This window comes from Apium graveolens, chromosome 2 (genome assembly GCF_009905375.1).
Source record: "Apium graveolens cultivar Ventura chromosome 2, ASM990537v1, whole genome shotgun sequence".
Classification (NCBI taxonomy): domain Eukaryota; kingdom Viridiplantae; phylum Streptophyta; class Magnoliopsida; order Apiales; family Apiaceae; genus Apium; species Apium graveolens.
The window spans coordinates 216,318,239-216,390,327 of record NC_133648.1 but is presented as its reverse complement, the minus strand read 5'-3'; the positions used below and the strand labels follow the sequence as shown (position 1 = coordinate 216,390,327).

General features: G+C 35.6%; 1 long non-coding RNA gene across 1 annotated transcript; it reads left to right on the top strand.

The window, feature by feature from the left end:
• Positions 1-29,927: 29,927 nt before the first annotated feature.
• Positions 29,928-31,055, top strand: LOC141706165 (uncharacterized). The gene is made up of 3 exons (XR_012568684.1): positions 29,928-30,093; positions 30,179-30,236; positions 31,011-31,055. It is a non-coding gene; the product is annotated as an uncharacterized LOC141706165 (long non-coding RNA).
• The last annotated feature ends 41,034 nt before the right edge of the window (positions 31,056-72,089 follow it).

The following is a 72,089-nucleotide window of genomic DNA, read 5'->3' as shown; positions in this document are numbered from 1 at the left end:
TTTTCATACTTCTACCTTAAAAGATCCTAGATAGATGTAAAGGGGTTAGATATATGTTTGCATAATTGTTACACAGGTTTGTATTATATTGGAGATTAGCAAGTAGCCCCCAGATCTAGACCCCAGAATTGGAGGGCATTACATAGCCTATGACGAACTTATAAAAACTTCTAAGAGACGTGTAGTTGAAAATGACCCTGTTGAGAAATTTGTCAATCCCCCAAGTACACCTCATGTTCTTAAAGAAGCTAAGAAGCCTCTGTTTAAGAAAGCTACTGTTGAGCTCTTGATGAAGATAATAATTATATTCATCATGCGATGCTTGTTGAGGATCCCGAGCTCTCAGGGAGACAAAAGGCAAAGAAACCTATGTCTGTTGCTAGTGATTCTGATTTATCTTTTATTGGACTAGGTTTTACTTCCAAGAGTAATAGAAGTAGAAATAGAAATGGCAGGATATGAGCTAATGGCCCTATAAATATATGTAATAATTGTGGTTCTGCTGGTCACCTTACTCATGCTTGTAGAAAAGTTAAAGTAGACAATGCTAAGAATGATTATGTGCATAAGATGCCTAACATGCCTAAAGTTTCTAAATGTAATATTTCTATTTGTATGCCATGTGTAATTTCTTTCATGAACACTTATCTTGATTCCACACACTCACATAGTACATCTCATAATCTTGATAAACATGCTCATAAGAACACCGGTAGATCAAAATCTGTACGCCCTCCTAAAGCTAGGAAAGTAGTACCTATCGCCAAGCACAAGAGCAAGTTTGTTGGTGCTTCTACAAGTGACAAGGAATCAGTCGATGCTAAAGTAATAATTGTAAAGCTTGTCAACTCTGTGAAGAAAATTATTAAATATGCAAATGTTTCTAAGTCTCCTGGACCCAACTTAGCTTAGGTACCAAAAAAAACTTAATCATCTTTGTTTTCAGGGCGTTAAGCAGAAGAAGGTCATGTGGATTCTGAACATTGGATGTTCAAGGCATATAACTATAGATAGAGCCCTTCTATCAAATGTGGTTGAGAAAGCTGGCCCAGTGGTTACTTTTGGAGATGACAGTCAAGGTTATACAATGAGATATGGCTCTTTAGAAATTGGCAATGTTATCATTGAAGAAATCTCTATGGTTGAAGGTCTTATGCATAATTTCCTCAATCTCAGTCAATTCTGTGATAAAGGATGTGAATTTTGTTCAAGAAGGAGAAGTGTTTGATCTCTAATCAGAAGAATGAGAAGCTAACTCTCAATGGAGTTAGAAAGGGTGATTTGTTCGTAGCTGATTAGAATTCAGTTGATGGTCAAGTAATTTGTTTCTACAGTAAAGCTTCTTCAGATGAAAAGTTGGTTATGGCATAAGAAGCTCTCCTACTTGAACTTTAAGACTGTGAATTCTTTGGTTAAGAGAGAATTGGTGAGAAGTTCAACATAAATGGAATTCAGTCCTGATGAGCTATGTGAAGCATGTGAGAAAGAAAAGTCAAAGAGGGCATCATACAAAAAGAAGACAATGACTGACATCACTGAACCATTACAACTCCTTCACATGAATTTGTTTGGCCTTGTCTATATCATGTCTATGTCAAGAAAGAAATATATTTTTAGTGATTTTTGATGACTATTCCAGATACATGTGGGTTTTATGCTTACATTCAAAGGATGAAGCAGCTGATATGATTATTAATCACATCAACAAGATTGAGTTAGAAGTTGGAGTGCATGTGTGTACCATAAGATCCGATAATGGAACAGAATACATAAACGCGAAGTTGAATGATTTCTGTACCGAGAAGGGCATCTCAAGATAGTTTTCATCACTAAGGATACCGCAATAAAATAAAGTGGTTGAGAGGAATAATGGAATATTGGTTGAAGCTGTAAGAACTATGCTTGATGACGCTAATCTTCCTACCTACGTTTGGGCTAAAGCAGTTAACACTACATGCTATACTCAAAACAGAACCCTGATCAACAAGATGTATGAAAAGACACCTTATGAGTTAATGCCCAATAAGGAACTATAATTGAAATACTTTCACATGTTTGGAGGAAAGTGCTTTGTGCTTAAGGACGATGAGCATCTTGGCAAGTTTGATGCGAAAGCTGAAGAAGGTATCTTTTTTGGCTATTCTGTGGAGTCAAAAGCTTTAAGGGTATATGTAATTAGTGATCGAAAGGTTGTGGAAAGCCTTAATGTAACTCTTGATGATGTCAAACTCTCAAGTATTCAGAAGGAAGATAATGATAATAACCATGATATTGAAGATCTTTCTGATGATGAAGACGAATCTGAAGATGTTTCAGACAACAATGATAATGACAATGGCAATGATCCCGATGATCATAACTCTGATGCAAATTATGAAGTGAATGGTCATGAAAAAAGTAATGATAGGCAAACTATCTTTGGAACTAGTCCTCAAGCTTCAGATTCTGGAGATCAAGCTAGCAACAATTCAGGGGAGCAGAACAAGAAGCAGAACAAGGATCCGCTAGTCAGAATCAACATCACTCTGGAAATATTGAGTCATTAAGAGCTAATCAACCAAGATAAAAAGTATGGAGTAAAGATCTTCCTTGGTATTTGGTACTTAGTGATCCAGATAGTGGAGTTTAGACTAGAAGAGCTACAACAAATGAATGTTCAATTTTGGGTTTCTATCTCAAATGGAACCAGAGAAAGTAGATGAAACTCTTGGAGATCCAAATTGGGTGATTGATATGTAAAAGGAACTCAATCAGTTCGAAAGACATAAACTGTGGAAGCTTGTACCCAGGCCTAAAGATAAATCTATGATTGACACGAAATGGATTTTCAAAAATAAGCTTGATGAAGATGGAATTGTAACAAGAAATAAGGCGAGGTTGGTTGATAGGGGGTATTCTCAAAAATAAGGGATTGACTACGATGAAACCTTTGCTCCAGTTGCTAGACTTGAAGCCATCAGGATGTTTTAGCATTTGCATCATATTCAAATTTCAAGGTATATCAGATGGATGTGAAAAGGTGCTTTCCTGAATGGTGAGCTTGAAGAAGAGGTCTATATGGAGCAACCCTCTAGCTTCATAGATCCTGAGTTTGAAAATTTTTCCATTTTCTCTTCAAGGCTCTTTATGGTCTAAAGTAAGCGTTGAGAACATGGTATGACACTCTCTCAGAATTTTTCTTGAAAATGGTTTTACTAGAGGTGTCATAGATAAGACTCTATTTTACAAACGCATAAAAATGATATTATACTTGTGCAAGTCTATGTTGACGATATTATATTTGGATCTACGAATGATGCACTTTGTGCAAGGTTTGTTAAGCTTATGCATAGTTGGTATGAGATGAATATGATGGGTGAGTTGAACTTTTTTCTTGGACTTCAAGTGAATCAAAAGCCTGATGGTATCTTAAATTTTCAAACGAAGTACATCAGAGACCTTCTGAAGAAATATAAGTTGGAAGATTCAACACCTGTTAAAACTCTGATGGCAACTGCCACAAAACTTGATCAACACAAGTCTGGTAAAAAGGTGGACATCACTAATTATCGAGGCCTGATTAGATCACTACTCTACCTAACTGCAAGCCGTCTAGATATTATGTTTGTAACATGCTTGGTACACCTAATCTAGGTATCTGATATCCTAAAGATATGGGCTTTAATCTCATTGGCTACACAGATTCTGATTATGCTGGTTGTAAGATTGATCGGAAGAGTACTTCAGGTGTTAGGCCCTTAATCAACTGTAGAGGGGGTGAATATAGTTAATACGATCAACTAGACAAAGCTTCAACAGAATCAACATTTTTTATATCAATCTTATAAAAACTTATTACACAAGTACTCTCTCAAAAGTATGAACAAATATCCTTGAGAGCTGCTAGGTTATATGAAAGATATAACAATGTCGCAATTATGCTTATATCATGAACCCGAACTATGCTTTTATAGAGCACAGCTGCCAATGTATAAGGAATCATATTCTATTAACGACAAGGAAACCTATACTATTGCTTCTGAGATAAAGTCCTCCACCGACTTGAAATTCATGTTTCCTTTTCCTCTTCAAAGATCAACTGATGTGACAAATACTGATTTCATCATCCATTGACATCATCATTCGTTGATACCATTATCAGTCGAATATCAACATCCTTCGATATCATCATCATCCATTGATGCTTGTGATCATCATCTGTTGATGCTTGTAATCATCATCCGTTGATGCTTCTGATAGTTTCTGTTTGTTATCATCAATTGCTCCTAACAATCTCCCCCTACTTTTTCGTTATGGAATTATGGACAAGTTCCAGTTAGTGATGTCAAAACTATCTAAATGTAGTAACCAAGTATGCATATTCAATGTTGCTTCAGTGAATATCAGACTTTAACTCTTCATCCTAAACTGCTTCTATAACTTGAGCAATGTCAGAGGTTAACTTTACTTCCTTAGCTCAGAATGCTTCCAAAAATCTTCCTTCTTAAACCAGCTTAGATGATTTCTGCTTCAAATAGATTGTCTTCAGTATCAAGAGCTTTAACTACTGTATAGATTAAATCTATCAGAGTTTAATATTTAAATTCCTTAGATACTGTCTTCAGCTTTGGCTTTTGACTTTGAAATCTTTGAATTTTCAGAGCTTGAAGATATTGATTTGCTTCAGCACCAACTTCTTTCTTCAGAATACCCTGGTCTTCTTCAGCAACAGTTGTGACTTATGAAGATTTTTGCATTTTAGTAGTCACGGTCAATTCTTCAACTCTTCGTTCATTCCTCTAGCTTCCTCTTTTAATTTCCTTCTGTTCCTCCATATTACCTCCATCAAAATTTTCATCATTAGTACCTGTCAATGTAGTTGTTTGCATTTAGATTTAACAATTTTCACCCCTTTTTTGTCATCATCACCAAGTAGTAGAGAAAGAACTAGCTTCATTGAATTCTGTACTTCAGTAATTTGATCAGACATTTGAACTTGATTAGCTTCCAATCTAGCTTGACTGGCTTCAATTGCAGTTTGTCTAGTAACTATTGGTGAAATTTGTTTATGAATTTCCTGATGAGTAAGCAGCTTTGATGCAATTAATGATTCTTTAATCTGATTGATTTGAGTAGTTGTTGCTTTATGAGCTGTATGTAAAGATTTGACAAACAAAGGAGATGCTTTCAGATGATTCAGCACATCAGGATTTATAATCTTTTGTTCTGCTGTTTCCAGATGTTCAACTACACGTGTTCTCGAAATAGGTTATGTATAATCTTTCCAATAAGCATTCCAGAGATTATCAGAATAATCCCGCTTCTTCTTAGCATCTAACTCTTTCATTTTATGTTGTCTAACATGCATGGGCATATCTTTAGGAAAGAAAAGATCATTCTCAAGATCTAACATATCATTAGATACTGATTTTTTTTACCACCATTAGATTCTTCAATAGCAGCTGGATTTTACACTAATTTCTGAATTTTATCTTCAGCTTCAGTATGCATATTAGAATGAGAAATTGATCCAGTGGCTTCAGAAGCTTCAACACCTTCAAAAGTTATCTCCACATCTTCAAGTATTGTAGATAAATGAATTGGAGCTTCAAAATGAACTTTCAGAACTTCAGTTCCAGTAACATGCTGTGGTGATTCTAAAATGGATGAATCTTTATGAATGGATTGTTGTGCTACTACATCTTCAACGACAACAAGGATTATCTCATTTATTGGAATAGAAGAATGAATAGACTATTTTTCAACAAAAACAGGGATTATCTCATGTGGTGGAATAGTAGAATGTATGGACTGCAGGAAAGTACTATTACTTACTTGCAGGGAGATTGTAATAATCCCAATTTTTGGAATTTTTGAAACACTGATGAATAGTAACTTTTTGCTAATGATGCTGATTAAGGAAAATTATCAGACAACACTATATAGGAGTACTGTTATGGAAATTCTGAGATCGTATTGGTATTCCATAAAGTAAATGAGTGTATGTAAAGGTCGTCAGAATTCGAATCCGGACACTTTGATTTTTTCCCGAAAATCCACCAGATACCGAAAGAATTGAGTATAAGGTAACATGATTAAAAGGATTTAAATTCAAGGATTATAAGAGAGGATCATAAAAGAAATATAAAATATTGAGAAAGGTTTAGGGAAACCCAAATAATAAGATCCCGGATATGATCCCTCATACGAAGAACGAAAACGAAAGTTAAGCGAACCGTATAACAGATAAGCGGTCATTAGCCAAGTAATTAAGGGTTAATCAAAGAGGTTAGTGGGTGATGATGTCATCACACCACAAAGGGAAGACAAGTGTTAAAAGATGACACAAGCTTGATGACATAAGCATGACAAAGGGATTTTGTTTTGTTGGTTAATTTTGGACCATGCAAAATTAACCATGATAAAAAAATTTAAATCATTTGCTAAGACAAAAAGAGAAGCAACCAAGCATTATTTCATAAAATAAAAAGAAGGAGAGTTGACTTTTGCTTCCAAGAACAAAGCTCTCGGCCAAAACAAACCCAGCAACTTCAAACTGCCATATCTCCTTCAATACTCACTCGAATGTTATGTTCTATAGCTCGTTGGAAAGGTATTGAGATGGCCTACAACTCTTGTTCACAAGTCTCGTCAAAATAAGTATGGTAAGACCCTCATTTTTACAGTTGTTTCAATCGGACTTTTAGAAACTTCAAAGCCTAACTTTGTGTTCTTGATTTCTTTGGAAAGATCAAGCTTGTAGGAGGCTCCCTAAGGCTTCCTAGCAACTTAACCTCCCAAGGAAGTTATAAACTTCAAACCCTAGCCTTTACTTTGATTATTAGTGAGTTTGATGGTTGGTTTTCTAAATGAGAAGCATGATCTTTGATTATTAGTAGTTTGATTTGAATTTGGAGTGATTTGGTCAATGAATCTTGTTATAGTTAATAGAACTTGATTGTAGTTGGTTGAGATGAAAAATCTGGAGAATAAGGACTGGTATAGTATTATTTAGTTGAGGTTTTGATGTGTTAATAATTGTGGGTTGTTTGGTGAGGTTTTGGTGTAGTGAGAAACTTGGAAAACTCGTAAACATAGCCGTCGTAATGCCCGTTTTCCTTAGACTGTTGTACATGAATCTCGGACCAGATAACTCACTGACCCATCTGTAACTTTTCCATTTTTATCTAGATCGTGTCGTAAGCTTCATTTTGGTATATAGTTCGCTTGAATCCGATGTACGGTTTAGGAGAAACGACCGTTTTAAGTAACGGCGTTTCGCAAACGAACCTTTACCCCTCGCCTTACTTTGAAACCTTGGTTAAGGCCCTTAAATGACTAATTGGGGTATGAAACAATTTTGTAAAGTGGACTAGGCAGTTGGTAGGGTACTCGCGAAAGAATCGCCTTAAAATTCTTAATGGTTAATTTATTAAAAATGGTGGAGCCGAGGGTACTCGAGCGACTTATGTGATTCGTTAAGCGTAGAAGTGACCATAAGCGAACGTTAGAGTCTAATTGGTTAAAGTCTAGTTTCTTAAGCAACCGGGGTTTAATTTCGACTTATGTTGTTGTTCATAGGTTATCGGACCCACCCTAAGCTTAAGTCTATCCGGGAACACTCAGGCAAGTTTTCTACCCGTTATACTGTTGTTGTGATGTATATATGTATATGCATTATCTTGTGATAAGTGCATGATTGTTATTAGCAAATCTTGCAATATATTGGAGCATGTGATATGATATTTATATGATTGTTTGTTTCTTAATCTTGATATCTAATTGTTGATTCAATGCTTATAAGTTGCATAATACCTATGCTAGAGATAAGCAGTAGTTTCGTATACCCTTAATATAGGGGACCCAAAGGTGAACATTTTCTAAACCGAGAGTCGATGTTCCCGAGTATAATATATATATATATATATATTTATATATATATATAGATATAGTTTTCAAAACTATTAATCGAATAAGGTTTATTCGATAACTTTATTTTATTAAATGAATATTATTTTGAATATTCATTCGAGGACTTATGACTTCGCTTAATTTATTAAATGAATATTATTTTTGAATATTCATTCGAGGACTTATGACTCCGCTTATTTTATTAAATAATATTCTTTATTTTATTAATGAATAATGTTTCGATAATCAAACTTATTTTCGATTATTCAAATAAAGATCGTGTTTTCGTATAAGTATATCTTTTGGTTATTTATTATTCATTTCAAGTATGAGTTTTAAAACTTCTACTTCAATTATTTTTATAGAGAATATCCTTTATGGGAATATTATTTAAATGATAATATTCAGATATTTTCTAATATATCGGGACTGATTTATTTCATTAAATCAGCATTACTCCAAACATTCTTAAAAATGTTTTCGAGTCTTCAAAATGATTTTAAAGGTTAGAGCGGATCCCAAAACTCATTTTTATATTTAAGATCTTCCTTTAAAAGGGGATTTAAATACTCGCTCAAAACTTAAGGGATCCGGCTCTGTGGTGTATTTTATATTCGCAACGAGGTTGCTGTTTTGATAAATGAATTGATTACTTACCCAACGTACGGGAAGTAAGTCCATCTATTGAGTCGGCATAAGCAACATGAGCTCAGTGGGCGTCCATGAAAGTGTAAGTGGCTCAGTGGGAATCCATCAATGCGAAAGTGGCTGAGTGGCAGTCCAGCATAAGGCCCTAATATGGCCAGGGTGATGACCAGTGGGGGATTCATCCATCTACAAGTAGAAAAGGTGACTTAATTGGTATCTTTGCCTGATCAGCAAGATATCGGGTTTATGCCAAAATTCTGTTTTTCCAAATTCATTGGATATTGCAACTCTGTTTATAATTTTCATAACAAAGGTTTTCAAGGAGTGTATGAAATGTATATATATATATATATATATATATATATCGGGACTTAATGAAGTATCTCGTAACTTCATTTCTTTTAAATGATATTTCAAAGATTGAATCTATTCAAGTCTTATCTTGTAGTCTCATCAGTGTGATGAACTTTTGAAACTGATTATAACTTGAACGGTGGTAGTTCAAGTAGTATTTGGAAAAGATATAAGTATATTGGAGTATCTTGTAACTTCATCGTTTAAACTTATATCTAGTAAATGATTATCTTATGCATGTCAAAGATTTTCAGAAAAACGTTGAGACAAGGTTAGATATATGAGATCACCTTGCAACGATATTTTTAAACAGTTATAAACTGGAACTCTGTGTATATTATATATGTCAGAGGATTTCAAAGATTGTGAAAAGTATATTTATACATATTCTGAATATTTTTAGACTTGGTCGCGTTAAGATAATAAACTTGGTTCATTTCTTTTTGACCAAGACTTTCATGAGTACAATGAGGATGCTCACATATTGTAAATCATTATACATATTATTTTGGTGGGCTTGTTGCTCACCCTTGCTTTCTTCTTTCATCACATAACAACAGATAAACAAGATGAACATGATCAAGCTCCCAATTCGTGAGCGGTTAGGAAACGTTCCGCAGTTTCCTGTAGGTGTTGATGCCGTTGTGGCTGAGGTAGGAGCTACCAGTAGGCTAGGCTTTCAACTTTTGTTGTTCTAGACTTATGTATATTTATGAATTGTAATAATGGCAAAGAATATGTAAATTATTCATGTAACACCCCCAAATCCGGGGTCGGGGATCCGGGTTGTTACGAGTTCCATTTCCCTTAATAACACCCAATCTTAATAAACAATTAACTACTCTATACTGTGACCCCACAATAAACACACACACCACAAGTTATAGTCTCAGAGATGAATACTCAAAAAAAACACAAGTTCTTATATTCCACAATTATAAACCGTTACACCTTAAAAGGGTTCTGAATAAATTTACATATTCCTTGCCATTATTACAATTCATATTATACATAAGTCTGGTTCATCAATAGTTGAAAACCTAGCCTATTGGTAGCTCCTACCTCAGCTACGGCGGCATCAATGCTTCCAGAGGACTGCGGAACGTTTTCTAACCGCTTGCGAATCGGGAGCTTGGTCCTGTTCATCTTTTCTATCTGTTATTGTGTGATGAAAGAAGAAAGCAAGGGTGAGCAGCAAGCCCACCAAAATAATATGTATAATGATTAACAATATATGAGCCTTCTCATAGTACTCATGAAAGTCTTGGTCAAAAGAAATAAACCAAGTTTGATATCTTAATGCGATGAAGTCACAAAATATTCAGTATATATACATATATACTTTTCAAAATCTTGGAAGTCCTCTTCCATGCATAATATACACAGAGTTCCAGTTTTTAACTGTATAAAACTATCGTTGCAAGGTGATCTCATATATCTAACCTTGTCTCAACGTTTTTCTGAAAATCTTTGACATGTATAAGATAATCATTTACTAGATATAAGTTTAAAAGATGAAGTTACAAGATACTCCAATATACTTATATCTTCTCCAAATACTACTTGAACTACCACCGTTCAAGTTATAATGAGCTTTCAACAGTTCATCACATAGATGAGACTACAAGACAAGATTTGAATAGATTAATCTTTGAAGTATTATTGAAGGAAATGAAGTTATGACATACTTCATTAAGACCCGGTATATACATATCCACATATACATCTTCTTTATACATTTCCGGAAAACCTCTGTCATGTAAAGTATGAACAGAATTTGTAACATCCAATAAATTTTTGGAAGGAAAAGAATTTTGGCATAAACCCGATATCTTGTTGATCAGGCAAAGATATCAATAAGTAACCTTTTCTACTAGTAGATGGATGAATCCCCCACCGGTCATCACCCTGGCCACATAAGGACCTTGTGCTGGACCGCCACCCGGCCTCTTACGCGTTGATGGACTGCCATCCAGCCACTTACACTTTGATAGACCGTACCCCGGCCTGTCGCTTATGCCGACTCAATTAGATGGACTTACTTCCCGAACGTTGGGCAAGTAATCAAATTGTTTTCTCAAAACAGCAACCACGTTGCGAATGTAAAATACACCATAGAGCCGGATCCCCCAGGTTTTGAGCGAGTATTTAAATCCCCTTTGAAAGGAAGATCTTAAATATAAAAATGAGTTTTGGGGTCCACTCTAACTTTAAAAATCATTTTGAAGACTCGAAAACATTTTTAAGAATGTTTGGAGTATTGCTGATTTATTAAAATAAATCAGTCCCGATATATTCGAAATATCTGAATATTATTATTTAAATAATATTCTCATAAAGATAATCCTTATAAAAATATTCGAAGTAGAAGTTTTAAAACTCATACTTGAAACGGATATTAAATAACCAAAGATATACTTATATGAAAGTACTATCTTTATTTGAATAATCGAAAATAAGTTTGGTTATCGAAACATTATTCTTTAATAAAATAAAGAATATTATTAAATATAAGCAGAGTCATAATACCTCAAATGAATATTATAAATAATATTCATTAAATAAAATAAACGGAGTCATACATCCTCAAATGAATATCCAATTAATAATCATTAAATAGAATAAACAGAGTCATAAGTCCTCGAATGAATATTCAAATAATATTCATTAAATAAAATAAAGTTATCGAATAAACCTTATTCGATCAATAGTTTTGAAAACTACATCCATATATATATATATATATATAATATACTCGGGAACATCGACTCCCGGTTTAGAAATATGTTCACCTTTGGGTCCCCTAAACTAAGGGTATACGCAACTACTGCTTATCTCTAGCATAGGTATTATGCAACTAATAAGCATTTGAACCAACAGATATATAAATCAAGAATACGAAACAGGCATGCATATATACCATATCACATGCTCCAATATATCGCAAGAATTTGCTAATAACAAATATGCATTTATCACAAGATCATGCATATACACATATACATCACAACAACAGTTTATACGGGTAGAAAACTTGCCTGAGCGACTGGGGGTTATAAATGGCTTGGGATGAGTCTCGTAACCTATAAACAAAATATAAGTTGGAATTAAACCAAAGTCACTTGTAAATCTATACTTTAACCAATTTAGACTCTAACGCTCGCTTTGCGCTTAATGATTCTCTTAAGTCGCTCGAGTACCCTCGGCTCCACCATTTTTAATAAATTAACCATTACGAGTTTTAAGGCGATTCTTTCGCGAGTGTCTTACCAACTGCCTAAACTACTTTAAATAAATGTTTCATACTCCAATTATCCCTTTTTGGTCTTTAACATATGTTTCAAAGTAAGGCGAGGGGTAATGGTTCGTTCGCGAAACGTCGTTACTTAAAACTGCCGTTTCTCCTAAACCGTACATCGGAATCAAACGAACCACATATCAAAACGAAGCTCGTAACATGAGCTATCTAAATATGGCAATGGTCAAAACCTAGCAGGGAGTTCTCGGGTCCTAATGTTATGAACAAAAGCAGTCTGTAAATCGGACATTACGATGGCTATGTTTACGCGATTTCCCAAATTTATACCATTCCAAAACAATCACCAATCAACCCCAATCCATTCATACAATAAAAGTCCATCCATATCACACTACAAAAGCCCCTAAACCTCAAGTTCTCCAATTTATGTTATTCTCAATCATGAATTTAAAACTATACTTAAGTCCTTTACTAATCAACAAGTTTCAGCATTCAATTCACTACAACTCCAACCCAAACTCTAAACCTACAAGAACTAAGCTGCTCTTTTACCATAACAACCAAAATCATCCTAATATACAAAGTAAATCTAGGGTTTGGAGATGATATACCTTCCTTGAAGTGTTGTGAGTAGCTAGGAAGCCTTGAGAAGCCTTGAGATGTCTTAGGGATGCTTGGATCTTAAAGGAAAAACAAGAAAAATCAAGTTAAAAACCTTGAAATCACTATTCATTGTCTTCTTCATTGATTTCTTGGAGAAGATTGTGAATGATTTAGAGGCTTAAACTCATAGGATAGCTATATCTATGCATAAGGAGTACTAGATAATTAACTTACCAATTAAGGAAGCTTGGAACTTGAATTTTGAAAATTTTTCTTCTTGAAATGGAGAAAAGCCGAGAGCAAATGTGGGAGAAATGAAATGATTTGTGTTCTCTTTGTTTTGTTTTGGTTGGTTGATTTTCTTTTGATTTGTTTTGGTTAATTACCTTTTTAACCTTGAACTTTGTGTGGTTTTAAATCATCCAACAATTCCTTCCCTTATGTCATGCTTATGTCACTTTATGATGTCATCATCCCTTACTTGCCCTCTTCTTATTGGTTGGATGACCTCATCATCCCTAACCTCCTTGATTAACTTCCTAATTGTTTGCCTAATGACCGCTGATCTGTTATACGGTTCGCATAACTTTCGTTCTCGTTTCTCGTTTGAGGGATCATACCCGGGATCTTATTACTTGGGTTTCCTTAACCTTTCTCAATACATTATAATCCTTTTATGATCCTCTCTTATAATCCTTTAATTTAAATAATTTTTATCCTTTTACCTTATAGTCAATTCTTTCCGTATCTAGTGGATTTCCGGGAAAAATCAAAGTGTTCGGAATTGGATTCTGACGATCTTTACATACACTTATATCCCATATAAAGTACTAATAAGATCTCAGAAGATCAATAAAAGAACCCCTACATAGTGTGGCATGAAAAGTTTTCTCATTCGGCATAATCAGCAAAAACACTATTCATAAGGGTTACAAAAAAAAAATCAAAATTTTGGGGTTATTACAGTCTCCCCTCCTTAAAAGGATTCCGTCCCGGAATCAGATAGAAAATGAATAGGGATACTCTCTTAGCATTGCACTTTCTAACTCTCACTTAATTTTCCCTCATTGGGGTTCTACCATCAAACTCTGACTAGTTTGATAACCCTTACTGGTTGCTCCATATAGGTCAAGTCTGGTTGCATGTCTATGCGCTCATATGCCCCTATTTATCTGGCATCCGAATTACACTACCTTAATATTGATACGTGGAACACGTTATGAACTTACTACATGTTCGGGGTTAGAGCTAGCTCATATGCTAACTTCCCAATACGTCTTACAATATCCAAGGGTCCAACAATTCGTGGGCCTAGCTTTCCTTTCTTTCCGAACCTCATCCATCTTTTCCAAGGGAATACCTATAACAGCACTAGGTCCCCTACTTCCTATTCCTTGTCCTTTCGTGTCAAATCAACATATTTATCATGTCCATCTTGGGCTACTACCAGCCGTCCTCAGATTAGATCTATCATATCCTTGGTCCTTTGGACCACTGTTGGTCCGAGCATCTTGCGCTCTACAACTTCATCCTAACATAAGGAAGATCGACATTTTCTTCCCTCAAAGATCTCATAAGACGACATCTCGATACCTGACATATGATCTATTATCGTGAGAAAACTCAATCCGCGTTAAGTGATCATTCCAAATTCTTTCAAGTCTATTGCACAGACTCTCATTATAGCTTTTAGCATTAGAGCTTTTGCTTCTCAATACCCATTCTTTTCCAGTTCGTAATCGCTACTACCTTCCGTTCCTAATATTATACTGGTTATACTTTTGCTCGTTAGCGTTCTATAACCTTTTAATAAATGCGTCAACCTTAGTATCACGAACGTGTTTCCATTTCGAATACCACCATAACTTTACTACTCCTTTTTCAGCTGCTTCTATCTTTGGAAGCTTGATCAATCATATAGAAGTAAAGGAATTTGTTGAGAGATCACTATGATCATGAACACTTGTTATATCGCATAGTTAGTACAGAAGGTGGCCAGCCTTTAGCACTTGACAAGCAATTAAACAATAGATGGTATCCTACTAGGCTTCTATCACACAGATAGATAGTCATTCGGCAATACCTCCCCTTCTGGAAGGGTTGTTCTTCTCAGCTTACATGAAATGAAAAGAAGAGAAAAGAACGAACTGAAGAGAATTGTATATTCGTAAAAAAAAATTTATTGCCATAAAATATCTGGCTTGGAATCTATCTCTGAACTATAGAGGTTTGTCATAGGAGAACAAAACATATATGTATTTATATCAACATCAAGTATTATAGCATCGTATTTCACATGCCTAAATATTTTTGCTATTCCGTCCATCATTCTATGGACCCATGCTCTTCCTCGAGCTTATACACAATCACCTTTGAAACTCCCTCGATATCGAAAATCGAATCTGGGATCTCATTCTAGCATCATCGTTACTAGAATTCTATGCTTGCACCGCAACCTTCCTTATATAGTAATACGACTCTCTTTTCATAAGAGGGAATAAATATTCAATAGGTAGATACTCTACTTAATTAGTCTATCAATGATAACTTATACACTACCACGACCTGATTAGTGGTACTCAATCTCAACATCCATTCCAATACAACTCTCACGGTTGTAATTAGCTCATTACTCGCAGAATCATTGCTGCATTACTATGGTCCACTACTGACCTACTGTCGTCATTCACGTTCCATGAAATCTTAATATCTAACCATACGGAGTCCATACATGTCGTATCAAATCCTTCTAAGGAGGTAACATAATCACCATTCCTGATTCATGAAGAACACTCCTGATCCTGACATACATACATGACATGAAGCAGATAAAATTCCAGAAGATTTCAATCAAAGCAACGATAGCAGGTTAATACCATTCTTAATCATATGCCTTTGATAGAAGACTTAACTCAAAGGTTCGTTTAGTCCTTTTGAAACATGGTCCAGGCTCATTCTCAAGATAGTACCTTCTAAGATAGATAGCCCGCTCATGGCGATTACATAAATTAGACCTTTACCAAACTACTATTACGGTTGGGTATTGCATAGTCATCAGAAGGAATGTCAATCTTTCAAACCATAATACCACCTTTACGGCTTCAACCATTATCACTGTATTCCTCTGGCACAAGCGCCTGTAATTGTCCTCTTACACTTAAAGTGTCGGCCACCTCTTTGGCCTTTCTTGATAATAATATTTCCTTACAATCAATGTCATCTTAACCACTTTAACTAATTTTCTACCTCATTTCCCATCACCGCTTGTGTGAAGATGTTTTCCTTAAAATTTGATGAGTAAAAATAATAATAAAAAAAAATTATCACCATTTTTTTCCATAAGTTATTGCCTCAGTCTTTAGAGGTTAATCACTGTCACGACTGACTCTCAATCGTACTTAGAACATCTTTTATCTTAGGCCCTAATTGCCCTGAACAATTTCGACCTTTACTGGTTCGATCCATACTTTCTCGTGGTTTAACACGTGCCCACCTGGCATTATTATAGTTACGCCATATTTCCTTCATCAAAATTTCTATTCTTGAGAACTTTGAATATTACCTTTCTCCTTGTAAAACCTCTAAGGTTATCCTTAAATCCTTCATCAGGTACACCCTAGGCACAGGGCATATCAAGATACCATTTATTAATACCAGAATCATTGTCTATATACTTCTGAAAAATTTCTTCACTGATCCTTAAAGGTTGTTATTACCTTAATCCTTTCCAATTCACACTGTCAAAACTCATACTATCCCTATTAAGGGTGAAATGCCAACCTTTATGCATTCCCCTAGGATTCGTTTTAAGTTACCGATGTTCTATCCTTAATTCCACCTTTAAAAAGGGTACATGCATCCTTCCATGGATAAATTAAGTCATATATCCCTAATAGGGGTGTCTTATTCAATCATTCCCACCTCGATAGTATATGCCTAATTTTCACAATAACATCTGTATTCAAAATGAGGTCAATCAATATGGCCTCCAAAAGATAACAATGGTTATCCGCTTTTCTTGCCTAATTTGGTAACGATAACAAGGATGTTCTGGAAGATATTGGTCGTGTTCAACGTGAACTTCTTCTTAATAATTCCTTATTTACTTTTGTTGTTTATCTCAACAGTCATCTCAATGTTGGGATATCTCTCATACCTGGCGTCTCCCTTCCTGGGTATCGAGCCACCGGTCTTACACTTCACATTCTTGAAGGTCACTTCCTTCATCCAATTTTCCTAATTTCTTACTTCCTTGTCTCCTCAGTCTATCTGCGTCTCATTATTTATCCTTCGAACTATCTCAAGGTTTCCTCGAATCCTCCCAACTTACAGGGGATAAATATATGTATTTCTTATGCCTTCAACCATCAATTTTAACTAATGGTGAATCACCCTCATCCTGACGATTACATACTTTTCTATTTCTATTGCTACGAGTCTTTAGGGTTTCCTCATACCCAACTCCCTTATCATTCCTCAAACTCTATTGTCTTTATTTTCCTTTCCACTTCAGTTTCTTTTTATTTTCCTTTCTCTTACAATCATTTCATGAACCAACACAACATAAGCATTGATTTCAAACATCCCGTCATTCTGGATTCGTGTCCTCAGAACGAATCTTGACAACTTTTACAACTTAGATTCATAATTCATCATACTCGTCTGCCTTTGTTCTGGCTCTAAAGCTTTTACACTATCTCCATAACCTTGGGAAGTACTTTCCTGAAAACAATTGACTGATCTTAAATCAGTTTATTATAATCTCTTGCTTTGTGCCTTCCTTGGCCTTTCAGCAGCGGGTGGTCTCTCTCTTAGGAGGGTAAGTGACAAAAACAGTCTTTTGTGATTCGTCAATCATTTAGAATCTCAAATGATTCCTCTATTTCCTTTAGCCAGGCTCTTGCCTCGGCTGGGCCAGCTTGTTCCTTGGAACTCTGAGAGCTTAGCGACTTAGAGGTCCTGAAAGAATTTCCCACTACATTGTTTCCCTCAAGGTGGTGGTTGGGAATAAAGTATAAGTTCTGTTTAGACAGGTCCATGAATTTCCGTATAGGAGTGCCGTCTCGGGTCTCCTTATCTCGCTCGACTTCTATTTTCTCAGTCTAAATATTTCTTCCTACTCCCCATAATTGGGGTCATCTTTTAATTTAAAATCCTTATTTTCCACTTTATTATATTCTGGGTTCCTTATATCTTAATTATGACCTCCCTGATTATCACATTCATGGTTTGCCCCTAATCTTATTCCTTGTGGGGGCATATTACTTGGAAATTTTTTTTTGAGAATCTCTGGATATTTGTCTTACTTACTTTGCTTAAGTCTTTCCCTCGTTCAGTCCTTGCACGATTGCAAATCATGAATTCTCAAGTTCGATAAACTTCATGACACTCTCTTAAGTGTTAATAGTGCAATTAACAATGTGATCTTATCACAAACAAACTGATCTGAACTGAAATTAACGAATATATACATAACCATTTGTTCGAGGGTACAACAACTGAACACATTAAAGAGAATTACATCATTTGATCTGATCGCTTCTATCCCAAAAGTACTACCATAGATAATCATATAGTCATTAAAACTAATCATCCATAACTTAGGCTAATCCTCCAAAAGCGGTGCTGCATGAAATTCTTGTCAGATTGCTAAGACTCTGCACACTATTATGGATCAAGAAATGCGGGCACGCACAACATCCCTAACTTGCTCCATTATAGCGGTGATGAGGTTTAAGATAGTTGCAAGTAGAGCTGGATCAATCTGACCCTCAAGATGGCCTCTAGCTGTAACACGGGTGGTAGCCTCAATCCTGTCCATGCTATGAGCTAATCCTGCCGGAAGTACCCCGCCCTCAATTCTTGGTGCAGTAAGTCGATCCAACAGATCACTCCTAACATTATGGGCCTCAGACAGGCCACCTAATGTCATATGATAATTGGCGATAAGAGAAGCCTGAGTGGTAGCATCTAGCAGTCCATGGGGTGTAGGTGGCGCAGACCCAGGAGATCCAAATGGATAACCAAGCACGGTATCAGGTGACAATGGTGCAGGAGATAAAGGTGGCATTTCCTCATAGGTGTTGGGCTCTGTACCGGGGATGGAACAGGAATTGGTGGAACCTCATAGATTTCTACAGGAACCTCTGGAAGAGGGTCTGATACTGGTATAATTGGTGTCATGGAAGGCCCCACTCCTTCTGCCCTCATTAACCTTTGTGCCCTTGGTAACTCTTCATCCTCTAGTGCCACCCTCGCGGCCATTCTTGCTCTGGTAGTCGCCCTGACTACGGTCATCAATTCCTCAGCGGTCCTCTCTTCATTCTCATCAGGATCCTCCATGAGATCCTCCTCAGCCACAATCCTTTCCGGAATAACATCCTCAACCGCAACATTCTCAATATGAATCTCATCCGGTCCCTCATTAGGGTACTCTATCGGATTCACAATTTGATCTCCAACTTATAATAAAACATCCTCATGCTGATGCTCCTGAACCTCAGGGTTCGGTGCCCCGCTGCCCTATACGAGAACGAACTATGTTACTATCACGATATTTATAAGGGTTCCCGTAAGGGTTTTAACTGTCAGTACTACGTTAGGTAGCCCGACTATGAACTTGGCAAGAGTTCTTATTATCTTAGTGAACTTATTATCTTAACGTCACATCATCTCTGAGGTTTATAACGCTTGGCTCTGATACCACTTCTGTAACACCCCCAAATCCGGGGTCGGGGATCCGGGTTGTCACGAGTTCCATTTCCCTTAATAACACCCAATCTTAATAAACAATTAACTACTCTGTACTGTGACCTCACAATAAACACACACACCACAAGTTATAGTCTCAGAGATGAATACTCAAAAAAACACACAAGTTCTTATATTCCACAATTATAAACCGTTACACCTTAAAAGGGTTCTGAATAAATTTACATATTCCTTGCCATTATTACAATTCATATTATACATAAGTCTGGTTCATCAATAGTTGAAAACCTAGCCTAGTGGTAGCTCCTACCTCAGCTACGGCGGCATCAATGCTTCCAGAAGACTGCGGAATGTTTTCTAATCGCTTGCGAATCGGGAGCTTGGTCCTGTTCATCTTTTCTATCTGTTGTTGTGTGATGAAAGAAGAAAGCAAGGGTGAGCAGCAAGCCCACCAAAATAATATGTATAATGATTAACAATATATGAGCCTTCTCATAGTACTCATGAAAGTCTTGGTCAAAAGAAATAAACCAAGTTTGATATCTTAAAGCGATGAAGTCGCAAAATATTCAGTATATATACATATATACTTTTCAAAATCTTGGAAGTCCTCTTCCATGCATAATATACACAGAGTTCCAGTTTTTAACTGTATAAAACTATCGTTGTAAGGTGATCTCATATATCTAACCTTGTCTCAACGTTTTTCTGAAAATCTTTGACATGTATAAGATAATCATTTACTAGATATAAGTTTATAAGATGAAGTTACAAGATACTCCAATATACTTATATCTTCTCCAAATACTACTTGAACTACCACCGTTCAAGTTATAATGAGCTTTCAACAGTTCATCACATAGATGAGACTACAAGACAAGATTTGAATAGATTAATCTTTGAAGTATTATTGAAGGAAATGAAGTTATGATATACTTCATTAAGACCCGGTGTATATATATCCACATATACATCTTCTTTATACATTTCCAGAAAACCTCTGTCATGTAAAGTATGAACAGAATTTGTAACATCCAATAAATTTTTGGAAGGAAAAGAATTTTGGCATAAACTCGATATCTTGCTGATCAGGCAAAGATATCAATAAGTAACCTTTTCTACTAGTAGATGGATAAATCCCCCACCGGTCATCACCCTGGCCACATAAGGACCTTGTGATGGACCGCCACCCGGCCTCTTACGCGTTGATAGACCGTACCTCGGCCTGTCGCTTATGCCGACTCAATTAGATGGACTTACTTCCCGAACGTTGGGCAAGTAATCAAATTGTTTTCTCAAAACAGCAATCACGTTGCGAATGTAAAATACACCACAGAGCCGGATCCCCCAGGTTTTGAGTGAGTATTTAAATCCCCTTTGAAAGGAAGATCTTAAATATAAAAATGAGTTTTGGGGTCCACTCTAACTTTAAAAATCATTTTGAAGACTCGAAAACATTTTTAAGAATGTTTGGAGTACTGCTTATTTATTAAAATAAATCAGTCCCGATATATTAGAAATATCTGAATATTATTATTTAAATAATATTCTCATAAAGATAATCCTTATAAAAATATTCGAAGTAGAAGTTGTAAAACTCATACTTGAAACGGATATTAAATAACCAAAGATATACTTATATGAAAGTACTATCTTTATTTGAATAATCGAAAATAAGTTTGGTTATCGAAACATTATTCTTTAATAAAATAAAGAATATTATTAAATATAAGCGGAGTCATAATACCTCGAATGAATATTATAAATAATATTCATTAAATAAAATAAACGGAGTCATACATCCTCAAATGAATATCCAATTAATAATCATTAAATAGAATAAACAGAGTCATAAGTCCTCGAATGAATATTCAAATAATATTCATTAAATAAAATAAAGTTATCGAATAAACCTTATTCGATCAATAGTTTTGAAAACTACATCCATATATATATAAATATATATATAATATACTCGGGAACATCGACTCCCGGTTTAGAAATATGTTCACCTTTCGGTCCCCTATACTAAGGGTATACGCAACTACTGCTTATCTCTAGCATAGGTATTATGCAACTAATAAGCATTTGAACCAATAGATATATAAATCAAGAATACGAAACAGGCATGCATATATACCATATCACATGCTCCAATATATCGCAAGAATTTGCTAATAACAAATATGCATTTATCACAAGATCATGCATATACACATATACATCACAACAACAGTTTATACGGGTAGAAAACTTGCTTGAGCGACTGGGGGTTATAAATGGCTTGGGACGAGTCTGGTAACCTATAAACAACATATAAGTTGGAATTAAACCAAAGTCACTTGTAAATCTATACTTTAACCAATTTAGACTCTAACGCTCGCTTTGCGCTTAATGATTCTCTTAAGTCGCTCGAGTACCCTCGGCTCCACCATTTTTAATAAATTAACCATTACGAGTTTTAAGGCGATTCTTTCGCGAGTGTCTTACCAACTGCCTAACACACTTTACATAAATGTTTCATACTCCAATTATCCCTTTTTGGTCTTTAACATATGTTTCAAAGTAAGGCGAGGGGTAATGGTTCGTTCGCGAAACGTCGTTACTTAAAACGGCCGTTTCTCCTAAACCGTACATCGGAATCAAACGAATCACATATCAAAACAAAGCTCGTAACATGAACTATCTAAACATTGCAATGGTCAAAACCTAGCAGGGAGTTCTCGGGTCCTAATGTTATGAACAAAAGCAGTCTAAAGTAAATCGGACATTACGACGGCTATGTTTACGCGATTTCCCAAATTTATACCATTCCAAAACAATCACCAATCAACCCCAATCCATTCATACAATCAAAGTCCATCCATATCTGAATTTATGTTATTCTCAATCATGAATTTAAATCTATACTTAAGTCCTTTACTAATCAACAAGTTTCAACATTCAATTCACTACAACTCCAATCCAAACTCTAAACCTACAAGCATTAAGCTACTCTTTTACCATAACAACCAAAATCATCCTAATATACAAAGTAAAGCTAGGGTTTGGAGATGATATACCTTCCTTGAAGTGTTGTGAGTAGCTAGGAAGCCTTGAGAAGACTTGAGATGTCTTAGGGATGCTTGGATCTTAAAGGAAAAACAAGAAAAATCAAGTTAAAAACCTTGAAATCACTATTCATTGTCTTCTTCATTGATTTCTTGGAGAAGATTGTGAATGATTTGGAGGCTTAAACTCATAGGATAGCTATATCTATGAATAAGGAGTACTAGATAATTAACTTACCAATTAAGGAAGCTTGGAACTTGAATTTTGAAAAATTTTCTTCTTGAAATGGAGAAAAGCCGAGAGCAAATGTGGGAGAAATGAAATGATTTGTGTTCTCTTTGTTTTGTTTTGGTTGGTTGATTTTCTTTTGATTTGTTTTGGTTAATTACCTTTTTAACCTTAAACTTTGTGTGGTTTTAAATCATCCAACAATTCCTTCCCTTATGTCATGCTTATGTCACTTTATGATGTCATCATCCCTTACTTGCCCTCTTATTATTGGTTGGATGACCTCATCATCCCTAACCTCCTTGATTAACTTCCTAATTGTTTGCCTAATGACCGCTGATCTGTTATACGGTTCGCATAACTTTCGTTCTCGTTTCTCGTTTGAGGGATCATACCCGGGATATTATTACTTGGGTTTCCTTAACCTTTCTCAATACATTATAATCCTTTTATGATCCTCTCTTATAATCCTTTAATTTAAATCATTTTTATCCTTTTACCTTATACTCAATTCTTTCCGTATCTAGTGGATTTCCGGGAAAAATCAAAGTGTTCGGAATTGGATTCTGACGATCTTTACATACACTTATATCCCATATAAAGTACTAATAAGATCTCAGAAGATCAATAAAAGAACCCCTACATAGTTTGGCATGAAAAGTTTTCTCATTCAGCATAATCAACAAAAACACTATTCATAAGGGTTACAAAAAAAAATCAAAATTTTGGGGTTATTACAATTCAGAAACCCTTTTTATGGTGAAATGATTTATAATTGTGGAATAAAATGACTTGTGTTATTTTTGGTATTCATCTCTGAGACTATAACTTGTGGTGTGTGTATATTGTGGGGTCACAGTACGCAGTAGTTGGTTGACTATTAAGATTAAGTATTGATAAGGGAAATGGAACTCGTGACAACCCGAATCCCCGACCCCGGATTTGGGGGTGTTACAGAAATGGTATCAGAGCCAAGCGTTATAAACCTCAGAGATGATGTGACGTTAAAATAATAAGTTCACTAAGATAATAAGAACTCTTGCCAAGTTCATAGTCGGACTACCTAACATAGTACTGACAGTTAAAACCCTTATAAATATCGTGATAGAAGTGTAGTTCGTTATCGTATATGGTAGCGGGACTCCGAACCCTGAGATTGAGGAGCAACAACGCGATGATGTTTTATTACGTATTGGAGATCAGATTGTGGATCCGATAGAGCGTCCGAACACGAGACCGGATGATGTTCATATTGAGGATGTAGCAGTAAAGGATGTTGTCCAAGAAGGGATTGTTGCTGAGGAGGATCCCGTGGAGGATCCTGACAAGAATGAATAAAGGACCACTGAGGAATTGATGACCATGGTTAGGGTGACTACCGGAGGTAGGATTGGCCGGTCACTACCGGAGGTTCGTTCATGTTTGTAAAGATAGTAGCCCCTTTAACGCGGCTTACTTGTAAGACTGAGAAGTTCGAATGGACAGAAAAATGCAAGAACAGCTTTTAAGAACTGAAGCAAATATTGGTGATGGCCTCAATGTTGGCGTTGCCAGATGGAAAAGGAGATTTTGTGATGTGTAGTGACGCTTCGCATAAGGAATTAGAGTGCTTCTTATACAGCACATCAAGGTAATCGCGTACGCGTCAAGATAATTAAGGGAATATAAAATTCAATATCCCCACCCATGAGCTTGGGATCGTGGCAATAGTTTTGCCCTAAAGATTGGAGGCACTACTTGTATGAGGAGAAGTGCGAGATTTATACAAACCATAAGAGTTCTAGTACATTTTCACGCAGATAGAGCTCAACATGCAACAGAGAAGGTAGTTAGATCTAATCAAGGATTACGATTATGAGATTCTTTATCATCCAAGAAAAGCCAATATGGTGGTTGGCGCCCTTAGTAGAAAGGAAAGACTCAACATGACAATGTCTTCGGAAGAATTGGTAAGAGATTTCGAGAAAATGGATATAGAAGTGAAGGTAACCGGAGCCGATACCGAAAAGCTGTTTGAGATTGTAATGCAGCCCGAATTATTGGAAAAGATCATTTTGTGCCAAGAAAAAGTGATGAATGAAGGCAGAGATCCAATGACGGGAGAAGAAATTAATATCGAGAAAGATGATAAGGGAATAATGAGGTATTCCGACAGAATTTGGGTTCCAAACGTTCAAGAGCTTAAGGACGGGATCTTAGATTAAAACCATAGTTCGAGAAATAAGATTTAAGACAAAACCTGAATGTGATAGTCAGGGAGGTCGCCAAAAAAAAGGGAACTCAGAACATAATAAAGTGGAAATCAAGGATTTTAACGTATAAAATAACCCCGATTATGGGAGAAGGATGAAACATATCATAATGAGAAAACAGAAGTCGAGCAAGATAAGAAGAACTAGGATGGTACTCCTATTGGGCAATCCATGTATCTGCCTAAACAAAACTTATACTATTATCCCCAACCACCACCCTGAGGAAACAATGCGGTGAGAAATTCTTCCAGGACCTTTAAGTCGTTAAGCTCTCAGAGTTCCAAGGAACAAGCTGACCCAGTCGAGGCAAGAGCCTGGCTAAAGGAATTATAGGAATCATTTGAGATTCTAAATGATTGACGAATCACAAAAGACTGTTTTTGTCACTTACCCTCCTAAGAGAGAGGCCACCCGCTGGTGAAAGGCCAAGGAAGGCACGGAGCAAGAGATTATAATAAACTGATTTAAGTTCAGTCAATTATTTTCAGGAAAGTACTTCCCAAGGTTATGGAGATAGTGTAAAAGCTTTAGATCCAGAACAAAGGCAGACGAGTATGATGAATTATGAATCTAAGTTGTAAAAGTTGTCAAGATTCGTTCTGAGGACACGAATCCAGAATGACGGGATGTTTGAAATAAATGCTTATGTTGTGTTGGTTCATGAAATAATGATAAGAGAAAGGAAAATAAAAAGAAACTGGAGTGGAAAGGAATATAAAGGCAATAGAGTTTGAGGAATGATAAGGGAGTTGGGTATGAGGAAACCCTAAAGACTCGTAGCAATAAAAATAGAAAAGTATGTAATCGTCAGGATGAGGGTGATTCACCATGAGTTAAAATTGATGGTTGAAGGCATAAGAGATACATATATTTTATCCCCTTTAAGTTGGGAGGATTCGGGGAAACCTTGAGATAGTTCGAAGGATAAACAATGAGACGCGGATAGACTGAGGAGACAAGAAAGTAAGAAATTAGGAAAATTGGATGAAGGAAGTGACCTTCAAGAATGTGAAGTGTAAGACCAGGGGCATGATACCCAGAAAGGGAGACGCCAGGTATGAAAGATATCCCAACATTGAGATGACTGTGGAGATAAACAACAAAAGTAAATAAGGATTTATTAAGAAGAAGTTCACATTGAACATGACCAATATCTTCCAGAACATCCATGTGATCATTACCAAATCAGGAAAGAAAAGCGGATAACCATTTTTATCTTTTGGAGGCCATGTGGATTGACCTTAACTTGAATAAGGATGCTATTGTGAAATTCGGTATAGACTATCGAGGTGGAAATGATTGAATAAGATACCCTTATCAGGGATATATGACTTTATTTATCCATGTAAGGATGCAAGTACCTTTTTAAAGGTGGAATTAAGGATATAACCTCAATAACTTGAGATGAACCCTAGGGGAATGTATAAGGGTTGGCATTTCACCCTTAATAGGGACAACATGAGTTTTGACAATATGAATTGGAAAAGATTAAGGTAACAACAACCTTTAAGAATCAGTGGAGAAATTTTCAGAAGTATATAGACAATGATTCTGGTATTAGTAAATGGTATCTTGATATGCCCTGTGCCTAGGGTGTACCTGCTGAAGGATTTAAGGATAACCTTAGAGGTTTTACAAGGAGAAGGGTAATATTCAAAGTTCTCAAGAATAGAGATTCTGATGAAGGAAATATGACGTAATTATATTAATGCCATGTGGTCATGTGTTGAACCATGAGAAAGTATAGATCAACCCAATGAAGGTCGAGATTGGTGAAAACAAGAAGGACCCAAGATAAGAGACGTCCTAAGTATGATTGAGAGTCAGTCGTGACAATGTTCACATCTAAAGACTAAGGCAATGACTTATGGAAAAATGGTGATTTTTTTTTCTCTCACCATGATTTAAGAAAAGCATTTTCACATAAGCAGTGATTGAAATGAGGTAGAAAATTTAGTTGGAGGTGGTTAAAATGACATTGATTGTAAGGAAATTTTACTATCAGGAAAGGCCAAAGAGGTGGCCGACACTTTAAATGTAAGAGGATAATTATAGGCGCTCGTGCGAGAGGAATACAGTGATGATGGTTGAAGCCGGGAAGGTTGTATTACGGTTCGGAAGATTGGCATTCCTTCTGATGACTTTGCAATACTCAACCGTAATAGTAGTTGGGTAAAGGTTTAATTCGTGTAATCGCCATGAGGGGGCTATCTATCTTAGAAGGTCCTATCTTGAGAATAAGCCAGGACCATATTTTAAAAAGTACTAAACAAACCTTTGAGTTAAGTCTTCTATTAAAGGCATATGATTAAGAATGGTATTAACCTGCTATCTTTGCTTTGATTGAAACTCTTCTGTAATTTTATCTGCTTCATATCATGTATGTATGTCAGGATCAGGAGTGTTCTTTATGAATCATGAATGGTGATTATGTTACCTCCTTAGAAGGATTTGATACGATATGTATGGACTCCGTATGGTTAGCTATTAAGACTTCATAGAAAACGAATGACTACAGTAGGTCAACGGTGGACCATAGTAATGCAGGAATGATTCTGCGAGTAATGAGCCGATTAATTACAACCCTGAGACTTGTATTGGAATGGATGTTGAGATTGAGTACCACTAACCGAGTTGTGGTGATGTATAAGTTATCATTGATAGACTAATTGAGTCGATTATCTACCTATTGAATATTTATTCCTTCTTATGAATAGAGAACTATATTACTATACGAGGAAGGTTGTAGTGCAAGCATAGAATTGTAGTATTGATGATGTCTAGAATGAAATCCCAGATTCGATTTTCGATGTCAAGGGAGTTTCAAAGGTGATTGTGGGTGATTGTGTATAAGCTCGAGCAAGAGCATGGGTCCATAGAATGATGGACGGAATAGCAAAAATATTTAGGCATGTGAAATACGATGCTATAATACTTGATGTTGATATATATATATACGTATATGTTTTGTTCTCCTATGACAAACCTCTATAGTTCAGAGGTAGTTTCTAAGCCAGATATTTTGTGGCAGTATATTTATAATATATACAATTCTCTTCAATTCGTTCTTTTCCCTCCTTTTCATTTTGTATAAGCTGATAAGAACAACCCTTCTAGAAGGGGAGGTATTACCGAATGACTATCTATCCGTGTGATAGAAGCCTAGTAGGATACCATCTATTATTTAATTGCTTTTCAAGTACTAAAGGCTGGCCACCTTCTGTACTAACTATGCGATGTAACAAGTGTTCATGATCGTAGTGATCTCTCAATAAAATCTTTTACTTCTATATGATGGATCAAGCTTTCAAAGATGGAAGCAGCTAGAAAGGAAGTAGTATCAGTGCGGTGGTATTCCGAATCTAACGCGTTCATGATACTAAGGTTGACGCAATTATTAAAAGGTTATAGAATGCGAACGAGCAAAAGTGTAACCAGTATAGTATTATGTACGGAAGATAGTAATGACTACGAATTGGAAAAGAGTGGGTATTTAGAAGAAAAACCTATAGCGCAAGAAGCTATGATGAGAGTCTGTGCGATAGACTTGAAAGAATTTGGAATGAACACTTAGCACGGATTGAGTTTTCTTACGATAATAGGTTTTATGTCAGTATCAGGATGAAGCCTTATGAGGCCCTTTAGGGAAGGAAATACTGATCTCCCTTGTGTCGGAATGAAGTTGGAGAGCGCAAGCTGCTCGGATCCGAAGTGGTCCAAAGGACCAAAGACATAGTGGATCTAATCAGAGGACGGCTGGTAGCAACCCCGGGATGGACAGAAGAAGTATGCTGATTTGACTCGAAAGGACAAAGAGTATGAAATAGGGGACCTAGTGTTGTTAAAGGTATCCCCTTGGCAATGATCGATGAGGTTCGGAAAGAAAGGAAAGCTAAGTCCACGATTTGTAGGACCCTTGGATATATTACGATGTATTGGGAGGTTATCAAATGAACTAGCCCTACCCCCGAACCTGCAGCAAGTTCATAACATGTTCCACGTATCAATATTTAGGAAGCATAATCCAAATGTCGGACACATAGGAGAATACGAGCGCCTAGACATGCAACCAGAGTTGACCTATATGGAGCAACCAGTAAGGGTTATAGATCGAAAAGGAACAAGTGCTTAGGAGAAGGGTTATCAAACTAGTCAGAGTTTGGTGGTAGAACCACAATATGGAAAATTGACTTGAGAGTTAGAAAGTGCAATGCTAAGAAAGTAACCCTATTCATTTTCTATCTGATTCCGGGACGGAATCCTTTTAAGGAGGGGAGACTGTAATAACCCCAATTTTTGGAATTTTTGAAACACTGATGAATAGTAACTTTTTGCTGATGATGCTGATTAAGGAAAATTATCAGACAACACTATATAGGAGTACTGTTATGGAAATTCTGAGATCGTATTGGTATTCCATAAAGTAAATGAGTGCATGTAAAGGTCGTCAGAATTCGAATCCGGACACTTTGATTTTTTCCCGAAAATCCACCAGATATCGAAAGAATTGAGTATAAGGTAACATGATTAAAAGGATTTAAATTCAAGGATTATAAGAGAGGATCATAAAAGAAATATAAAATATTGAGAAAGGTTTAGGGAAACCCAAATAATAAGATCCTGGATATGATCCCTCATACGACGAACGAGAAAGAAAGTTAAGCGAACCGTAAAACAGATAAGCGGTCATTACCCAAGTAATTAAGGGTTAATCAAAGAGGTTAGTGGGTGATGATGTCATCACACCACAAAGGGAAGACAAGTGTTAAAAGATGACACAAGCTTGATGACATAAGCATGACAAAGGGATTTTGTTTTGTTGGTTGATTTTGGACCATGCAAAATTAACCATGATAAAAAAATTTAAATCATTTGCTAAGACAAAAAGAGAAGCAACCAAGCATTATTTCATAAAACAAAAAGAAGGAGAGTTGACTTTTGCTTCCAAGAACAAAGCTCTCGGCCAAAACAAACCCAGCAACTTCAAACTGCCATATCTCCTTCAATACTCACTCAAATGTTGTGTTCTATAGCTCGTTGGAAAGGTATTGAGATGGCCTACAACTCTTGTTCACAATTCTAGTCCAAATAAGCATGGTAAGACCCTCATTTTTACAGTTCTTTCAATCGGACTTTTAGAAACTTCAAAGTCTAACTTTGTGTTCTTAATTTCTTTGGAAAGATCAAGTTTGTAGGAGGCTCCCTAAGGCTTCCTAGCAACTTAACACCTCCCAAGGAAGGTATAAACTTCAAACCCTAGCCTTTACTTTGATTATTAGTGAGTTTGATGGTTGGTTTTCTAAATGAGAAGCATGATCTTTGATTATTAGTAGTTTGATTTGAATTTGGAGTGATTTGGTGAATGAATCTTGTTATAGTTAATAGAACTTGATTGTAGTTGGTTGAGATGAAAAATCTGGAGAATAGGGACTGGTATAGTATTATTTAGTTGAGGTTTTAATGGGTTAATAATTGTGGGTTGTTTGGTGAGGTTTTGGTGTAGTGAGAAACTTGGAAAACTCGTAAATATAGTCGTCGTAATGCCCATTTTCCTTAGACTGTTGTACATGAATCTCGGACCAGATACTCACTGACCAATCTGTAACTTTTCCATTTTTATCTAGATCATGTCGTAAGCTTCATTTTGGTATATAGTTCTCTTGAATCCGATGTACGGTTTAGGAGAAACGACCGTTTTAAGTAACGGCGTTTCGCGAACGAACCTTTACCCCTCGCCTTACTTTGAAACCTTGGTTAAGGCCCTTAAATTACTAACTGGGGTATGAAACAATTTTTTAAAGTGGACTAGGCAGTTGGTAGGGTACTCACGAAAGAATCGCCTTAAAATTCTTAATGGTTAATTTATTAAAAATGGTGGAGCCGAGGGTACTCGAGCGACTTATGTGATTCGTTAAGCGTAGAAGTAACCATAAGCGAACGTTAGAGTCTAATTGGTTAAAGTCTAGTTTCTTAAGCGGCCGGGGTTTAATTCCGACTTATGTTGTTGTTCATAGGTTATCGGACCCACCCTAAGCTTAAGTCTATCCGGGAACACTCAGGCAAGTTTTCTACCCGTTATGCTGTTGTTGTGATGTATATATGTATATGCATTATCTTGTGATAAGTGCATGATTGTTATTAGCAAATCTTGCAATATATTGAAGCATGTGATATGATATTTATATGCATGTTTGTTTCTTAATCTTGATATCTAATTGTTGATTCAATGCTTATAAGTTGCATAATACCTATGCTAGAGATAAGCAGTAGTTGCGTATACCCTTAATATAGGGGACCCAAAGGTGAACATTTTCTAAACTGGGAGTCGATGTTCCCGAGTATAATATATATATATATATATATATATATATATATATATTTATATATATATATATATATAGATATAGTTTTCAAAACTATTAATCGAATAAGGTTTATTCGATAACTTTATTTTATTAAATGAATATTATTTTGAATATTCATTCGAGGACTTATGACTCCGCTTAATTTATTAAATGAATATTATTTTTGGATATTCATTCGAGGACTTATGACTTCGCTTATTTTATTAAATAATATTATTTATTTATTAATGAATAATGTTTCGATAATCAAACTTATTTTCGATTATTCAAATAAAGATCGTGCTTTCGTATAAGTATATGTTTGGTTATTTATTATTCATTTCAAGTATGAGTTTTAAAACTTCTACTTCAATTATTTTTATAAAGAATATCCTTTATGGGAATATTATTTAAATGATAATATTCAGATATTTTCTAATATATCGGTACTGATTTATTTCATTAAATCAGCATTACTCCAAACATTCTTAAAAATGTTTTCGAGTCTTCAAAATGATTTTAAAGGTTAGAGCGGATCCCAAAACTCATTTTTATATTTAAGATCTTCCTTTAAAAGGGGATTTAAATACTCGCTCAAAACTTGAGGGATCCGGCTCTGTGGTGTATTTTATATTCGCAACGAGGTTGCTGCTTTGATAAATGAATTGATTACTTACCCAACGTTCGGGAAGTAAGTCCATCTATTGAGTCGGCATAAGCAACATGGGCTCAGTGGGCGTCCATGAAAGTGTAAGTGGCTCAGTGGGAGTCCATCAATGCGAAAGTGGCTGAGTGGCAGTCCAGCATAAGGCCCTAATGTGGCCAGGGTGATGACCAGTGGGGGATTCATCCATCTACTAGTAGAAAAGGTGACTTAATTGGTATCTTTGCCTGATCAGCAAGATATCAGGTTTATGCCAAAATTCTGTTTTTCCAAATTCATTGGATATTGCAACTCTGTTTATAATTTTCATAACAGAGGTTTTCAAGGAGTGTATGAAATGTATATATATATAGGTGTATATATATATATCGGGACTTAATGAAGTATCTCGCAACTTCATTTCTTTCAAATGATATTTCAAAGATTGAATCTATTCAAGTCTTATCTTGTAGTCTCATCAGTGTGATGAACTTTTGAAACTGATTATAACTTGAACGGTGGTAGTTCAAGTAGTATTTGGAAAAGATATAAGTATATTGGAGTATCTTGTAACTTCATCTTTTAAACTTATATCTAGTAAATGATTATCTTATGCATGTCAAAGATTTTCAGAAAAACGTTGAGACAAGGTTAGATATATGAGATCACCTTGCAACGATATTTTTATACAGTTATAAACTGTAACTCTGTGTATATTATACATGTCAGAGGATTTCAAAGATTGTGAAAAGTATATATATATACTGAATATCTTGCAACTTGGTCGCATTAAGATAACAAACTTGGTTCATTTCTTTTTGACCAAGACTTTCATGAGTACTATGAGGATGCTCACATATTGTAAATCATTATACATATTATTTTGGTGGGCTTGTTGCTCACCCTTTCTTTCTTCTTTCATCACACAACAACAGATAAACAAGATGAACATGATCGAGCTCCCAATTCGTGAGCGGTTAGGAAACGTTCTGCAGTTTCCTGTAGGCGTTGATGCCGTTGTGGCTGAGGTAGGAGCTACCAGTAGGCTAGGCTTTCAACTTTTGTTGTGCTAGACTTATGTATATTTATGAATTGTAATAATGGCAAAGAATATGTAAATTATTCAGAAACCCTTTTTATGGTGAAATGGTTTATAATTGTGGAATAAAATGACTTGTGTTATTTTTGGTATTCATCTCTGAGACTATAACTTGTGGTGTGTGTGTGTATTGAGGGGTCACAGTACGCAGTAGTTGGTTGACTATTAAGATTAAGTATTGATAAGGGAAATGGAACTCGTGACAACCCGAATCCCCGACCCCGGATTTGGGGGTGTTACAGAGATCAATAGCCTTTGATATATTATAGTGTTCCAGCGATGCAACAGACTGTTGTTCAGTATCTGTTCCTTGAGTACTCTGAGCATCTGCAAACATGTAGCAAATTAAACTTAATCCCTCTTTTTTTTAAAGTAGTCTCACTACTCCTCACACCATACATCTCATGACTTTTAATAGTAAGAGCTTCCTCACAAGGATTACTAAATTCTATCTCCCATCTACCTCTCCTTTTTCTAGGAAGGATCCCGCCTCTCTTAAATTTTATTTTTCTCTCAATCTTTTCACACATCTCACAGTAAAAGGCTCAGAAAGATTGTCCTACATAAATAAGAGGTGGCTAAAGAAGGGTGATCTGTGATCATACAACTAAAGGTAGTCCTTAAATAAGGTCTAGATGTAATCATTTCAACAGGATTATATCATGAAAAACATATTATAAATGCCGAAAGAACTAAATCAGTATTTAAATTAAATGATGATAAAGTAACACCAATATTTATACCTTATGAATTCACAATTAGACTCACAGTAGATACTGTGGTTATGACAGTTGTTGTTCATCAATAATGAGAACCTCCATTTGAATTGGAAAGGATTTGATCAGGTTACTGTCATGTACCATGATCTCAAACCTTTGTTCTTCTTGCAAAGAACTAACACTTGAAATGTATTTAATGAATGCTATCACAGATTCTTCAGTAAAGACTGATGAAACCCCTGTGTCTTTGTTAGTATCATCAAGATCTACCTCAGCAAGTAGTCTCTAACCAATTAAATGTTATTTCTGAGTGGTGAACATAATACAAGAATTATGACACTTGATTTTTGGCAACATTTGAGAAAAGAATTCAAGTGTTTCAGTTGTAAGAAAAAATTTAAGATGTAAGATATACGAAATTATAGATTGAGTGTGGACAACTTTCTTGATAAGAAAAGAAAGTTTCAAAAGATTTTGTGAATCTAAGCAACACTCAAAGATTATAACTCTTAGTGATTAAGAATTAAATCTTTCTTAAATTTCCTTCTCAAACAGCATTTACTTCTCGTAGTGCTCAATCTGTACTATAGTGATCATATGAAACTCAAACAAAAATTAGTTTAATCACATACACTATGAAAAATATCTAATATTTAGCATGCAGTACTGATTTAACGTTTAATCCTTTAAGAACATTTAAGCACACATATAAGAAGGTAATCAAGAACTCATTTAATGAAGAATAAGAAGATAATATATATTCATTCATTAGACAAGAAGTAGAATACAAGATTTCATAGAATTTTATATATATAAACCTAAACAATCTATTTATTCTACCTTCTTCTTCTTTTCTTCATCTAACTTCTTCAATGTCCTCCGATGGAAGATTATTGACATTGAACCTGCAAGAGAAACGTTGTTCTTCCTTGAGACGCCTTTGTGCAGCCACATCAGCACGTCTCATCTCTTCAAACTGAACATCTAGTCTAAAGAGACGAAGGGACTCATTGTCATCTGAGTTCAGTCGATCAAGAACTGATTGAGGAATCTCAGAGACATGATAGTCTTATCTGTGAAAGACTGCCTAAGTCGACCAATGTCGAAATACAATCTCCCGTACTCAGGATTTGCTACTGGTTGGTAGACTCCATAAGAAAGAGAATAGAGGTCCATATTTGCAATGAAGGAATTGAGTATTTAGGAAATTTGTGACTGAAAAAGGTAATGAGAAGCTTTGAAAGTGAAGGGTTGTATTTATAGAAAAGAAAGTAGAAACTGAAAAGACTCTTTGACTGACCATGCAATAATTAGACATAATAAGCATACACGATTACACATATCTAGGCAAGCAAAAAGTAATCTCTCTCTTCATATTCATATTCCCAATGTAAATACTCAAGTATCAACAGATACTTGCATCAGTAGCCAACCCATTTAATTAATTAAAATATATTCCACTCACTCACTGATTAATTAAAAATACTGTTAACAATTTATTCTGAATAAATTCAAAATAATCAATGAAGTATAACAGTCAATTATGGTTTGACCATTATCAGTATTCTAATTACTAGTATCAGGATTTATCAACTACTGATATAAACTATTAGTCAAAAAAAGTTTTAACTAAAAACAGAGTTTAAAAGCAAATCAGTAGTTCAACATGCAATTTTCACATAAGATTATTTAGCACAGTTTGCATGTTATCATGGCATCAATCATTTAGCATAAGAATCGGTATCTAACAAGTACTGAAAAATAATAAGATACCATGCTTCAATAAATATCAGCAGACTTAATTATTAGAGTTTAAGAACTGCCCTGAAATCATTCCCAATTCATTTAATAATCTTGTGAATGTGACTTCACAGAGAGGCTTCTTAAATATATCTGTTACTTGCTTATCTATTAGAATAAAGATCAACTCCATTGTACCAGCTTCCACATGTTCCCTTATGAAATGGTATTTGATACTGATGTGCTTAGTCATAGAATGCTACACTGGATTTCCTGTCATTGCAATAGCACTTTGATTATCACAATATATAGGAATAGAATAATAGTCTAACCCATAATCCAGTAATTAATTCTTCATCCATATAATCTGAGCATAACAGCTACCTGCAACAATGTATTCTGCTTCTACAGTTGAAGTGGAAATTGACTTTTGTTTCTTGCTGTACCAATAAACCAATCTGCCTCCAAGAAATTGGAAGCTTCCAGAAGTACTTTTCCTATCTATTTTGTGGCGCCCTCCAAACCCGGGTCAGAAGTTTGGGGTCCACACACACACTGTTTACAACCTGCTTATAACAATAATAAAGATAATAATAATAATATGCAGTGACCCTACTTACCAACTACCACGGATCGTAACAGGTTAAAGTATGCACACAAGCCAAACACACTAATATATTACATACCGATTAAATCCCAACCATTCAAACTCAAACTGAGTATTAAACATATTACAAACTTTTATAAATTTACATTATTCCAAAAGAAGCCTACTAGTTCAGCTTCAACAGCCTTAATCCCTAGCTCTCGTACCGGACTGGGGATCCTTACTACCAACTGGTTCCTTTTTAACTGGAAAGAGTATAAACAACATCGCACAAATGAGCTAACTAGCTCAGCAAGTCACAATGACAAAACTGAGAATAATGATCATCAAGTGAATATGGTTATGATATCAAGTGAACAATGGATTATGATTTAGAATTGGATACTATATTTTTATTTTAAAACCAAGGTTAGGCTGCTGATCAGTCATGCACTAACCCCGAGCAAAGCACACAGTATTGCTCTAACTGCTGGATCCAAGGCACACATTGGCCTAACTTGACCATTATATGGTCTGACCACGAATCTGGTCAACAATTTTATAAAAACAATCCAATTCCAACATAATAACAAAATTAAACAATAATAAACAATAATCAGAATCATTAACAACAGTGAGTGTTTAACAATGAAAGGGTTTCAACCCTTGTGTGGATCAACAAGGTACTTTCAAGGCTTGGATGTTGGGTAATGAAAGAATTGGATAACAAAGGAATCAATGTTTCAGGGTTTCAAGAATTTGGTCTTTCAAAGCATAAGATACCATGGGTTGAGTATATAATAATTCAGTTCAGTATTTGGTATTTAGTTTGTATGTATTTGTGGAGTAGTATCGTAGATTTATGGTGCGGGTTTGGGTATACAATAATCAATGGCTTAGAAAGAATATGGTTCATGGCTCAAGAACAATAACTGAAATCAGGGTTTAGGTTTCTGTGCTTCAAAGCACTGGCAATGTCAACAAGACTATCAAGTACTACAATATCTCGAGAGAGTTCAGAACACTTGCCTGGTATTAGCTTACTATCCTGCACTCGCTTCCAATCACAATCGTTTTACTCATCAACTACCTGTTTCCCTTTCCTATGTCTTTCCTCTTCTGCTCACATATTATGAGCATCTATCAATCATCAACTCATAGGATTCTATTCAACACATACTTCTAGCTACCCTTCGTTTTACCCAAATCCGATTAACGGATTGAAAGTTATGCAATATCAAGTAAACACCGAATGTATAGACCGATAGTCAATCAACAAGTCATATATAACACATAATACATCACATAATCAATGACAAATCATTTATAAAGAAGTCTCGGGTTATAAATAGGCTTTCGGGTATTTAAAATGATTTTTAAAACATTTTTCGGAATTAAAACGGGTCGTTGGATCAATTTCGGGTTAATAAACAGGGTTCGGCTGGCCAATTCTGGCTCCGAAATAATTTTATAATAATTATCGTGCCTTGGAAATAATTTAGAATAATATTTTAAAGCTCGAAACTATTTTTCGGAATTTTTAAATCATTTTTAAATTAATTAAATCTAATTAAATAATTAATTAAAATTAATTAATAATTAATTAAATCAATTAATCAATTAATTTTTGAATTAATTGACCAATTAATCAATTAAAAATTAACTGAAATTAATTAACTAATTAATTCAGATTTATTTTTGAATTAAAAATAATTTTCGGAATTAAAATACTAATTTTTTTAGAATTTTCAGAAATTAAAAATGAATTTTTATAATAAAAATAAATAGGAAATATGATTTTTAAACATTTTATAAACAGGAATCCTATTTTTGAAAACTTTGCAAACTACAGGGACTAAACTTCACCATCTTCAAAACTACAGGGACTAAACTGCAATTTCGCAGTTCCAGTCGCTGGAAAATCGGGGGTGACCGGAGAAGATGATCCCGGCGTCCTCACCCCACCAACACCTCCAGATCAACACTACGCAACACCAGGAACTTGTTCATGCAATCAAAACATTCTAATCATCCCTGTTCTGGCCGGAAATTGGCCAAGAACATCGCCGGTTTTCGGCGAACATCGTAAATCTTTAAAACACAACTCCCTTCGATTCAAGCATCCTCTGTGTTAACGAGCTATATATCAATCGATTGCAAATTTCATAAGGAACACAACCCACTATAAATCAACAGCTAATAACCCCTGAATCAAAAACCCCCAAATTTCAATTGAAAACATTCATACGGGTTATAAACCCTAATTTTAAAATTCGAAAATCAAACTCAAATTTGAACATGTTATTGAACTCCAAATCAGACGTATAATATACCAAAATCATCAGGAAAATAAGCTCTACAACATGCAATCATCAAATCATACAAACAATCATCCGAACAAAAATTCATATTTTTCATAAAAATAATTCGAAAATAAATAAATTTTTAGAAATTAAACATTTGATTCTGCAGGTGTATGGATTACAGACTCTGATAGAGCTTCTCAAGACCTTCAAATCCAGTACTCGAGCTTTTCAAACAAAGATCAATAACACCTTCAAAAGTTGGTTTGATTCTTGAAACAGTTTATGAATATAGGATTTTTCTCTGTAAAATTATATATTTATCCGTCTGCAAATGATTTTGATATGAAATAAAATACGGTAAAAGGCTATTTATATTTACGGAAAATTAGTATCCCGTTGGATCATTCCGGATATAAAACGGTACGTTTATTTGTAAAAACTGATCCAAACGGTATCGGTTTTCGGGATAATTATCCAAATCAGTACAATTTGTACTGCGGTCTTGGTCTCAGCGCCTGGTTACACGTATTACGAAGTGATAATTGTGATAGTTTAATAAAAAGCTCCCGTTTATCGAAAATACGGGTTTTTACTGATTTACCGAAACGAATACTGTATCGAAAACATTGCGCCGGGACTCGCGCAGGACAAACCGTACGCCGGATCGAAAAAGTCGAAACATGGAAAATGCTCGGAATATTACAATTAGGTTAGAAAGGAGTTCTCAAAAGAGTTTCGGGTTCCAAAAACGTAACAACGGTTAACGTCGTTTGGTTCCCGTTTTTATAAAATAGATTTTAAATACTCGGAAAAAGATTTTATAAATATGTGACAATTATCTATATTTTATTTTCGACATAAAAATAATTAGGAAGATATGACAATTATCTATATTTTATTTTCGACATATAAAAATTGAAATACTCAATTAATACTATTTTTGAATATTCAAATACAAATAACACTTAACAGTTAATTCACAGAATAGATACTGAACACACATAATAATTATTTAATTAGCAAAAATAATTACACGGTATATCCCAGATATTACATCCTTCCTCCCTTGAAAGGATTCTGTCCTCAGAATCTCCTAAGAAAACAAATGAGGGTACTTTTCTCTCATATCACTTTCTAATTCCCAGGTTGACTCTTCAACCTTTGGGTTTCTCCATAATACTCTTACTAACTTTACTACTTTATTTCTCAATACTTTCTTTCTCTCCTCTAGAATCTCTATCGGACTCTCTACATATGACAAATCTTCCTGAAGCTCTATTGGCTCATATTCTATTACATGCCTGGAGTCTGGATTGTATTTCTTAATCATTGATACATGAAAAACATTGTGAATGTGCTCCATGTGCGGTGCTAACGCCAACTCATAAGCTACTTTGCCAACGCGCTTTAAAATCTCAAAAGGTCCGACATATCTTGGGCTTAGCTTCCCTTTCTTCCCAAACCTCGTTAGTCCTTTCCATGGTGATACTTTCAATAATACCAAGCTCCCTTCTTCAAATTCCATGTTCTTCCTTGACTGCTCTGCATACTTCCTCTGATGATCTTGTGCGGCTATTAATCTCTTCTGGATAATTTCAACAACTTCCTTTGTCTGCTGCACCAATTCAGGTCCGAGTATTTTGTGTTCTCCTACTTCGTCCCAATATACTGGAGATCTACATTTGCGTCCATAAAGGGCTTCATAGGGTGGCATCTCAATGCTGGCGTGATAGTTGTTGTTATAAGCAAACTCTACCAGGGGTAAATGCTCGTCCCAACTTCCTTTGAAATCAATAGCACAAACATGTAACATGTCCTCGATTGTCTGGATCGTTCTTTCACTTTGGCCGTCCATCTGCGGGTGATAGGCCGTACTCATATTCAATTTTGTTCCTAAACATTCTTGAAAACTCTTCCAAAATCTTGAATTAAATCTTAGATCTCGATCAGATAAAATAGACACCAGAACTCCATGATGAAATACAATTTCCTTTAGGTACATATGGACTAACTTGTCGAGCGAAAATCTTTCATTTATAGGCAGAAAATGAGCTGACTTGGTAAGTCTATCCACTATAACCCAAATGGCATCATGTTTAGCCCTTGTCCTTGGTAATCCAACTATAAAATTTATGGCAATGTGTTCCCACTTCCATTCTGGAATCTCCAATGTCTGTAGCAATCCGCTTGGTCTCTGATGCTCTGCTTTAACCCTCTGACAGGTATAACATTTGCTAACCCATTCCTCAATTTCCCTCTTCATGTCTGGCCACCAATAATTCTTCTTTAAATCTCTATACATCTTGGTACTTCCTGGATGGATGGAATACCTTGAATTATGTGCCTCCTGTAGAATTTCATTCTTTAACTTTGTCACCGGTGGAATCCAAATTCTAGATGAAAACCTCAGAATACCTTGGTCATCTTTCTGCGTGCATAACTCTTCCCCTACCAAACGATTTATATCTTGATCCATTACATCTTCCTGACATTTCTTTATTTTCTCTAATAATTCCGGTTGGAAAATCATACTGTACACTTTTACTTCCTCGGGCTTGCAAACTCTAATCTCCAATTCCAATTTCTGAAATTCCTTATATATCTCTTCAGGTAAGGACAACACATTTAACCTTTCCTTCCGACTTAACGCGTCTGCTACAACATTCGCTTTACCGGGATGATAATTAATCGAGCAATCATAATCCTTGATCAACTCTAACCATCTCTTTTGCCTCATATTAAGTTCCTTCTGGGTAAATATATACTTCAAACTTTTGTGATCCGTATAAATTTCATATTTCTCTCCATACAGATAATGTCTCCAAATCTTCAAAGCAAACACTATGGCTACTAGTTCCAAATCATGAGTAGGATACTTTTGTTCGTGTGGTTTCAATTGCCTTAACGCATACGCAATCACCTTGTCGTGCTGCATAAGAACACATCCTAATCCTTTGTAAGAAGCATCACTATAAATTACGAAATTCCCTTGATCATCTGGAAGTGACAAAACAGGTGCCGTGATTAATCGTCGCTTCAATTCCTGAAAACTTTCCTCACATTTGTCGTTCCATATAAACTTCTCATTCTTTCGTGTAAGCTTTGTTAATGGTGTGGCAATCCTTGAGAAATTTTGAACGAATCGACGATAATATCCCGCCAATCCTAAGAAACTTCTTACCTCGGTGGGTGTTTTCGGTCTCTCCCAATTCGTAATTGCCTCGATCTTTGCCGGGTCCACTTTGATCCCTTCATTACTAACTATGTGTCCTAAGAACTGAACCTCCTGTAACCAAAACTCACACTTCGAGAATTTAGCATACAACTTCTTTTTCCTTAAAATCTCCAAAGCTGTCCTTAAATGTTCCGCATGATCCTCTTCCGTCTTTGAATAGATCAAAATATCGTCTATAAATACAATAATGAACTTGTCCAAGTATTCCTTGAAAATTCTGTTCATCAGATCCATAAATGCTGCCGGGGCGTTGGTCAATCCAAAAGACATTACTAGAAATTCATAATGTCCATACCTTGTTCGAAAAGCTGTCTTTGGTATATCTTCTGGCTTGATCTTCAGTTGATGATATCCCGATCTTAAATCGATCTTGGAGAAATACTTGGCTCCCTTCAATTGGTCAAACAAATCATCAATTCTAGGTAACGGATACTTATTCTTGATTGTAAGCTTGTTGAGCTCCCTATAGTCGATACATAGTCTCATGCTTCCATCTTTCTTCTTGATAAATAATACCGGTGCACCCCACGGGGACACACTGGGTCTGATTACTCCTTTCTCTAACAGCTCTTGCAATTGCTTCGCTAATTCTTTCATTTCGACGGGCGCCATTCTATACGGGGCCTTGGATACTGGTTCTGTTCCAGGTGCTAAGTCGATCGCAAATTCAATTTCTCTATCTGGAGGAAGTCCTGGTAATTCGTCGGGAAACATGTCTGGAAATTCATTTACTACTGGAATATCTTCAAGTTTTGCTGGCTCCTGACTCTTGTCAATCACGTAGGCTATAAAGTGCTTGCATCCTTGCCGTAATAACTTCTTAGCTTGAATTATTGTTAAGAACTTCTTTACTTGTTTCTGGCCCTTGAACGTTACTATCTTTTCGTCAGGTGTCTTTACCATTACCTTATTATTTCGACAATCTATCTGGGCATCATGCTTAGATAACCAATTCATCCCTAATATAACGTCAAATTCTCCTAAATTAAATGGTATCAAATCTACACAAAACTTACTACCAGAAATCTCAACCTCACAATTCCCGCAGACTTGATTCACAGTTACACGTTCTTGGTTTGCTAATTCCACAGTCATTATTTCATTTAAATACTCTACTGGACAATTTAACTTGATAACAAAATCTTGTGAAACAAACGATCGAGTTGCTCCCGAATCTATTAACACTTTGGCACATAAAGAATTCACATTGAGCGTACCTGTCACGACATCTGTATCCTGGATAGCATCCTTCACTGACATGTCAAAAACTCTAGCCCTTGGAGTCTCATTCATTGTTGGGGTAGATCCTATAATCCTCAATGCATTACTGACTGGGGCTGGTGTCTTGCAATCCCTGGCCATATGTCCTGGCTTTCCACATTTGAAGCACGTAAATCCAATGGCTGGAACCTTCACAGCTGGATTCCGGATAGGTTGATCCTTATTTGATGGCTCTCTTGTTGGCTGATTTCGGCACTCCCTCGAATAGTGCCCTTTCTGATTACATTTGAAACATACCATGTTCAACTTGTTACCAACTCCCCCATGCTTCTTTCCACAAAATTGACAATCTGGAAAAGTTAATCTCAACTGATTCGGCTGATTCACATTAGCTGGACGGTTGCCCTGGCCTACGTCTCCTGCATTTTGTCTCCTGGAATTAAATTTTTTCCCTAGCTGAAACTTGCCCTTCTTAAAATTTGGAAACTTCCCTGGTTGTGACTGACCCTCACTTCCCTCAACCTTCCTTTTCTTGCTCTCTTTCTCCTTCTGTGACATCTCACTTTCTGTCTCCGCAATCATAGCCTTTTGTACAACTCCTGCATAGGTTTCCAATTCAAAGATAGCCACCTTTTCTCTGATCCTTGGCTTCAAGCCTTGCTGGAATCTCTTAGCTTTCTTCCTATCAGTATCAGCATACGAAGGCACATACCTTGACAATTCCTCAAATTTACTCTCATAATCTGACACCGACATAGTTCCTTGCTTTAACTCTAAAAATTTCAGCTCCATCTGGTCTTGAACAAACTGAGGAAAATATTTTCTAAAAACAATTCCTTAAACCTTTCCCAAGTAATATCATCTGTACCTTCCAATGTCTTCACCATCTCCCACCAATAGGTGGCCTCATTCTTCAAATAGTAACTTGCAAACTCAACCTTCTGCTCCTCTTTCACTTTTACCAAGGCAAATGTCTTCTCTATTTCCTTTAACCACATATTTGGTTCAATTGGCTCTAAGGAACCCTTGAATTCTGGTGGGTTTACTGCCTGAAAAGTTTTGAAAGTTACCTGGGAATTGGTCTGTCTTCGTTGTTGTTGTTCCAGGTGAACTGTTTGTTGGGCCAAGATTTGGAGAATCTGGGCTATTGCTGGGTCTATGGGTCCTGGGTTCACATTCTGGTTTGTCTCATCTTGGTTGTTATTGTTGTTGTTGTTGGTTTCTTCATTCTGGGTGTGGGTGCGGGTATTTCTTCTGGGAGGCATTTTCTGTTAAGAATCAAACAATTTATTTAGCTTTTGAATCAAATCTTTGCATAAAGGAAAAGTTTTGTAAAACATAAATATCTCTTTTTTGAAAACAGTTGTAACTAAGTAAATTGCATGCTTCTTTACAGAATATAAACAGTTATGGAAAACAGGGTACATGGTATCACAGGGTATAAGTGATGCAATAAATAAGGTAAAGTAAAACAAGTGTGATAAAGTAAATGACAGTGTTGGAAAAGAAAAGGTACTGATATATATAGATCAAAAGTTTTAGGTGGTACAAGCGTAAAAATGCTTCGAAAGTAAAAGCAAAAGGGTACACCAACCTACTCACTAGTCAACATCGCTAGTCTATAAATACAACTCAAAGGTCTACTGATACACACTACACACTACTGTACATACTACATAACCATAACAACACTGCTCAGTATCTCTAACTCATGGCAAGTCTGGACCTCCAATCTCCTCAAGCTCCTCTAGAACCCACTTAGCCCACTCCACAAGGAAATCAGGGGTGATGTCCTCATGTGTAACCTCAGCAATCCTCACAGCAGCTGCTCTACGAAATGCCTGTAGCCTCTCTCTGAGTCGCCTCTCACCACGCCCAACCTCTCTAGTACGCATGATATGTAGTAACTCCTGAATCTGACCCTGAAGGAATCACTACTCCATAAGGCAAGCCTCAAACTGATGATATGGGACAGGATAGAAAGAGAACTGAAAAGGTACTCCTGTAACTGAATGACTAGTAAAGCCTGAATCAGCAGGTGGGGGTCCTCTAACAGGTGGCCTCATGCCTGGAGGTGGAATAGCCTGCAGTGGTACGGGCTGCAACACCGGTGGAGGTAGAATAGCCAATGTTGGTGGCATAACAGGACGGGGATCCGATACTGGTGCTCCAACTGAAGGCTTTGAGTGATCAGCTGATACAGGAATAAAAGAGTCAGCCATCGCTGCTATCTGAAATTATATCATAATATAAGAATCTCGAACCACGACGCGAATTATACTACTACTGGTTATACCGTAACACTCAACCTCTCAACGTTTTACCATTCTATTCCTTACTTCTAATCCTAACCCTCTACCCATTCCCGTCAACCTAGGCTTGTGTTAGTGACTTATAACCTGTGGCTCTGATACCAAACCTGTGGCGCCCTCCAAAACCGGGTCAGAAGTTTGGGGTCCACACACACACTGTTTACAACCTGCTTATAACAATAATAAAGATAATAATAATAATATGCAGTGACCCTACTTACCAACTACCACGGATCGCAACAGGTTAAAGTATGCACACAAGCCAAACACACTAATATATTACATACCGATTAAATCCCAACCATTCAAACTCAAACTGAGTATTAAACATATTACAAACTTTTACAAATTTACATTATTCCAAAAGAAGCCTACTAGTTCAGCTTCAACAGCCTTAATCCCTAGCTCTCGCACCGGACTGGGGATCCTTGCTACCAACTGGTTCCTTTTTAATTGGAAAGAGTATAAACAACATCGCACAAATGAGCTAACTAGCTCAGCAAGTCACAATGACACAACTGAGAATAATGATCATCAAGTGAATATGGTTATGATATCAATTGAACAATGGATTATGATTTAGAATTGGATACTATATTTTTATTTTAAAACCAAGGTTAGGCTGCTGATCAGTCACGCACTAACCCCGAGCAAAGCACACATCATTGCTCTAAGTACTGGATCCAAGGCACACATTGGCCTAACTTGACCATTATATGGTTTGACCACGAATCTGGTCCACAATTTTATAAAAATAATCCAATTCCAACATAATAACAAAATTAAACAATAATAAACAATAATTAGAATCATTAACAACAGTGAATGTTTAACAATGAAAGGGTTTCAACCCTTATGTGGATCAACAAGGTACTTTCAAGGCTTGGATGTTGGGTAATGAAAGAATTGGATAACAAAGGAATCAATGTTTCAGGGTTTCAAGAATTTGGTCTTTCAAAGCATAAGATACCATGGGTTGAGTATATAATAATTCAGTTCAGTATTTGGTATTTAGTTTGTATGTATTTGTGGAGTAGTATCGTAGATTTGTGGTTCGGGTTTGGGTATACAATAATCAATGGCTTAGAAAGAATATGGTTCATGGCTCAAGAACAATAACTGAAATCAGGGTTTAGGTTTCTGTGCTTCAAAGCACTTGCAATGTCAACAAGACTATCAAGTACTACAGTATCTCGAGAGAGTTCAGAACACTTGACTGGTATTAGCTTACTATCCTGCACTCGCTTCCAATCACAATCGTTTTACTCCTCAACTACCTGTTTCCCTTTCCTATGTCTTGCCTCTTCTGCTCACATATTATAAGCATCTATCAGTCATCAACTCATAGGATTCTATTCAACAGATACTTCTATCTACCCTTCGTTTTACCCAAATCCGATTAACGGATTGAAAGTTATGCAATAATCAAGTAAACACCGAATGTATACACCGATAGTCAATCAACAAGTCACATATAACATATAATATATCACATAATCAATGACAAATCATTTATAAAGAAGTCTCGGGTTATAAATAGGCTTTCGAGTATTTAAAATGATTTTTAAAACATTTTTCGGAATTAAAACGGGTCGTTAGATCAATTTCGGGTTAATAAACAAGGTTCGGCTGGCCAATTCTGGCTCCGAAACAATTTTATAATAATTATCGAGCCTTGTAAATAATTTAGAATAATATTTTAAAGCTCGAAACTATTTTTCGGAATTTTTAAATAATTAAATCTAATTAAATAATTAATTAAAATCAATTAATAATTAATTAAATCAATTAATCAATTAGTTTTCGAATTAATTGACCAATTAATCAATTAAAGATTAACTGAAATTAATTAACTAATTAATTCAGATTTATTTTTTAATTAAAAATAATTTTCGGAATTAAAATACTAATTTTTTTAGAATTTTCAGAAATTAAAAATGAATTTTTTTAAAAAAAATAAATACGAAATATGATTTTTAAATATTTTATAAACAGGAATCCTATTTTTGAAAACTTTGCAAACTACAGGGACTAAACTTCACCATCTTCAAAACTACAGGGACTAAACTGCAATTTTGCAGTTCCAGTCGCCGGAAAATCGGGGGTGACCGGAGATGTAACACCCCCAAATCCGGGGTCGGGGATCCGGGTTGTCACTAGTTCCAGTTCCCTTAATAACACACAATCTTAATAAATAATTAACTATTCTGTACTGTGACCCCACCATAAACACACACACCACAAGTTATAGTCTCAGAGATGAATATCCAAAAATAATCATAAGTCGTTTTATTCTACAATTATATGCCAATACACCTTAAAAGGGTTTCTGAATAAATTTACATTTCTTTGCCATTATTACAATTCATAAATATACATAAATCTGGTTCATCAATAGTTGAAAACCTAGCCTATTGGTAGCTCCTACCTCAGCTACGGCGGCATCAACGCTTCCAGAAAACTGCGGAACATTTTCTAACCGCTTGCGAATTGGAAGCTTGTTCTGTTCATCTTGTTTATCTGATGTTGTGTGATGAAAGAAGAAAGCAAGGGTGAGCAACAAGCCCACTAAAATAATATGTATAATGATTTACAATATATGAGCATTCTCATAGTACTCATGAAAGTCTTGGTCAAGAAGAAATGAACCAAGTTTGATATCTTACCTCGACCAAGTCGCAAAATATTCAGTATATATGTACATATATATATATACTTTTCACAATCTTTGAAATCCTCTGACATGTATAATATACACAGAGTTCCCGTCTATAACTGTATAAAATATCGTTGCAAGGTGATCTCATATATCTAACCTTGTCTCAACATTTTTCCGAAAATCTTTGACATGCACAAGATAATCATTTACTAGATATAAGTTTAAAAGATGAAGTTACAAGATACTCCAATATACTTATATCCGAATACTACTTGAACTACCACCGTTCAAGTTATAATTAGTTTCAAAAGTTCGTCACCCAGATGAGACTACAAGTGAAGACTTGAATAGATTCAATCCTTGAAATATCATTATAAATAATGAAGTTACGAGATACTTCATTAAGTCCCGATATATATATATACACCTATATATATCCATTTCATACACTCCTTGAAAACCTCTGTTATGAAAATTATAAACAGAGTTGCAATATCCAATGAATTTTGGAAAGGAGAAAACCTTGGCATAAACCTGATATCTTGCTGATCAGGAAAAGATACCAATAAGTAACCTTTTCTACTAGTAGATGGATGAATCCCCCACCGGTCATCACCCTGGCCACATAAGGACCTTGTGCTGGACCGCCACCCGGCCTCTTACGCGTTGATGGACTGCCACCCAGCCACTTACACTTTGATAGACCGTACCCCGGCCTGTCGCTTATGCCGACTCAATTAGAGGGACTTACTTCCCGAACGTTGGGCAAGTAATCAAATTGTTTTCTCAAAACAGCAACCACGTTGCGAATGTAAAATACACCACAGAGCCAGATCCCCCAGGTTTTCAGTGAGTATTAAAATCCTCTTCGAAAGGAGGATCTTAAATATAAAAGAATGAGTTTTGGGATTCGCCCTAACTTTTAGAAATCATTTTGAAGACTCGAAAACATTTTTAAGAATGTTTGGAGTACTGCTAATTTATTAAAATAAATCAGTCCCGATATATTAGAAATACCTGAATATTATTATTTAAATAATATTCTCATAAAGATAATCCTTATAAAAATAATCGAAGTAGAAGTTTTAAAACTCATACTTGAAATGAATATTAAATAACCAAAGATATACTTATACGAAAGTACTATCTTTATTTGAATAATCGAAAATAAGTTTGATTATCGAAATATTATTCTTTAATAAAATAAAGAATATTATTAAATAATAAGCGGAGTCATAATACCTCGAATGAATATTATAAATAATATTCATTAAATAAAATAAACGGAGTCATACATCCTCAAATGAATATCCAATTAATAATCATTAAATAGAATAAACCGAGTCATAAGTCCTCGAATGAATATTCAAATAATATTCATTAAATAAAATAAAGTTATCGAATAAACCTTATTCGATCAATAGTTTTGAAAACTATATCCCCATATATATAAATATATATATATATATATAATATACTCGGGAACATCGACTCCCGGTTTAGAAATATGTTCACCTTTGGGTCCCCTATACTAAGGGTATACGCAACTACTGCTTATTTCTAGCATAGGTATTATGTAACTATAAGCATTGAAATCAACAGATAGATAACCAGATTACGAAACAGACATGCATATATACCATATCAGCATGCTCCAATATATCACAAAATTTGCTAATAACAATCATGCACTTATCACAAGATAATGCATATACATATATTTACATCACAACAACAGTATAACGGGTAGAAAACTTGCCTGAGTGCTCCCGGATAGACTTAAGCTTAGAGTGGGTCCGATAACCTATGAACAACAACATAAGTCGGAATTAAACCCCGGTTGCTTAAGAAACTAGACTTTAACCATTTAGAGTCCTAACGTTCACTTTCGCGCTTAACGATTTACTTAAGTCGCTCGAGTACCTTCGGCTCCATCATTTTTAATAAATTAACCATTAAGGGTTTTAAGGCGATTCTTTCGCGAGTACCTTACCAACTGCCTAATCCACTTTACATAATTGTTTCTTACCCCAATTAGTCATTTAAAGTCCTTAACCAAGGTTTCAAAGTAAGGCGAGGGGTAATAGTTCGGTCGCGAAACGCCGTTACTTAAAACGGTCGTTTCTCCTAAACCGTACATCGGATTCAAACGAACCACATATCAAAACGAAGCTCGTAACATGAACTATCTAATCATAGAAATGGTCAAAACCTAGCATTGAGTTCACGGATCCTACTGTTAAGAACAAAAACAGCCTAAAGTAAATCAGACATTACGACGGCTATGTTTACGCGGTTACCAAAATTTAAAACACTCCAATTCAACCCACAATCATTCCACAATCACAACCCAATCAAAACTCCATCCATACTACATCATAACAGCCCCAACAACTCAACATTAACAATTTATACTTATTCCCCACATGAACTAAAAGCTTTACTTAAGTTCTTTAACTAATCAACAAGATTTACAACTCCAAACACATCACAAAACCAACCAATCTCTAAATACACAATAACCATGCCTCTCATGAACCATACCAAACATACTAACTCTAATTTATACAAAAGTAGGGCTAGGGTATGAGATTATACCTTCCTTGGTGAGTAAAAGTACTAGGGAGCTTGGAATCACCCTTGAAAATCCTTACCAAAGCTATATCTAAACAAAAACACAAGATCAAAATTTCAAGTTCTTGAAAAACACTATTCACCAAGAACTTTGATGAATTGATTAGCTATGATAATCATGGAATCTTGAGCTTAAACTTATGGCTCATCTAAGTTATGAATTATAGAAGCTAAAGAAACAAACCTCTTGAATAATGAAGGTGTGTAGCTTAAGTTTTGAAAAATTTCCCTTGCTTTTCCATGGAAAAGCCGAGAGCTTGATGAAGAAAATGGAGTGTTTGTGTTTTTTTGTGATTTGTTTTGATTTGCCTCGGTTGGTTGACTTTTGTTTTGCTTTAATCATTTTTAATCATGCAAAAAAATTGTGTGGTTATAAATCAACCACACCTCCTTCCCTTATGTCATGCTTATGTCACCTTTCCTATGTCATCTTGTTGGTTTGATGACATCATCATCCCTAACCTCCTTGATTAACTCTTAATTGCTTGCCTAATGACCGCTGATCTGTTATACGGTTCGTTTAACTGTCGTTCTCGTTTATCATTTGAGGGATCATACCCGGGATTTTATTACTTGGGTTCCCTTAACCTTTCTCAATACATTATATTCCTTTTATGATCCTCTCTTATAATCCTTGAATTTAAATCCTTTCAATCATGTTACCTTATACTCAATTCTTTCGGTATCTGGTGGATTCTCGGGAAAAATCAAAAGGTTCAAATTTGGATTCTGACGATCTTTACATACACTTATATACCACATAGAGTACTAATAATATCCCAGAAAATCAATAAAAGAACCCCTACATAGTGTGGCATGAAAAGTTTTCTTATTCAGCATAACACTATTCATAAGGGTTTCAAAAATTCCAAAAATTGGGGTTATTACAGTCTCCCCTCCTTAAAAGGATTCCGTCCCGGAATCAGATAGAAAATGAATAGGGATACTCTCTTAGTATTGCACTTTCTAACTCTCAAGTAAATTTTCCCATATTGTGGTCCTACCACCAAACTCTGCCTAGTTTGATAACCCTTCTCCTAAGCACTTGTTCCTTTTCGATCTATAACCCTTTCTGGTTGCTCCATATAGGTTACGTCTGGTTGCATGCCTATGCGCTCATATGCCCCTATTTGTCTGGCATCTGAATTATACTCCTTAACTTTGATACGTGGAACACATTATGACTTGCTACATGTTCGGGGGTAGGGCTAGCTCATATGCTAACTTCCCAATACGTCTTAATATATCCAAGGGTCCAACAATTTATGGACTTAAACTTTCCTTTCTTTTCAACCCTCATCAATTCCTTTTTAAGGGAATACTTTTAACAATACAAGGTTCCCTCCTTCATACTCTTTGTCCTTTCATTTATCAAATCAACATACTTCTTATGTCCATCTTGGGCTACTCCCAGCCATCCTCTGATTAGATCTATTATATTCTTGGTCCTTTGGACCACTGCTGGTCCGAGCATCTTGCGCTCTACTACTTCATCCTAACATAAGGGAGATCGACATTTTCTTCCCTCAAAGATCTCATAAGATGACATCTCGATACCTGACATACGATCTATTATCGTGAGAAAACTCATCTGCATTAAGTGATCATTCCAAATTCTTCCAAGTCTATTGCACAGACTCTTATTATAGCTTTTAGTATTAGAGCTTTTGCTTCTCAATACCCATTCATTTCCAGTTCGTAATCGCTACTACCTTCCATTCCTAATATTATACTGGTTACATCTTTGCTCGTTAGCATTCTATAACCTTTTAATAATCGCGTCAACCTTAGTATCACGAACGCGTTATAATCGGAATACCACCATACTTGGTACCACTTCCTCTCTAGCTGCCTCCATCTTCGAAAGCTTGGTCCTTCATATAGAAGTAAAATAATTTATTGAGAGATCACTATGATCATGAACACTTGTTACATTGCATAGTTAGTACAGAAGGTGGCCAGCCTTTAGTACTTGACAAGCAATTAAACAATAGATGGTATCCTACTCGGCTTCTATCACACAGATAGATAGTCTTTCGGCAATACCTCCCCTTCTGGAAGGGTTGTTCTTCTCTGTTTATATGAAATGAAAAGAAGAGAAAAGAACGAATTGAAGAGAATTGTATATATGAAAAAAAATATACTGCCACAAAATATCTGGCTTGGAACCTACCTCTGAACTATAGAGGTTTGTCATTGGAGAACAAAACAGATGTATATATATATATATCAACATCAAGTATTATCGCATCGCATTTTGCATGCTTAAATATTTTTGCTATTCCGTCTATCATTCTATGGACCCATGCTCTTCCTGGAGCTTATACTCAATCACTTTTGAAACTCCCTCGACATCGAAAATTGAATCTGGAATCTCATTCAATACATCATCGTTACTAGAATTCTATGCTTGCACCGCAACCTTCCTCGTATAGTAATACGACTCTTTATTGATAAGAAGGAATAAGTATTCAATAGGTAGATAATCTACTTAATTAGTCTATCAATGATAATTTATACACCACCACGACCCGATTAGTGGTACTCAATCTCAACATCCATTCCAATACAACTCTCACGGTTGTAATCGACTCATTACTCGCAGAATCATTGCTGCACTACTAGGGTCCACCGTTGACCTACTGTAATCATTCATTTTCTATGAAGTCTTAATAGCTAACTATACGGAGTCCATACATCTCGTATCGAATTCTTCTAAGGAGGTAACATGATCACCGTTCATGATTCATGAAGAACTCTCCTGAACTTAACATACATATGACATGAAGCAGATAAAATTGCAGAAGAGTTTCAGTGGAGGCAACGATAGCAGGTTAATACCATTCTTAATCGTATGTCTTTATTGGGAGACATGCATCTCAAATGTTCGTTTAGTCATTTCGTAACATGGTCCTGGCTTATCTCAAGATAGTACCTTCTAAGATAGATAGCCCGCTCATGGCGATTATACGAATTAAACCTTTACCAAACTACTATTATAGTTGGGTATCGCACAGTCATCAGAAGGAATGTCAGTCTTCCAACCCATAATACAACCTTTACGGCTTCAACCATTATCACTGTATTCCTCTGGCACGAGCGCCTATAATTGCTCTCTTACACTTAAAGTGTCGGCCACCTCTTTGGCCTTTCCTGTTAGTAAAATTTTCCTTACAATCAATGTCGTTTGAACGATCTCCAACTAAATTTTCTACCTCATTTCCAATCACTGCTTGTGTGAAGATGTTTTCCTTAAAATCTGATGAGTAAAAAAAAATACCACCATTTTTTTTCCATAAGTTATTGCCTCAGTCTTTAGAGGTTAATCATTGTCACGACTGACTCTCGATCATACTTAGGACGTCTCTTATCTTGGGTCCTTCTTGTTTTCACCATTCTTGACCTTTTTGGGTTCAATCTATACTTTCTCATGGTTTAACATGTGCCCCACCTGGCATTATTATTACTTCATATTTCCTTTATCAAAATTTCTATTCTTGAGAATTTTGAATATTACCTTTCTCCTTGTAAAACCTCTAAGGTTATCCTTGAATCGTTCCTCCTGTATTCCCTAGATACAGGGCATATCAAAATACCATATACTAATACTAGAATCATTGTCTATATACTTTTGAAAAATTTCTCCACTGATTCTTTAAAGGTTGTTGTTACCTTAATCCTTTCCAATTTATACTGTCAAAACTCATACTATCCCTATTAAGGGTGAAATGCCAACCTTTATGCATTCCCCTAGGATTCATTTTAAGTTACCGATGTTCTATCCTTAATTCCACCTTTAAAAAGGTACATGCATCCTTCCATGGATAAATCAAGTCATGTATTCCTGATAAGGGTGTCTTATTCAATCATTTCTACCTCGATAGTATATGCCTAATTTCACAATAACATCTGTATTCAAAATGAGGTCAATCAATATGGCCTCCAAAAGATAACAACGGTTATCCGCTTTTCTTGCCTAATTTGGTAACGATAACAAGGATGTTCTGGAAGATATTGGTCGTGTTCAACGTGAACTTCTTCTTAATAATTCCTCAATTACTTTTGTTGTTTATCTCAACAGTCATCTCAATATTGGGATGTCTTTCATACCTGGCGTCTCCCTTTCTGGGTATCATGCCACCGGTCTTTCACTTCACATTCTTGAAGGTCACTTCCTTCATCCAATTTTCCTAATTTCTTACTTTCTTGTCTCCTCAGTCTATCCGTGTCTCATTATTTATCCATCGATCTATCTCAAAGTTTCATCGAATACTGTCAACTTCAAGGGAATTAACTATACGTATCGCTTACGCCTTCAAACCTTGAATTTATCTCATGATCACTCACCATCGCGCTGATGATGACACACTTCTCTATATTTATTGCAAGGGTTTCTTAGGGTTTCCCATACCTAACTCCCTTATCACTTCTCAACTCTATTTCCTTTATATCCCTTTATATTTCTACCCTTTTCAGTCTTTTATTTTCGTTTCCATTACAACCATTACATGAACCAACACAACATAAGCATTGATTTCAAACATCCCGTCATTCTAGATTCGTGTCCTCAAAACGAATCTTGACATCTTTTACAACTTAAATTCATAATTCATCATACTTGTCCGCTTTTGTTCTGGCTCTAAAGTTTTTATACTACCTCCATAACCTTGGGAAGTACTTTCCCGAAAACAATTGTCTGAACTTTAATCAATTTATTATGACCTCTGGCTCCGTGCCTTTCTTGGTCTTTCACCAGCGGGTGGCATCTCTCTTAGGAGGGTAAGTGATAAAACAGTCTTTTGTGATTCGTTAATCATTTAGAATCTCAAATGATTCCTATATTTCCTTTAGCCAGGCTCTTGCCTCGACTGGGTTCGCTTGTTCCTTGGAACTCTGAGAGCTTAGCGACTTAAAGGTCATGAAAGAATTTCCTACCGCATTGTTTCCTCAAGGTGGTGGTTGGGGATAATAGTCTAAGTTCTTTTTAGACAGGTCCATGAATTGTCGTATAGGAGTACCGTCTCGGGTCTCCTTTCCTTACTCGACTTTTTGTTTCCTTAGTATGAAATGTTTCGTCCTTCTCCCATACTTGGGGTTATCTTATACGTTAAAATCCTTATTTTTCACTCCATTATGTTATGGGTTCCTTCTATCTTGATGGCGACCTCCCTGACTATCACGTTCAGGGTTTGCTCTAAATCTTATTCCTCAAACTAGCTTTCATCTAAGATTTCATCTTTAAGCTCTTGAACATTTGGAACCCAAATTCTGTAGGAATACCTCATTATTCCCTTATCATCTTTCTCGGTATTAATCTTTTATCTAATTGTTGGCTCTCTGCCTTTATTCATCACTTTTTCTGGCACAATATGTTCTTTTCCGATAATTTAGACTATATTGCAATCTCAAACATCTTTTCGGTACCGGCTCCGGTTACCTTCACTTCCTTTTCCATTTTCTCAAAATATCTTATAAACTTTCCCAAAGACATTATCATCTTCAGTCTCTCCTTTTTACTAAGGGCATCAGCCACCACATTGGCTTTCCCCGAATGATAAAGAATCTCCCAATCAATATTCTTGATTAGCTCTAACCGCCTCCTCTGGCGTATGTTGAGCTCTTTCTACGTGAAAATGCACTAGAGCACTTATGGCTTAGGTAAATCTCACACTTCTCTCCATACAAGTAGTGCCTCCAATCTTTAGGGCAAAACTATTGCCACGAGCCCAAGCTCATGGGTGAGGATATCGAATTTTTTATATTCCCTTAATTGTCTTGACGCGTACGCGATTACCTTGTTGTGCTGTATAAGAAGCACCCTAATTCCTCATGCGAAGCGTTACTACACATCACAAAATCTCCTTTTCCATCCGGCAATGCCATCATAGGGGCCGCCACCAATCTTTGCTTCAGTTCTTAAAAGCTGTTCTCGCATTTCTCTATCCATTAGAACTTCTCAGTCTTACGAGTAAGTCGCGTTAAAGGGGCTACTATCTTTACAAACTTGAACGAACCTCTAGTAGTGACCGGCCAATCCTACCTCTGGTAGTTGCCCTAACCATTGTTATCAATTCCTCAGTGGTCCTTTATTCATTCTTGTGAGGATCCTTCACAGGATCCTTCTCAGCGATAATCCCTTCTAGGACAACATCCTCAACAGCTACATCCTCAATATGAACATCATCCGGTCCCGTGTTAGGACGCTCTATCAGATCCACAATCTGATCTCCAATAACTAATAAAACATCATCGCGTTGTTGCTCCTCAACCTCAGGGTTCGGAGTCCCGCTACCATATACGGTAACGAACTATGCTCCTATCATGATATTTATAAAGGTTCCCATAAGGGTTTTAACTGTCAGTACTACGTTAGGTAGCCCGACTATGAACTTGGCAAGAGTTCTTATTATCTTAATGAACTTATTATCTTAACGTCACATCATCTCTGAGGTTTATAACGCTTAGCTCTGATACCATTTCTGTAACACCCCCAAATCCGGGGTCGGGGATCCGGGTTATCACGAGTTCCATTTCCCTTAATAACACACAATCTTAATAAATAATCAACTATTCTGTACTGTGACCCCACCATAAACACACACACCACAAGTTATAGTCTCAGAGATGAATATCCAAAAATAATCACAAGTCGTTTTATTCCACAATTATATGCCAATACACCTTAAAAGGGTTTCTGAATAAATTTACATTTCTTTGCCATTATTACAATTCATAAATATACATAAATCTGGTTCATCAATAGTTGAAAACCTAGCCTATTGGTAGCTCCTACCTCAGCTACGGCGGTATCAACGCTTCCAGAAAACTGCGGAACATTTTCTAACCGCTTGCGAATTGGAAGCTTGGTCCTGTTCATCTTGTCTATCTGATGTTGTGTGATGAAAGAAGAAAGCAAGGGTGAACAACAAGCCCACTAAAATAATATGTATAATGATTTACAATATATGAGCATTCTCATAGTACTCATGAAAGTCTTGGTCAAGAAGAAATGAACCAAGTTTGATATCTTACCGCGACCAAGTCACAAAATATTCAGTATATATGTACATATATATATATATACTTTTCACAATCTTTGAAATCCTCTGACATGTATAATATACACAGAGTTCCCGTCTATAACTGTATAAAATATCGTTGCAAGGTGATCTCATATATCTAACCTTGTCTCAACGTTTTTTCGAAAATCTTTGACATGCAAAAGATAATCATTTACTAGATATAAGTTTAAAAGATGAAGTTACAAGATACTCCAATATACTTATATCCGAATACTACTTGAACTACCACCGTTCAAGTTATAATTAGTTTCAAAAGTTCATCACCCAGATGAGACTACAAGATAAGACTTGAATAGATTCAATCCTTGAAATATCATTATAAATAATGAAGTTACGAGATACTTCATTAAGTCCCGATATATATATATATATATACCTATATATATCCGTTTCATACACTCCTTGAAAACCTCTGTTATGAAAATTATAAACAGAGTTGCAATATCCAATGAATTTTGGAAAGGAGAAAACCTTGGCATAAACCTGCTATCTTGCTGATCAGGAAAAGATACCAATAAGTAACCTTTTCTACTAGTAGATGGATGAATCCCCCACCGGTCATCACCCTGGCCACATAAGGACCTTGTGCTGGACTGCCACCCGGCCTCTTACGCGTTGATGGACTGCCACCCAGCCACTTACACTTTGATAGACCGTACCCCGGCCTGTCGCTTATGCTGACTCAATTAGAGGGACTTACTTCCCGAACGTTGGGCAAGTAATCAAATTGTTTTCTCAAAACAGCAACCACGTTGCGAATGTAAAATACACCACAGAGCCGGATCCCCCAGGTTTTGAGCGAGTATTTAAATCCCCTTCGAAAGGAGGATCTTAAATATAAAAGAATGAGTTTTGGGATCCGCCCTAACTTTTAGAAATCATTTTGAAGACTCGAAAAAAATTTTAAGAATGTTTGGAGTACTGCTAATTTATTAAAATAAATCAGTCCCGATATATTAGAAATACCTGAATATTATTATTTAAATAATATTCTCATAAAGATAATCCTTATAAAACTAATCGAAGTAGAAGTTTTAAAACTCATACTTGAAATGAATATTAAATAACCAAAGATATACTTATACGAAAGTACTATCTTTATTTGAATAATCGAAAATAAGTTTGATTATCGAAACATTATTCTTTAATAAAATAAAGAATATTATTAAATAATAAGCGGAGTCATAATACCTCGAATGAATATTATAAATAATATTCATTAAATAAATTAAACGGAGTCATACATCCTCAAATGAATATCCAATTAATAATCATTAAATAGAATAAACCGAGTCATAAGTCCTCGAATGAATATTCAAATAATATTTATTAAATAAAATAAAGTTATCGAATAAACCTTATTCGATCAATAGTTTTAAAAACTATATTCCCATATATAAATATATATATATATATATATATATATATAATATACTCGGGAACATCGACTCCCGGTTTAGAAATATGTTCACCTTTGGGTCCCCTATACTAAGGGTATACGCAACTACTGCTTATTTCTAGCATAGGTATTATGCAACTATAAGCATTGAAATCAACAGATAGATAACCAGATTACGAAACAGACATGCATATATACCATATCAGCATGCTCCAATATATCACAAAATTTGCTAATAACAATAATGCACTTATCACAAGATAATACCATATCAGCATGCTCCAATATATATTTACATCACAACAACAGTATAACGGGTAGAAAACTTGCCTGAGTGCTCCCGGATAGACTTAAGCTTAGAGTGGGTCCGATAACCTATGAACAACAACATAAGTCGGAATTAAACCCCGGTCGCTTAAGAAATTAGACTTTAACCATTTAGAGTCCTAACGTTCGCTTTCGCGCTTAACGATTTACTTAACTCGCTCGAGTACCTTCGGCTCCACCATTTTTAATAAATTAACCATTAAGGGTTTTAAGGAGATTCTTTTGCGAGTACCTTACCAACTGCCTAATCCACTTTACATAATTGTTTCTTACCCCAATTAGTCATTTATGGTCCTTAACCAAGGTTTCAAAGTTAGGCGAGGGGTAATGGTTCGGTCGCGAAACGCCGTTACTTAAAACGGTCATTTCTCCTAAACCGTACATCGGGTTCAAACGAACCACATATCAAAACGAAGCTCGTAACATGAACTATATAATCATGGCAATGGTCAAAACCTAGCAGTGAGTTAACGGGTCCTAATGTTAAGAACAAAAACAGCCTAAAGTAAATCAGACATTACGACGGCTATGTTTACGCGATTACCCAAATTTAAAACACTCCAATTCAACCCACAATCAATCCACAATCACAACCCAATCAAAACTCCATCCATACTACATCATAACAGCCCCAACAACTCAACATTAACAATTTATACTTATTCCCCACATGAACTAAAAGCTTTAATTAAGTTCTTTAACTAATCAACAAGATTTACAACTCCAAACACATCACAAAACCAACCAATGTCTAAATACACAAAAACCATGCCTCTCATGAACCATACCAAACATACTAACTCTAATTTATACAAAAGTAGGGCTAGGGTATGAGATTATACCTTCCTTGGTGAGTAAAAGTACTAGGGAGCTTGGAATCACCCTTGAAAATCCTTACCGAAGCTATATCTAAACAAAAACACAAGATAAAAATTTCAAGTTCTTGAAAAACACTATTCACCAAGAACTTTGATGAATTGATTAGCTATGATAATCATGGAATCTTGAGCTTAAACTTATGGCTCATCTAAGTTATGAATTATAGAAGCTAAAGAAACAAACCTCTTGAATTATGAAGGTGTGTAGCTTAAGTTTTGAAAAATTTCCCTTGCTTTTCCATGGAAAAGCCGAGAGCTTGATGAAGAAAATGGAGTGTTTGTGTTTTTTTGTGATTTGTTTTGATTTGCCTTGGTTGGTTGACTTTTGTTTTGCTTTAATCATTTTTAACCATGAAAAAAAATTGTGTGGTTATAAATCAACCACACCTCCTTCCCTTATGTCATGCTTATGTCACCTTTCCTATGTCATCTTGTTGGTTTGATGACATCATCATCCCTAACCTCCTTGATTAACTCTTAATTGCTTGCCTAATGACCGCTGATCTGTTATACGGTTCGCTTGACTGTCGTTCTCGTTTATCGTTTGAGGGATCATACCCGGGATTTTATTACTTGGGTTCCCTTAACCTTTCTCAATACATTATATTCCTTTTATGATCCTCTCTTATAATCCTTGAATTTAAATCCTTTCAATCATGTTACCTTATACTCAATTCTTTCGGTATCTGGTGGATTCTCGGAAAAAATCAAAAGGTTCAAATTTGGATTCTGACGATCTTTACATACACTTATATACCACATAGAGTACTAATAATATCCCAGAAGATCAATAAAAGAACCCCTACATAGTGTGGGATGAAAAGTTTTCTTATTCAGCATAACACTATTTATAAGGGTTTCAAAAATTCCAAAAATTGGGGTTATTACAGGAGAAGACGATCCCGGCGTCCTCACCCCACCAACACCTCCAGATCAACACTACGCAACACCAGGAACTTGTTCATGCAATCAAAACATTCTAATAATCCCTGTTCTGGCCGGAAATTGGCCGAGAACATCACCGATTTCTGGTGAACATCGTAAATCTTTAAAACACAACTCCCTTCGATTTAAGCATCCTCTGTTAACGAGCTATATATGAATCGATTGCAAATTTCATAAGGAACACAACCCACTATAAATCAACAGCTAATAACCCCTGAATCAAAAACCCCCAAATTTCAATTGAAAACATTCATACGGGTTATAAACCCTAATTTTAAAATTTGAAAATCAAACTCAAATTTGAACATGTTATTGAACTCCAAATCAGACGTATAATATACCAAAATCATCAGGAAAACAAGCTTTACAACATGCAATCATCAAATCATACAAACAATCATCCGAACAAAAATTCATATTTTTCATAAAAATAATTCAAAAATAAATAAATTTTTAGAAATTAAACCTTTGATTCTGCAGGTGTATGGATTACAGATTCTGATAGAGCTTCTCAAGACCTTCAAATCCAGTACTCGAGCTTTTCAAACAAAGATCAATAACACCTTCAAAAGTTGGTTTGATTCTTGAAACAGTTTATGAATATAGGATTTTTCTCTGTAAAATTATATATTTATCTGTCTGCAAATGATTTTGATACGAAATAAAATACGGTAAAAGGCTATTTATATTTACGGAAAATTAGTATCCCGTTGGATCATTCCGGATATAAAATGGTACGTTTATTTGTAAAAACTGATCCAAACGGTATCGGTTTTTGGGATAATTATCCAAATCAGTATAATTTATACTGCGGTCTTGTTCTCAGCGCCTGGTTACACGTATTACGAGGTGATAATTGTGATATTTTAATAAAAAGCTCCCGTTTATCGAAAATACGGGTTTTTATTGATTTACCGAAACGAATACTGTATCGAAAATATTGCGCCGGGACCCGCGTAAGACAAACCATACGCCGGATCGAAAAAGTCAAAATATGGAAAATGCTCGGAATATTACAATTAGGTTAGGAAGGAGTTCTCGGAAGAGTTTCGGGTTCCAAAAACGTAATAACGATTGACGTCAGTTGGTTCCCATTTTTATAAAATAGATTTTAAATACTCGGAAAAAGATTTTATAAATTTTATATGATTCATATAAATTCATAAATCATAGAATAGATATTGAACACACATAATAATTATTTAATTAGCAAAAATAATTACACGGTATATTCCAGATATTACATATTTTGAATCCTCGGTAGTTAGTTATATCTACTGAAGAACCAGTATTTAAATCTAACTTGGTTGCAGTGGTCATAGGAGTTGATGCAGTTGAGCAGTCTTGCATTCCAAATCTTTTGAGTAAGTTCCTGGTGTATTTGGATTAATTTATGAAGATTCCTTCATTAGTATGTTTGACTTTTAACCCTAGAAAGTAACTCAATTCTCCCATTATACTCATTTGATACCTGGACTGTATTAGCTTTGCAAATCTCTCACAGAGTTTATCATTAGTAGATCCAAAAATGATATCATCAACATATATCTGTAATAATAACTAGTCCTTACCATGGTATTTATAAAAGAGGGTCTTATCCATTGTACCTCTTATGAAACCATTCTCTAGCAGAAATAGAGCAAGTGTTTCATACCAGGCCCTTGGAGCTTGCTTCAATCCATAGAGTGTGTTATCCAGTAAATAGACATGATCTGGATACTTTGGATCAATGAACCCTGGTGGTTGTTCAACATAAACTTCCTCTTCGAGTTCTCCATTTAAGAATGCACTCTTCACATCCATTTGGAACACCTTAAACTTCTTATGAGTAGCAAGGGCAAGAAAGATCCTTTTTTCCTTTAGCCTTGCAACTGGAGCAAATGTCTCATCATAATCAATGCATTCTTGTTATGAGTAACCCTTTGCAACCAGTCTTGCTTTGTTCCTTATAACAATGCCCTCACTGTCAGTTTTGTTTCTGAACACCCACTTTGTTCCAACTACAGATCTATTTTTTGGTCTTGGCACAAGAGTCCAGACTTTATTCCTTTCAAATTTATTAAGCTCTTCTTGCATTTCGGTGACCCAGTCAACATCTTGTAGAGCTTCTTCAACCTTTCTAGGTTCAGTTTGAGATAGAAAAGAATGGTAGAGACATTCATTCTGAGTGGCTTTTCTTGTTCTTTCACCACTGTCAGGGTTTCCAATGATCAAATCAGGTGTGTGTGACTTAGACCATTTTCTTGCTGATGGAAGTTGACTCCTAGAAGAAGAACCTCCCCCTTGATCCATGAATTCTCTGTTGTTCCTTTGAGTAATACCACTGTTATTTCCTGATGCTCCCCCTGAATCAGTTTTCCCATAGTTATCCGTATTCGGGTCATCAGAGTTTGAGGAAGATGAGTCTGATGATCTTTCCATTGATGTTTCTTAAGTTGAATCTTTTGCAGTAGTGTATGGATTCGTGTCATGTTGCTCCCCCTCAACATAAGCTTCAGTGTCAGAAGAATTTCCATTATTCTGTGGAACTTCAGAGCTTTGAGTGATATCGGGGACTTACTGTAGCAGAGTCAGGATTTAAAAGTTCAGAATAAGGTACTTCATTTTCAAATCTCAACTTGTCATGGTCATCTGCATCTTCTAGACCTGTTATCTTTTTGTCATCAAAAGATACATGTATAGACTCCATGACTGTCCTTGTTCTCAGATTATAAACTCTGAAGGCTTTTGTAGTCAACGGATATCCTACAAATATTCCTTCATCAGCTTTCAGATCAAACTTGGTAAGATGCTCCGGATGAGTTTTGAAAACAAAACACTTACAACCAAATATATGAAAGTATTTCAAATTTGGCTTCTTCCATTTCACCATCTCAAATGGTGTCTTTCCATGCTTGTTGATCAATGTTGCATTTTGTATAAAGCAAACAATTTGCACAACCTCTGCCCAGAAGTAGGTAGGCAATTTTGCTTCTTCAAGCATGGTCCTTGCAGCTTCTATCAGAGTTCTATTCTTTCTTTCAACAACTCCGTTTTGTTATGGAGTTCCAGGAGCAGAAAACTCTTGTTTTATCCCCTTGAGTTTGCAGAACCCTTCCATAGAGCTATTCTTGAATTCAGTTCCATTATCACTTCTGATGATCTTCACTTTGTATATTGATCCTTTCTCCGGCTCCCTCACATAATCAAGAAGAAGGGATAAAGATTCATCCTTGGTGTGCATAAAATACACCCATGTGTATCTTGTAAATTCATCAACAATCACAAGTGCATATATCTTCTTGGAAATAGACATAACATTTAATGGACCAAAGATATCAACATGAAGTAGATGATATGGTTCAAGAATTGAGGATTCAGTTTTACTCTTGAAAGATGTCTTCCTTTGTTTGGATTTCTGGCATGAATCACATAAGCCATCAAGTGTAAATACTGCATTGGGAAATCCTCTTACAAGATCTTTCCTCTCAAGTTCATTGATATTGTTGAAGTTGAGGTGAGAAAGTCTTTTATACAAGTTCCAGTTGTCTTCCACTGATGCTCTACTTAGTAGACAAACTTTTGAGTTATCAGTTCTTGTAGAGACCCTGGCTTCATACAAACTACCATGTCTCACACCAGTCAATGTGATCTTACCATCAGACTTTCTGACAATTTCACAATGCCCCTTATAAAAATTGACATGATAATCTCTGTCACAAGTTTGACTCACACTGATCAGATTATGCTTGAGTCCTGCAACCAGAGCTACATTTTCAATGATGACATTTCCAACTTTAATTTTGCCATATCCCAAGATTTTTCCTAAGTTGTCGTCTCCATTAGAAATGCTTGGGCCAGCCTTCTCAAAATCTGATAGCAGGGATTTATAACCAGTCATATGTCCTGAGCATCCACTGTCCAAGACTAGAGCATTCCTCCTGTCACCCTGCAATCAGTAATTTGAATCCGTTAGTGTTTTTAAGGACCCAGACTTGCTTGGATCCTTTGGCCTTTATATGTTTGTTAACATATGTAGCAGAAGACTTCATATCAGAGTTTATGTTAACATTCTTACTATTAGTATTTATACATGCAGAAACAGATTTTGCTTTAACTAAAGAGGGTTTCAATTTATAAAAATCATAATACAAACTGTGATACTCTTTACATGTATAAATAGAGTTCTAAACACTACCACAATGAAAACAAGGATTCTGTGGTTTATATCTAGTTGTTTTACTCCTAAACTCTGATTTAGAGGGAACATATTTTATCTCTTATTCTTCCTGCAAGAATTAGCAAGGAAGATTAGTGCTACAACAGTTTAAACAGGACTTTCTAGGTGCATTAGGTGGGGTTACAAAGTTTCCATTCTTATTAACACCTACCTTGCCATTCCTATTTTTCCTAGACCTTTTCATCTTGTCTTTCATGTGTAAATCCTTCAGCTTTTGCTTAAGCTATTTCTGAGTCATTAAACCAATATTTACTGAGTTTGTGTGAAATCTTTCACTCTTTTCAGTAATTAAGTTTGATCTAGGTGCTGAGGTAGTACCTTCCTCACGAATTGACTTAACAGAATTAGCACTAGGATTAAACTTAATGGTCTTTATTTGAACCTTGTTCAGTTTGACCTGACTATCAGTTTTTATTGGCTCTGTTTTCTCAGTTTCTTCTCCACTTTTCTTATCAGAATTAGATCTAGTTGGATAACCTAATCTTGATCCCCAGCAATCCTTTTCTAAGATTTCCTAAGTTAGTCGAAAGTTTAATGACTTCTCTCTCTTTAGCTAACTCCTTTTTCTAGATAAGCATATTTTTCTAACAATTTTTCTTTAACATAAACAGTATTATATCTTTTTTAAAAAAAATTAGCATGGAAAGCAGCTCAGTTTCTAGGTAATCATTCCTTTTTTAAGCACAAAATTTTCACTCTTGATTCTATTATTCTCTAAGGTTTGATCCTTATAACTAACATGCAGAGTCTTAATAAATAACCTTAGTTCATGAATATCATCAGTATCAAATGCAAGAGTAGAATGATGTACCTTTAGTTCAGCATTGTTGGCCTCAACATTAGCATTTTCCATGAGAGCGTAATTGATCCCATCATCCGAGTCTGATGAATCATCCCAGTTTCTCTTCTTTGGAATCAAAGCTTGTTTCTTCTCAGCTCTGGTTTTTCTGCAGTCAGCTGCAAAGTGTCCAAGTCCATCACAGTTGTAACATCTCTCTTTTGACTTGTCAGGTTTTCCAGATCTAGCTTCCTTCCGATCAGTATCTCTTATGTTGTTCCTCTTATCAGAGTTTGAGGAACTGGAACCTTTTCTGGAAAATCTTCTCCCTTTCCTGAAGTTTCTGTAGACCATCTTTTTGAAACTTTTAACCAGTAGGGCAACCATTTGATCCATATCTTCATTGTTGTTATGATCACTATCAGTATCTGATTCAGTATCAGGATTTGAGTCATCATCAGAATATGATGATTCAGTATCTGACTTAGCAATAATGGCTTTCCCTTTCGAGTAGCTTTTCCTCCTAGCTTTTTCCTCTGGCTTCCCTTCAACTTTAAGTGCAACTGGTCCAGCTTTTGATCCTTTCCTATTGCTCCTTTGCTCCATCTCTAGTTCATGAGTTTTCAGAATTCCATAGATCTCATCTAGAGGAGTTTCATCAAGTTCATATTTATCCTTTTTTGATGTGACCTTATAGTCCCACTTTTCAGGGAGAGCAAGTAGGAACTTCAGGTTTGAATCCTCCAAATTATATTCTTTGTCGACAAGGGATAAGTCATTCAACAACTTCTGAAATATGTCATAGATCTCAGTTAGGGATTCATTGTCCCTTGAGTCAAAGTGCTCATCTTCTTGAGTAAACATTGTCCTCCTGTTTTTCTTGATAGTAGTCGTTCCTTGAAACTTTACTTCTAAAGCAGCCCATATCTCTTTTGCTATTTTACAAACAATTACACTATTAGACATAACACTATCAAGACTGTTGTGCAGGATATATCTAACCTTAGCATCCTTCATGATAGACGAGATATCTTCAGCAATGTAGTCCTTCCTGTCTTTGTTTATCATCTTCTCTAGTTCTCCTGCAACCAAAATAGCTACCTTTATTGCTTTATGAGGACCATCATAGATCCTGTTTAAGTATTCAGGATCTGTGGCTTCCAAACACATGGTCATCCTGACTTTCCAGATTGGATATTCATGTACTTTAAGGATGGGCACCTTGATTGCTTCATACCTACTCATGTTGTTGCTTATCTGTGATATAGCTGGGGGTTGTGGCTTCGGATCCAGATTCTGTGTTTCTTCTTCTCCTTTGTCTGACATGTTTGATCAATCTTCAGATCTTAAACTATTTGTACGTTAATAGCAGACTCTGATGCCAATTGTTAGGCCCTTAATCAACTGTAGAGGGGGTGAATATAGTTAATACGATCAACTAGACAAAGCTTCAATAGAATCAACAATTTTTATATCAATATTATAAAAACTTATTACATAAGTACTCTCTCGAAAGGATGAACAAATATGCTTGAGAGCTGCTAGGTTATGTGAAAGATACAACAATGTCGCGATTATGCTTATTGCATGAAACTAAACTATATTTTTATAGAGCACAACTACCAATGTATAAGGAATCCCATTCTATTAACAACAAGGAAACCTATACTATTGCTTCTGAGATAAAGTCCTCCACTGACTTGAAGTTCCTGTTTCCTTTTCCTCTTCAAAGATCAACTGATGTGACAAATAGTAATTTCATCATCCATTGACATCATCATCCATTGATACCATTATCTGACAAATATCAACATCCGTCGATATCATCATCATCCATTGATGCTTGTGATCATCATCCATTGATGCTTGTAATCATCATCCGTTGATGCTTCTGATAGTTTCTGTTTGATATCATCAATTGCTCCTAACATCCGAAAGCTGTCTGTTTCTTGGAAAGAGATTGGTTTCTTGGTTTAGTAAGGAGCAGCATTCAGTTTCTACATCTATTGTTGAAGCTGAATACATTGCTGCTGGAAGCTGCTGTTCTCAATTTTTATGGATGAAAAACCAACTCTGAGACTTTGGACTTGACTTGAAGAATATTCCTATCTACTATGACAACATAAATGACATAGAAATCTCAAAAAATCATGTTCAGCACTCGAGGACCAAACATATTGATATAAGTTATCATCTCATAAGAGAACATATAATGAATGGTATTATGGAACTTTATTATGTTCCCATAATGGATCAAATTGCAGACATTACATAAAGCCACTTGATGAAGTTACCTTCAATAAGTAGGTTAGTGAACTTCACATGTTGAATTTTTCCAATTAATTGGAAATCAACAAATGTAATTTGATGCGGGTAAACTTTGCTACCCCGATGATGATGCTTTGAGGGGAGAGTAAGTTTACATATCTATATTCATTATATTTATCCATATTTGTAAACCTATTTGAAGCTAACTGATTACCATGTGTTACATGTTATATGCTAGTGGTAAGTAAGTTAGAGTTTTAGAAGCAATATATAAGTTGTTTGAATGTCTGCATGATATATGTTTATCTTTGATGAAAACACTTATTATATTGATAGTTGTTTATGTTAGGAATATAGTATAATTAGCTCAGTCTTGTGACTAATCAATTGGTACATACTTGTTGTATATACTCTTAGCATAAATAATTGATTTTATGACTTGTATATTGATCTTGTTGGATCTAACAATCTTGTATTGTTAACTCTGATGATTCTGCTATGTTTAACCTCTAACCTGGATATTAGATCCTTGTATATTGTTAGAATTCTTATTATTGTATGCAAAACTTATAGCTTCAGGACTATTCATATCCCCTATTTGTAGTGTTTATCTATATTGGACTAACATGAACTATTTTAAGCTAATGAGTTTTGATTGGACAGTATTGTCAAAAGAATCAGAAAGGATGATCATCCGAGACATCCTTCATGAATCCGTGTGGTGGTAAGTAAAGGTAAAATATCTTTGGACCTTAAATCATTCTGTTACTGATCATTAAATTCTCTGATATTGTACTTCAAATGTTTGTGATCATCAACCCTCGGTGGTTTTAGGAACTGACTATGAACCTATCAAACCTCATAGGTTAAAATCCAAGTCATTAGAACCAAACACTTCTCAAATAGTATCCCTTTACCTTACTCTAATATATCCTCCATATTTTGTTTAAGCCATCTAATTTTCTTAAGATATCAACTTGGTGGTTAGACAGAATTACCAATTGGTATTGGAGTTGTGTTGAGAAAGAGGGAGATAGTGCCAAGAAGCACCACATAAGAAAGGAAAGTTCAACTCAATAGCTCTGTCTCTTACTAAGTAGTGGAGTATCTAAAACTTGAGACATCTGTAAGCTCATCTGTATTTTCTCAAAAGAATATAGAGCTGAAAAGGCATATAAACAGTTACTAGGAGAATTCTTCCAACAAAATGTTATCTATTGAAATTCGCCTGTCATCCAGGGAATTTGAATGAGAGTCACTACCCCTTGATTTAATAATTCCAATACACATGTGGGGATCCACGCATGGAAGGAAGGTATTGACGCAACCATTGTTGTTAAACCATATCAAGGTCACTGATAATGGTTGAAATACTAGACCATGCCTATGTTCATTATCTCTGATTTTGAATTTGGGTTAAGATCCTAAGATCTGGGGTACATTTATCTATGCTCTGATACTGAATATGGATTTATATTCCTGGATTGTTATCTCTGATAAGTTTTCACAGACTTCAGAAGAGATTATTGATCCCTAATGGCATATCATTGATTATTTATTATCTACCCAGAATTCAAATCTAGAAATGATTTTAAATTTGTCAAAATTCCAATTTATAAATGAGGACTCAGATATTATATGCCGAGTTTATAAAGTCTACTTCTTCATGGAAGTTGAGGGATATCAGGAATTATGTCACTTAAAAAAATCCTAATTTCCCCTCTCAGAAGGAATGTTTCTGAATCTCTTGACTAAGAGTTTCCATCCTTGAAGGTGGAAGGCAAATTTTTTTAAGGAAAGGATTTTCTTGCAGGTACACTTGGATGTTTGGAGCTTTGAGTGAGTGACACACTGTGAGACTGAGTGACAAACACTTCAGTGTAGAGTAGAGTGAAACACAATGTGAGATCATTAAACAGAATCACACACTTACACTGTGAGGGAATGGTTACCATTAATAATCTCTTCACTTGGTTGTTTGATCCTAAGATCTTACTCTGATACATTTTGAAGGATTACTCAATTAAAGGGGAGAGATTATCAAGATTCGATAGTCTTTCTAAAATTAAGAAAGAGAGTCCCTAACTTTATTATAATAAGGAAGGGATTCTTCATCTTAGGGGAAGAGATTATGATTTCGAATCTGGATTCCAAAATGTTTTTATGTGCTTTATGAGAAGATATGAAGATTATTGAAGATAGTATTTGGAAGATGTATCTATCTGCAACTTTACATAAGGAAGAGAATAATCTGTTCTCTGTTGAAGCTGAAGGTTTATAGAAGACGTGGTAGATATAAGATAACATTATTTCCAAGTCCAGAAAAGATTGGTTAAAAACTGATTGAAGATTCATGGTTATGGTTAGTTAGTTATCTTCCAAATTGTGGCTCTCCATTATTATTTGACCGTCAGGTGTAACAGTCAAATATGGGGACATTGTTGAGCAAGATTGAAGTTGTATATATAACTCAACAATACTGGTTTGGATAACTCAACATAGAACAAAGGACTTTAAAATAATCTATATTCCACTAGAATCAGTACAGATTATTTATTGGGCATATACATGATGATTTTGGTAGCTACAGTGAAGAAGACGTCAACAGAGATCTGTATGAAGTTCATTAACATGTTCAGGAAATGAAGGAATAAGGTTGAAGTCATTCGAATCATTTATCAGGATCAGTGTGAAGACCTCAAGGATTCTAAATGAAGTTGAGTTTATCTAGTAGAAGACTTGACAATGATTTGAGAAGATTATTGTACGAAGGCCTGAGAGCGGAACTAGTCATCTTTGAACCAGACCATTGCACTAAGTGTCAGTGATTCGTGAAAGGAAATTAAGTACTATCATTAAGAAGATTGTTAAGTGAGGATTCATATCTGGATATGCAGGTTATATTGTTTATGCTAAAACTCAGAGACCGGGAGATTAGAAAACTTGAAGATACTAAGAACTACAGCTCAAATAGTACAAGAATTATTTCAAGGAGCTGTAATTTAAATAAGGAGAGCCAAATCACAATAAGTGGAGTTGAAAATCATGTGCATGTGGAACCCACCTGGTTAATAATCAAGTTGCATGTTAAGTATAATTTGTACTAAGAGATGAACAATTCATTTATTTGTTTATTAAACAAATAAAAAATGAAAACTTGATTATTAGGGACCCACGTGATGGTGTCATCTTTTAGTAAAGTCAAATGTGCAACTTTGGGAGTTTTCTAAGGAAATTATCATTCTACAAAGCAAGTACTCGCCACTTAATTGATTTGGAAATAAAAAAATGCCCCCATGTGACTATGGCCCACAATCTAGCTTCCCAACAAGTTCCATGCACAAGTTACAAAGTTAGTCTAAGGGAAACTTATATCCTAGCTATAATGGGTCATAACTTGGACATTCCAGAGGACAAGGCTCGTAACTCAGCATTTTATCTAAGGCAGTTATGATTTTGTAAAGCTAGGGTCGCAAGCTACTCTCTACTAGGCCTCCTTGATCGTAAGTTAGAAGATTTTCAAGGCAAACTCCTATTTTTCCACTCTAATCGCAAGTAAGAAGAGTAGGGACTATTATAAGTGCAACTTTGTGAAATCTTCTGAAGAAACGCAAGTTAGATGTCCAATGGAGCCTAGTAGTCGCCAGTTACAATATAAACCAAGGAAGATTCATTTTGTATGTGCAAGTAAGGAAGAAA